Genomic DNA, 69,905 nt, shown 5'->3' with positions numbered 1-69,905 from the left:
TTTCTTGTCAGAGCTGATGATTCCAAGAAATAGTATTGCACTTTAGGAAATGGTGTGTCATTTGCTGCCTGACCTCCTATTCAGTGAGCTCTATGTAGACCTGCAAGAGCAAAAGATGTACTTTGATTAGGGATTAAATCTCTCTGCTCTCCATTGCTGACTTAACCAGTCTCAGTTTCAGACATGGCTTGAACTTGTTTCCAAGCTAGTTAGTTCTTTTGCCAAAATATACCATTTTTGCTCTTCTTTTTGGGCCTAGCCGTATAATAGCATGTTTGGAATTTATAAAAGATAATGACATGGTCAGGCAATTCATCATCTTTTTTTCCCATAAAGCTCTTTTCAGCATTGTTAAGGCTTTTGTTGTGGTCATTAGTTAACATGATCATGACATTTGTTGTAGGTCTCTGTCTATAACTGTGTGATTGAAAGGACAATAATTCATATTTCTGGGCAAATGGGGAAGTGGAAAAGTAATAGACTTAGCTATTATACTTTCCATTTCATTTCAAAAGTAACACTATGCTTTATCTCAGTCCAGAGATATTTTTAGCAGTCAATCAATTATCTCTGAGAGAGCTCGTCATGTCTATTTTTTATTTTATTTTTTTGGAGATGGACGTCATATCTATTTATGTTTTTCTAAGAAGTATCATTCTTGAAAGGCAGTTTACCTAGCAAATTAGGAAGCAAACTAGGCGACACTATCTCTTAACGTGTTATTTAAATTGAACTTTCCTTGTTTCTCTTGTTCATCAACATCATAGTTCACCTACGCTGATCAAGTCTTATTAAAGTAAAACAGGATTCCAGGAAGTGCATGACTATATTAACATTTTGTTAATGGTTGGGCTCCGAATTGCATGCAGGTTCTTCAGTTGACAAAGTTTGACTATCGACTTGCTAGTGACCTTGATGAAGAGCTACAAAAATTGCGTTGCCGTGTGAATTATCATGCCTTAAGATTCACAAAACCCATAAGGAATCTTGGTCAGAAACTTGTATTCCGTATGCGAAAGATGGAAAAACGTTTCATTGCAGTTCACTTGAGGTTAGTTTGACTTGGTGCATGCCTTCTGATACTCTTAGCTTAATTTTTCACTAAGCAATTTAAGTAAGCGATGTTTTAGTGAAAATAAAACTTAGAACTGAAGTTGCAACTGTCTAGGCCTTTTGAGTTTGACGTGATCATCTTTTTCATGTGTGTGTTTAATTTTTAATGGAGCTATTCGCGCGCACTTCAGTTTAAGTTTGTTGTACTGTAAGGAGGGATCTTGTCTTCAATTCAGGGGTTGGGAGTTCTCTCTCTGCGGCATGATAATGAAGATAACAAAAGGGGAAAAAAGAAAGTGAATTTAAATTGGCTGTAAATCCATGTTCCCTCAATAAGAAGGGACCTGTAGTTGACCTTCTTTCTTGGTTGTACTTGAGTGCGTGAATTCACTAATTGTTTAGAAATTGGAAAGCTCGGAGTGTTTCTCAGACTCACCTCCGAGGTTTTCTGGGGCTGTGGGTGAGGTTGCCCAAGAGTTTATTACTACTTTGCCGGGAGTTATGGCATAAATTTTCTACTTAGACTTGAGAAACTTTACATCTTACTGATGCCATTTGATACTTATCTTCCTTAGCCAATACAGACCAACCCCTTCAACTTTATGATTTCTACTGGCTATTCATATCTGTTGTGCTTAATTATGTGCTTTAGGTTTGAACCTGATATGTTGGCATTCTCTGGCTGCTACTATGGTGGGGGCGACAAGGAAAGATATGAACTGGGTGAGATAAGAAAACGATGGGCTACTTTACCTGTAAGATCTCAATCACTGAAGAATTATGCCTCTGTATTAATTACACGCAAAGTTAGGTGATATCACTTCTGTGCTATTAGGTGTCTATTGCATATGCACATTATGCTGTCTATCTAGGATTTGTAGAGCTGCAATTCTATTGCCAAGCTTGTAAACTCAATACTTCCTTGCTGCGGCCTTTTCATATTCTTCTCAAGCACTGTCACTGCTTGGGTTAGTATTCTGAAATGCTATTTTTTGTGGAGGTTAGCCTGAATAGATAAAGTGTAATATCTAGGGAAGCAATGATCAATTGAGTTTCAATGATTTTTTTAAAAAAAATTAGATGTAATGAAAATTTCATTAAATAATAACATCCAGTGAGAGCAATGGAAAGGTAATACAACCCCAACGGGCCAACAATATGCATCTTACTACACAAGCTACATGTGAAAACAATTAAGGAAGTTAACTATCCTGTCTACTTGTACATTTTCAATTTTACACCAAAATCCTAAGAGAGCTAAACGTCTATGCTTTAATCTTCAAATCATTTCCTTTTTGCCTTCAGAGTATTTGATTTCTCTCACTCGACCCAGGCCACCATGGCACCATCTATGCCTTGAAAGTATCTTTTATTTACCCCTCCGCACAATCCACCATATAGCCGTTACAATTTTTTTATCGTCTTCTTCCATTCCAACAAAGTAGCAGGTCTTGAGGAGATTCTGGCATCTGCCATTTAACTACAAGCATATTCAAAAACATGTGCCAAAATTGATATGTGATTCTGCAATGGATGAACAAGTGTTTCACGACTTCATAATCTTCTTCTCACAGTACACATCTGTTGCAAATAGTCATAGCTCTTCTTTGTAGACTGTGTTGGGTCAAGCAGCCTCTCTAGCCACTAGCCATGAGAAGCATTCTACTTTGTTAAGGTGCTCTGTTTCTCCATGTCAATTTCCACAGCCATACTTGTTCTTGCTGTCTACTTTGAGACAACTTCATATGCAAACTTAACTGAGAATAGGCCATCCATACATTCTTTCCATACTATCTTATCTGGTAGTAAGTAGTAATTACTGTCTATGAAAGTTATCTATCATCTGCAGAGTTACAACCAATTCTTCACTATTTCATTTTAAAACTAATATCCACTGCAGTTAAAAACAAAAAAACAAAAAGACTAATGTCCACCACAAGTGATAATTTTAGGCAATGTTGTTAAAATTGGGTCTTCAGTAAAAACTTTACATCATATCCTCTTCAGAAACTATGAGTGCTTTTCAGCCTGATACCACCCCATCCCAAATTTGGATGATACTAAAGCAGAAAATCCTAAATGGATTTCTGTACATTTTGTTGGTTCAGGAGTTGAGCCCTGATGAAGAACGAGCACGAGGGAAATGCCCACTAACACCTCATGAAGTCGGGCTTATGCTGCGGGCTCTTGGCTTCAATAATGACACATATCTTTATGTTGCATCTGGTGAAATATATGGTGGAGAGAAAACTCTGCAGCCTCTAAGAGAGCTTTTCCCAAATTTTTATACTAAAGAGATGCTTGCTGGTGAAGAACTTCAACCCTTTCTCCCTTACTCTTCGCGTCTTGCTGCAATTGACTACATTGTATGTGATGAAAGTGATGTCTTTGCTACTAACAATAACGGGAACATGGCAAAGATCCTTGCTGGTAGAAGGTAAGCATTACTAACTGTCCTTTTTAGCGATTTTACACTTCTTACTTCTATGAAAGCTGCAAGTCTGTAGAATGGAAGTGGCTCTGTCTTCTCCTGGGAAACCACACCCTTTTTTATAACACTGCCGAAATTGGTCATGTATTGGTATTTTCTTTAGATTTTTATACATATGCCAAAGTGGATTCGAATGGATTCCCATGTACTGACAATTCTTGCAGGACTTCATAGGTTTAAAAAGAGAACTGCAATTTAGAACTATCATACATTTTAACACATTGCTTTCTACCATTTTGGTTCCTATTCTATCTTGTTTCACACTTGGATACTCATTGTTGTGTTCTTCCCACCAAAGGAGGTACATGGGGCACAAGAGGACGGTCAGACCAAATGCGAAAAGGCTCAGTGCATTGTTCATGGCACGGGATAAGATGGATTGGGCCACATTCTCTAGAAAAGTCAAATCATGCCAAAGAGGCTTCTTGGGAGAACCTGAGGAAAATAGACCAGGCCGTGGAGATTTCCACGAATTTCCGTCAACATGTATCTGTAAGAAACCATTCAATTTGTCTAACTTCACAAGCAAAGAGAACAAATATCCGATTTCAAGAAGGAATCCAACTGTCTCGGAGTCGAGATATAGGTACCTATCCAATAGCAGTAACCTGGAACAAAGGAGCTCTCAGAAATTCAGTGAAGGGAGCTTAAGAGACAGGCATGGGTCTTTAATAGATGAGATTGACCCTGATAACCCTTTGTCCGACTAAAATAAATACCATAAGTAGGTTAGAAGCTTAGCGAGCATTGTTATGGTTATCTTGTCCTCTCCAACATGCTGTCATTTTCACTTGCTACGACTTCAGAAAGCTGAAGTTTCAGTGCTAGGTAGGTGTTCAGTGCTCAATATTTCCAGTCTTGCTGCTTTTGTACAGCAAATCTGTTACTTCCTCTGATCTTGCAATTGTCCATATATGTTCTGTAAGATAGAACTGTAGGGAGAGTGAAACCTTGTATTGCCTGCTCGAAGATATATCAATCATTATGTTCTTTTATTTCGTTATGTTCGTTTATTTTACGTATATCCAATCATCTGCAATTGAAGTAGTTTAGTTTTATCAAAAGCATAGTTGAGGCTAGTTTAACTTGTTCAAAGAAGACTTGAATACCACAGGACTTCCACATATTCTGCCTTGCACTTTTTTTTCATTTTTTTTCCTTCAGATTGAAAAGAAGTTTGTCCTTCAAACTCATAAATGAATTATTATTAGCCTATCAGCACCACTTCAAACCACATAATGCATATAATAGCCTTTTTAAGTCTTGGGGTTGACAGAAAATCTATTATCCACCAATGGAGGATTTTCTAATGAAGACAATCGTTAAATTGTTTAATGATCTTACTGAATAACTTTTGAGAAGAATTTCAAGTTGATTCAAATTATACTAGCAGTTTTATTGCTTAATTATATTTGTTTTATCAAACAATTAATTTTGTATTTCCGGTAAAAAAAAAATTCTTTCCAAAACAAAAGCCTTGAATCTCATTGTGAAGTAACTTGACTACAAATACCGAAGTGGCAAAAGATTGATTCTTTGTCTATACAAGGTCGTTTGGTTGGAAACAAGTTATTCCACCATGCATAAGGAATAACATCATAAAAATGGTGGAATGAACTATTCAAGGACTACCTAATATCTCTAACTTATCATGAAATTCTTATACCTCACCGCAAACGACTCTCCTTAGTGTTCAAATGCACACTACAAAAGTCAGAATGGTAACTTTATGCCCAAAGGATTAATAATTGGGCAGTCTAATTATTGAAAAATTGGTGTTAAGATATACTACACTGTATCAGATTTAGAGTCTTGTGACTTTTGACTAATCAGCCACTCTACATTTTCTGGGCAAGGCTCTCAGTGGGTTCTAATCTAAGAAGGCGGCAACATCCTAAATCAATCCAAAAAATATTGAACCAAAATAAGGAAACAAAGATGATCATCTATAAACCATTCACTTAGTTACCACAGAAATTAACATTTGCGTAACTTTTGGTCTTTGTAAATGATAGAACAACATAGCATGTTTCATCTTAAGATTAACGACATCAGTGCTAAAAATGAAACAAATTTGTTTCGAGGGCATTCTCCAATCACATAACAAAAAGACGGCATGCTAGTCTTTAAGGTAAACATCAATCTGGAAAACTTGTTGGGTGAGAAGGCTGCAAATATTCGAAGATTAAGATTGTATCAGAATAACTCTAGCAATTTTTAAAAGCTGACATCGACAATCCCATTTACAACCTACTCCGGCTAGAACAGTCCTTCACAAATTCTGTAAAGGACTAAATCATTATGAACATCTAATTGCCTAAATTTTACAGCCAGGAAGTGAGAACTTCCCTTTCCCAATTTTGAACTCTATAATTAAATGTACAGGAAAACATCAAACACTAGGCATCCTGATCATCTTGATGATAACCCGGGCTGAGCAGAAACATTTGAAAGCACTCTCCCCCTTCACTATTACCTGCAGGAAAAAATAGCAATTTTTCAAAAGCCTAACCCTGCTTTCCAATGGTCTAGCTAACATACTGAAGAGGCAAACAATTGGTGAAAGAACTCGGATGTGAATGTCTTTGACCGGATAACTGGGAAGCGGGGGACTTAAAAAATGGGAGATATTTCAAAACTTACCTTGATGCACCCCTGCTATGACTTCTGCTACTTTTATCATGTGAAACAGATGGAAGCTTAGAGATAATCAACGAGCTTTGTAGTCCCTCCAATAACTGCATGGAACAAATCAAATACCATTTTAAAACATCTGTTCTTACCCAGAAATTATCTAAACCATTATTGCAGAATATTTTTACGCAAACATATATGCCAGTCATGAAGAGGAGGGTGATCTGTTCCAATTGGCAATGGAGATGACATTTAAAAGGGTTGATTTGATCTTAACTTGGTAGCCAAATTAGTGGAGAGAAAAGGCACCATAATGGTGGAGGCCAGGTACTAGTGACACAATAAGTTCCCAGCGTTCTTTTCCAAAGAGCATACCAAGAACACACACTTCAAAATAACCATATGAATGAAAGATTATTTATTGCTTCCCATCTTTTCATACCAGGAAGTGAAAGGAAACAAGCAAGACATGGGTGATCAAAATTTTAAAAATACAACAGGTTAAGCTAACTGTCTCTAAATAGCTTTAGACTCTTTATGACATAGGCATTTCTAAGTTCAATTGAGTTTTGATTGGTTAAGGCAGAAGATATCTTACTGCTTAAAGGCACTCCAATCACTTGAAACCTAATTTTAGGATTTAGGAGAACCTGCTAGCTTAACTAATGTTCTCTTATGCAGTCAGTTAATATAATTACCCAGAAGTATTGGTTTAACCCACACAGAAGTAATTGTGACCAACATACTTGAAAAGGCAATCACAATATTTCACAAAAACTAACCCCAAAAAATGCTCAAAAGAAACGCAAGAATTTTGTAGATAAAGTGATGTACTAATGTACCCGCTTTACTTTTTTGTGCAACAATGCTTTAACTAATAATATGGAAGCCATGATTGATTTTTTGTGCTCATAATACAACCTGTGATGTATACATCCCAGCATGCGCTTGTTACTGAATCAATGAACTTATCTTTTACTGATTAAAAAAAAAGTGACATCCTCTCAGAGTTGAGTATACTTAAATCAAACAGAAGCCTTACCCTTGATGTTGGTTGAATCTTTCGGTTTGATCTGCGGGGTTCATTGACTTCAGGTATCATTTTGTCCTTTACTTCAATTTTGCTCGACTTCAAATTGGATATGGGGATTCTCTTCTTCATGCCCTCCCCTCTGTTAGATGATGTGGAAGCTTTCTTTGGGATGTTGGTGGGAAGAGCTTCTGAATGAAGTTTCAAGGGACCCTCAGCCCCTTCTTCCACATTTGACACAAAATTTCCCACATTAGGCTGTTGTGCTTCATGCTTAGCATCCTCAATTGCATCACCTACCGTGTGGTCAGCTCCACTAGCATCTCCAGTGGATGTAATACTATTATCCTTCAAAGTTCTAGCTGAACTAGGAGGCTTACTTGGTTTAGGAAGTTTCCGTCGAGCTTCAATCGTTTGTTGTTTCTCCTTCAGATCAGTTCTAGAATTGGTTTTCCATCCACCAGTGCCCGTTGCTTGAGGCATCAAATATTTTGTGAACTTGGCTGAACCATGTGCCGGTGCCGCATTACTCTTAGTTGCTCTGTCTGAAACATAATGCTTGCTTACTTCCATAAACTTCCTTTTCTTTCCTGGCTTAGGAACACCAAAGACTTTTGATCCCTCTTTGTGCAAACCAGACCTCATTGTTCGAAGTGTGTTGGGCTTACTGTCATCTTTGTTACTACCAATATTAAATGTTTTTTCAGTGACAGACAAAGGAAGCAATGTTGCTGATTCGTTTGTCACTGGCACCAGTGGTTCCATTTTTTTTGACAGACCATCATTTCCAGTATCCTCACTAGCAGGATTGCCCAGCTTCACTCGCTTCTCCTTAGGTGTATCACCCTATTTATGTAAAATAATAAACCATCATAGATAAGCAACTGGAATAAATCAAATCCTTGCTCAATTGATAAAAAAGAATATAGTAAAAGTATGTAGACATCAGACCTGCGACAAGAAGTCATGTCTTGATCTGGACCATTCAACCCACTCTCCATCTTTCCATACAAGGCTTGGTCGGAGATGCCATGCTCTGACAACTGCAGTATCTCCATAAGCTGTGGAAATGACCCAAAAGTCTCATCAGTTTAATCAACCGCATGGAATGACAGGAAACAATTGAAGCTCAAAACAAAAAGAATACCTGGAAAGTTGACACTAAATGTAGTCTCGTCCCTTTTGTTCTTCTCAGCAATGACACCCTCCCGCCAGCTAGAACACATTTTATGAAAAAGAAAGCAAGACGTAGAAAAAATAAGATTCACATTGAAAAATCAAATAAACTATAAAGCAAAAGAAAAAATATATAGATCTCCTTGTCCGACTTTAACCTGACAGTTTGAATTAATGAGATCAGAAAAATTAGGTTTTATAAATTACTGCCTTCAATTATATTATATCTATAACCGAGAAATTCCCATGGACCGTGTTTCTGTCTGTGGCAGGGTTCAAAAACATGTGTACAACACATGACATGTTGAGCTCTTACCAGGACACTGATGCCGTGGTGGCTTCCAGGGCTTGTGCAAGAGAGAAAATAATTAGAAGCTTCCATTTTTTGGGAAGCACAATGCGAAAGAACATTACAAGTTCTATCATGAAAAGTGCTTTGAATTGGAAGTTCTTGTTTCAACAATGTAAATTCATTCTGGATTTTGAAGATGTTTATTACAACATTGCGAACAAAGTTGATAAAAATCTGAAGTTTTGACGTGAAGAAGTCATATAGTGTTTGCCACATATTGGGATACATGCAATTAAGTTTGAAGATAGATGAATAAGACCTCAAGACATTCAAAGCTAAAGTATCAATGTTCTTATAACTTCACAAGCAAAGTATTATTATTATAAACAATACTGCCCCAAGGAAGCATAAACCAGACATGAACTCAATCACTGGGGAAGGAGGGATTGCGAAGTAATATGATACGTAGATCTTACCGGTAGTCGATCCATGCATCAACTCTATCTCCAACATACCATATATGCTCCTTAACAACTGCTCTTCGTCTCTTTTTTCCTCCTTGCAGAGCAGTCACCGGATGCGCAGGACGTATTCTTGGTGGTTCCTCACTTCCAGCATCTAGAGGTACCCAGTCCTTAAACTGTTCAAGCCCTGAAAGATTGGAAGGCAATAACAGCTTTTTAAGCCACAAAGTCCTTGCTCACGACAACAAATGTCATCGCTTTTTGGCTTCCTAGTCATTTTCTATATGCAACCTAAAATATTGGATCATCACATAAACAGGGATCAGGTCACATCAAAATTAGATTCTCATGAAGGCAATTTTCTTTGCTGAAATGAGATATTTCATAGTTTAGTACGTTCCCTAATTCCAAACCTAAAATATTTTCCATTTTTAATATGTCCTAGTTTAAGTGTCACATTCTATATTTAGTACGTTCCCTAATTCCAAACATCCTACCTGACAGGTTTAACAGCACAAGATTTAAAGGACTATACACATCTTCAATTTAAGACCACAAGATTCAAAAGTCCCCCTTTATTTCTTGAACTCCATGCCCAGTCAAAGAGGGAGCAATATATTATTGATGTGATGTTTAATTTCTACTTTTATTTGAACTGTATATTGAATACGTTTAAAAATATAATTATGCACATTCAAATATTGATAACAAATACTCCCTCCATTTCAATTGGTTTGTTTGGTTTTGACTTGGCATAGAGTTTAAGAAAGTAAAGAAGACTTTTGAATGATGTGGAAAGTTAGAATAAGAGAGTTAATCATCTAGTTCTTTTCTTCATTTCATAGGTTCTATTCTTCAATAGGTCCAAAAACCGAGGATGATTCTTCTTAAAATGGTAAACTCCACTGCCCTGAGACCCTACCCCTTAGAAGGGGCAAGAGATAAAAATTTCCTCTTTCCCACGAAGACTCAAACCCCCAACCATGTGGTAGTGCTTACAAGTATCGGCAAAACTTAGATTTACAAGCATCAACATGACAATAGGGTTTATCTCTAGCAGCAGATGCATCCAAAAATCCAAACAAAACACTGAATCACTCATCCATATTGCTATGAATAATTAGAAAGGAAAGTTTACCTATTCCATTTAATGCTCAAGATCAACCCGTCAGTGCTAATCAAATAGCTTGTAAATTATGTATCGTTTTCATCTTACCTTCATCAGACTGGTGGTTGGTGAAACAAACAAGAGCTTTTCCGTTCTTTAAAGTCAACACTTTGGCTGAGTACCAGGCTCTCTTACCATCATCACTATCTTTAAAAACCTATCAGTAAAGATATTATTAATCAATTAAACCAACAATGTGTTACACCATCAGTAAATTAACAATACAAATAAGCATTGAAGTGCTGAAAATGGAGCACGATGGATAACAGCCAATAAATTGACAAAGTAAAAAAAGCTTAAGTTTAAACATATAGCTTCTGTACGTGCACAAAATTCTAAGAATACAATCCCATGAGACAAAAATATTGGGAATTCTCAACTATCTATCTAAAAGAAGGAACTTACAGTGAGTATCTTGCATTCAATGAGGCAGACAAAGGATGATAAAGTTACTATTAACATACCTCCACGACGGAACCCTCTTGCATCCTTGAGCTTGCCAAATCTCCACATGCTTCAACCAGATCATGGGATGACTCAGCAGCTACGCCGACAGTCTTACTCACTGGCATACTATGAGCCTTTGCTCCTCTTACATCTTTTTCAACACCTGTAACGGGAGTTTGAGTAACTTCATCATTCCTCATGTTGTCCTCTATGATATTACCAGATACACTAGTAGTCTGGCAAGCAGGAACCATGTGATGCATCTCTTCAACAGATGGACCCTCAGATTGCTTGGAAAAGATGCCAGGAGTCTTTTCGACATTGGGAATACCCGATTCATCCCCATTTACCTTGTTAGGCTTGACACCCTGCCCAGTGAGTGTTTGGGGAACTTTCCAGTAGCTATCTGGACCACCTTCCACTAATTGAGTCAGAGGCAAAGGATCAACTAACGCAACAACTTTCCCAGCATGTGACACAGCTTCAGCTGCCAGTTCCGCAGCCTTAACTATAGCATCCAAATTCTCAGCATGCCTTGATGCAGCTGAAGCTGCTTCGATCCTTCTCCTCGACGCCTCCCTAGCCGCATATATAATTGAACTAGAACCATTGTCAACATCCTGACTTTTCAGTACAGAAGAAGGGGTGGCACTCCCCAAGTTGTTCACAATATTAGGGAAGGAGGCGGCATGGGTTTTAGAAGGATTACTCACACCAAATGATTTCATTGCCTCATCCGCCATCAGTTTAGCTTGCAATGCAGCATTTGATGCAAGCTTAGCAGCCGCAGCTGCGGCCTTTGCAACAGAAGTAGCAGCTGCTACAGCAACGGCAGCAGATGTCAGCTTAACCTCAACATCTGATGCCAAGTCAGAGTGTTTGTGCTTGTCTAACTGGCTCCACACATCTTGGCAGTGACTGACTGCAGCAGTAGCATTTGTGGCAGCCTCCTCTGCCTGCAGCTTAGCCTCCTCAACTTTGCTCAAGTATTCCAAAGTTGGAGTCTTTTTTCCTAAATCAAGCTCTCTCTTAGAGAGCACAGTGGAAGATGGGGCGGAGGTGATTGGTATATCAGAATTGTTTTTAGGTGCAGAGCTAGAAGATGGTTCGATGACAACTGATGTAGAAAAATGGCCCCCAATTATGGGAACAGATGTAGGTCCTGTCTGGCTATGAGCAACCAACGGTGCAACAGCAATTGATGATAACTGGCCAAAGTCATCAGATGCAGGAGCCTTATTTGATAACTGAGTACAAATGACAGGGGCAGTAACTGATTCAAAAGAGGTGCCAAGCTTAGATTTTTGGGTACGATCCTCAGTACCAGATGCCTTTTTTCTCTTTCTGGATTTCTGATCAGCTGAATACTGAGCAGGCAACACTGGGGCCTTCTTGTTGTCATGCGGAGAAGCTCCAGACTGGATACCACTATCCCCAGCATGAGCCACCAAACCAGGCGGTGCATGCTTTGCACCAGCAGAAATGGATAAGGATGTCTCCTTTACCGGGGTTAATTTCACAGACTCTGTAACAGGCAATGCAGGAGGCTGTGCACTAATATCAAATGGAGAATTTTGTGGAGAAGCAACCCAGGGACCAGGAAAAGGGGCTTGTGGTAGCCAAGAGGCAGTGTGCCCCACAAAATTTCGTGCTGGGGGAGTCTGATAGGGATGCATAGAAGGAAGTGCCTTATAATCAATCAGGGCTCCTCTAGCGGACGATAGCCCATCACGGGAAGGGGTAGCCATATTCCAAAGAGGGGACGAAAGTGGTATCATAGGACTAACAGCAGGTGAATTGGAAGCCTTGCCGCCTGCTCGCCCGGCTGCCGAAGTAGTAACCTTATTTTGATGCACGGCCTGTTTGTTTGCTTGATCTGGAGTTCTGGGACCTGCAATTCTCACTTCTTAAGTACAATCAGTAGCACCATAACATGAAAGAAAATAATCAAGAGGTTCAACTACCTGAACGTGGATGAGATGGAGTTTCATTGTTTCCAGAGCGAGATCTCTGTCCATGAATCCTTTCAACACAAGCACGCCATGAAGGGTCCCAAAGACTTCTGCATCCATCTGCAGAGTATCTCAAGTAACTAATCACATGTCCAAATTTTTTTTTAAAAAAAAACATGAAATATAACTACGCGAAGCTAGCAAACTAACCAGCTGTCCCAAAAGCTGAAACCATACAAGCTTCTTCCGGTGCTGTACCTTGTCTGGAACAACCATTTGAAAAGCAACGAAATCAAACACAATAGTGGTCTTACAACATGAATGAACTAGACCAACTGAAACACCCACCAAAAAGGTGGTCGTTTTTCTCTTACCTTGAACCAAAAGAACGTCGTCTTGAGGAATACTCAAACTTTTGAACGATAACCAATATTGGGAGGAAGGGAAAATTATTACTTTCAAGTATTTACTATCACTATACATAACTATTTTCATTCTCTTTCTTATTATCTCCTTCAAATCTGTGAAAATTGAATCACTTCCTTCTTCTTTAGAAAGGTTGAATCTCCTCTATTCATTTCTATTATAGCTTCCTTCTAAGCAGATTTGGTATAGTCGTATAGAAAGAGGTAGGTAGTATGAAAGTTATTATGCAAATTCTCATCCTCCTTGTCAGCCCACCCCCACCCCTACCCCCACCCCCCACCCCAAAAAAAAAACATTTCTACCCATCTATAATACGAAGTCATAGTTAAAGCCAACATGTTCTACCAATTTTCCATTGAGGCGAATTTGGCGCTTACACTACTTGGGTCTTATTTTCTCCTCGATAGCTACCAGCACATATGCATAAAAAAATCATAAAATGGAAAATCAGACTCACATCAGAGACCCATAAACAAAAATTTGAGCTCGCAGTTGCACTTGTTGTAGATCTGTGAAAGGTTGATGAAACAATACGGATGCAGAAGAAGTGTTTAAATCAGGTAAACTTGAAGTTGGAAAGGAAACAACCCCGCTGGACTTTGTAATATTGCGCTCAGCAGTTCCAGTTCCAGTTTCAAATTGATTTTTTTGCACAGCCACAGAGGGGCTAAACTGACCACAAGAATTGTCTCCTCTATCCGACTGCTTCGATGAGTTTATCTCCTTCAATTGGCTTCCCTTTCTAGGGTTTTCTTTACCTGATTTCCCTGAGCCACGTCTTCCCTTGCGATCACCCTTAGCACCCCCAGACGGAGTCCCTTTATCAGGTACCAGGGGACTACCATGAGAAATTTTCTGCATGATCTTAGTATCAGTTTGCTTGCTGCCAGATGTCAAATGCAGTCTATCCCCAGCCTTCAACTGTAATTCAGACTGAGAAAGTTAGAACAGATTGAGGAGTTGTAAGAAGCACAATACACAACTAAATTATACGACATTAGAAGAGAAAGCAGACCTCAGTTGGTTGGCAGGCTTGAGTACTGGTGATTGATTTGTCAGCTTCTCCCTTGGCACTACCAGCAGCCAATGGACTTACATCAAAAGTAAAGCTCCTATCGGTTTTAGTGGAAGCTTTTTCTCCTGAAATTATGGAGGTGGACAGCGCTATACCACCAATTTCAGTTGTATCGACAAGGGGAGCAACCTTCTCAACTACAGCTCTACTTCTACTCGGGGTCGTTTTCTTTTCACTTGGTGAAAGTGCAGTATAACTTAGGACAGAAGTGGAATCATGTTTAAGTCCACCAATAACATCAGAACTACCCTCAACTGCAAAGCAAACTAAATCATTTCAAAATTCTTTCGTTCATTAGAAGGCCTTTTATTTTTTAATGCTACCAAAATTGCAACTGACATTAAGACTTTTTCATGCAATTCGCTACTATGTATCATTATATTGGACTCAACCCAGACATTGCTCTTTTTGCTCGTTTCTATCTAAACTATCATACCCGCATCTACTCTCAGCCCCTTCTTGACCAAGAGACATTCTACAATTTCAAAAACATAACATAGGCTCAAAGTCCTTTTCTTCTTATTTCCTTCTTTTACAAATCTTTTCGGTATCATAATTGTGTGAGATGTGACAAGATGAACAGCCTTGCACTAGTTCAACATTGCTCAAGTATACTCATGCGCTTTCATATGTTTATTACACACCACATATATGATGACAGAGATATTTCCTATAGAATATGAGACCGAGACCAGTCAGTATAATAAACATCTGCAGTACCAGAATAAATGGGGATCTCTCAGGCCACAAAGCAGCCAATGAAAGCAAACACACACTACTGCTTATGTCATGCTTTTCAGCACACAAAGATAATGGTTCAGTACTTGACCAAGAAGTCCATAATGTTCACCAACTACAAGTTCGCTCCAAATGAAATGAGAGGAGAAATTAGCTTGAAAATAATTATTTAGAAAACTAGCTTGTAACTACGCTTCAGTCCAAACAAGTTGTGGTACATACGACAGGGAGAATTTAAAAAGAATATTTACATACTGAAGTACCGCTAATGAAATGAGAGGAAAAATTAGCTTGTAAATAATTCCTTAGCAAACTAGTTTGTTACTACAGTTCAGTCCAAGAAAAAAGTTGTGGTACATACGACAGGGCAAATTTAAAAGCAGAACTTACAAATTGAAGAACCACGGTCCAGAGGGAGTTGAGAGAAGATGGAGACAAGTATACAGTATATAACTAAGGTGGTGTTTGGATGGACTTTTTTTTAAGTGGCTTATAAGCTAAAAGTCAAAAGTTGGGAACACCCAACTTTTGGCTTTTGGCTTTTTTAAAAACTTTTTCAGCCTAAAAAAATGCTTAGAAGCACTTTTTGTGTTGCCCAAACACTTCCAAGACTAAAAAAGAGCTTAAAAGCCAAAAATCACTTCATTAAGCCAATCCAAACACCAACTAAATAAACCCACTTTCAAGAATAAATGATCATCAGTGAGCAACCAACAGAGCAACGGTATAATTACGAGTGCAAGAAATAGATGACAAACCTCCAACTTCACCCAACTTCATTGTTTCTACATTCATCTCCTGATTCTTTGCAAGAGGCGCTGCCTCAGCTCTAGCACCAGGACCCTCAATATTTGCTTCAGCACTTGCTGCTTGCTCAATGTGGCTTGCTGAATCGGAATTATCCTGAATAAGAACATCCTGATCAACAATCATAGGTTTTATTTCCATATGGCAGTCACCAGCTGCATCTTTTCCATCGTTGGAAAGGGGACCTAGCTGGCCTGCCCCTTCAGAAGACTCCTTCAGTGTTGACACTTCTGCTTCCCCGCTGAGAACAGCTTCCATTTCTTTCTTTCCTGCAAAATGATCTGACCCTCCCATTACTGACACTGGCTTCAGCTTTTCATCATGATCAACTATTTCAGTTGCAATCGCACCACTACCAGAAAGCGACGGACCACTCACTGGGTCACCACCTAAGATTAAGTTCCTACCGTCAAAACCAACATCTGATGCTGCAAAGCCACACCAAGTAACAGTAAGTAACAAAAGGTGTTAAAAGGCCAATTTCTGGAACACGGCCCGCCTACAATAATTAAGCACTAATATGAGAAATAGAATATAATACCTTGATTATTCAATGTGGAAGATTCAAATTGTGATTCATGACCTTGGTCAGAGATTTGTTCAGATTCTCCTGCAACAGAGGATCTAACCTCATGGTCACGCACACAAGATCTCACCGTCTCAGTTTCTACAGGCAGCACTTCCTCCTTATCCTTACCACCAGTGACATCCACATTAGTAGTATCAACATCAACCACATGGGAGAAGGTTTCCCTACATATGTCCATGGATCCAGCAGGCACAGACAAAGAGATGTGGTCTCCAGCACATGCATATCCTTCGGAGACCCTATCAGCATCATTTCCAGTTTCTAAATTCTCAGATACTGGCCTCTCCACGAGTTCAGCAGAAACAGATGTCTCTTGTATATTATTCGGACCTTCTAGAGCATAGATACCATTACCATTATTCTGTTTTGATGGCTTGGAGATCTCTGATACTGTACATACCTTTGAAGTGCCAAGATTAAGTGGGGAATGACCGTCCAGATTATTCTCCTCTTTCTCAGTAGAAGTAGTCAGTCCATCTGACATCTGCATTGCAGAGACCTTCCCTGTCTGACCCTTGGAGCTGCCTTCTTGATTCTTAGTGTCTCTTGTATCTAAGCAATTCTGACTTACGGACGCCTCCTCACTCTCACATGGTATGCTATTACCTTCAGCCAGTAGTTTATCTTTAAAGCCTTTTGAGAAAACCGCTTCAGCATGTTCAACATAAGAAGTATCTTCGTTGCATCCCTCAGTAGTAAGACTGCATTCGTTCCTCTGCACACGAGGTTCCTCTGATTTAATCATTCTGGTTTCAGTTGAAAGCTCTTCACCTACATCCAGTTCTGAAGTAGCAAGAGAGGGAGGACTGGCATTAGAGGTACAAGTTTTACTATCAACAGCACATCCACGCGTCTTTCCATCACCCAAACTCGACTCTTTGCTGACAGATATGTGTTTCTCTACTGGTTTGTGATGTTCACTTGGTAGACCACTTGTATTCCCACTATCACAGTTGGTTGAATTATGCTGACTAGCCAAAATCTCGATACTCGCAGAAAGAGAATCTGTAAGGCACTCCTTAATTGCACTTTCAGTTACAGGAATGGATGGTTGCCTATTAGAATTATCGGGTAGAGATTCACTTAGTGATGTCTTAACTTCCCCTAAATTTTCATCAATGCTTTTTATTTCAGTCTGTAACTTTTCCTCAGTATTAAAACCAGAATATCTCTCACCAGCAATGTCAGAATATCCATCAGCAATAGGTTCCACCTCCTGCCTTTCTGGAGCACATACAATATGAATGCCTTCTATCTTTGTTCTCTCACACCTAGAAAACGAACCACTAAACTCAACTGACTCATCCGCTGGTGCTGCTGAGCTGGAGTCTTTAACATCATCTCTTTTATCATCCAACTTCAAACTAGATTCTGCTGGCTGGATTAAGCAACCCAATTCATTTCCAGCATCTGACTCCTCAATAATAGTGTCCCCTGGAACCATTTCTTCCTGACCAACTGATTTCAATAACATTTCAACAGATTCTGTGGATGTTGCCTCAGACCAGACATTATTACGTCTTGGTATGGAGCAAGAATCGGTAGCACTTGAACTGAACTCTATTCCACCACTTCCCCGAGAAAAATCCTCAATCCAATGATTGTCTTCCTGAGTGGGGATACCAAGGAAAACCTCGTTTTCAACTAAGCTGTCAAATCTTAAATGCCCCTGAAGACTATCGTCAAAATCGAACTTGGGAAGAGCATAGGGATGCAAAACAGAGGAAACTTTGGAGTTGTCTTCACCAGCTAAATGACTTTGATAATCATTGTCATTGTAATCCATCTGTATATCCCTGGACAGCAAAACCAATTAGTTAGGACTAATAACAGAATTCATATATGTCAAAAGATTTTCCTCCTAAAGCCATCCAAATCTTCCAAGAAAATAAACTGGAAAGCCAAATGTTTGAGGTTGCACTTGTTTTTATAGATATGGTGGTTGTACTTATAAATTGGCATCAGAGTAGCCAAAAGTAAAAAGCACAAAAATGCGACAACTTTCTCTTGGAACTTCAAGTGTAATTACAGCTTGGATTATTTGGACAAAATAATGAAAAACCATAATTGATAAATAATCATAAAATATATAAGCAAATACAAGTGCATAACCTGCACTTCGCCAAGTTTCAGGGGTTAAGCACGCTTTAAGCGAGCCTTTAGCAACATTGATTGGCATATAACCTGACCTTCAGGCCCAACTCTAAAACTATAACCTATGACTCGGTTACCCTCTTTTTTATTCAGCCATTACAATTTTGCACTATTTTGTGTCATAAAGTCAATATATTATTACACTAACGGCACCAAGATTAATCAGGAAAAGAGAGAGGGAAAGATTGATATAGAGCCGCCCAAACCTAAGGAAATCGATAAACTAGCAAGGAAGTCATCAAGGTTAGAACTACAGAAAATTGCTCTAAAGAGAAAGGGTGTTATCTAAAAAAATTAAACACAAGTTCACGAATACACAAGTCTATTTCAGTCCTCCTACCTCAATTAAATGTTTTACAAGGAGAGACTCCTTCAAAACAAAACCTCTAGAAATTGACAAAAATCCAGGATAAGATGCTACATAAAAAGAAAAAGGCCCCCATTTTCCCAAGAATCTTTCTAGTTTGACTAGAAATTTGTAGTCGGTTGTGAAAAGCATCTGGCTTTAAGAACCTATGGCTAAAAACCCCTTTGTCTTAAACATAGAAATGAGTATTGGAATAGGTTCAAATAGAGCTAACTGGATATCAAGAATTCTACTAGCCAAGGTAACTAATGTGGGATTGAAATGTAGCTAACGCTGCACTACATGCTACCTAGGTACAGACCAAAAGAAAGAAACTTTTTTTTTATAATTGTGGTGTCTGGATCAGCATTCGCACACCTCAACTAACGCCACCATCCACCTACAACAGGTACCAAGTAACTCTCTCCACCATCGCTAGGACAAATAAGAAGAAACACCTAGTGTTTCGTGTTTCCGTTTCTGATGGGATTTGAACCTGAGCTCGACGTTCAGCTCTTACAAACTACCCTTCTTCTTTATCTATGTAAAACCAAAAAAGGACAATCTTTTATACAACCCAAATTAGCAAATCACCACAAAAATCACCAAAAAAAACTCTCAATCTAACAAGTCACACACCTGCATTTACTGTCGATGAAAACAACAGGTCAAAAAATAAAAATTAACACGGCTGAGGAAATGAACAGTACCAGAATAAGTAAGTGTAGAGACGCTACCTCCCTCCATCCGGTGACGAGATCTCGACCGTCGATCAACTCAACCCCAACGATATGGCTACTCGATGCTTCATAACATCTAGGGTTTCACTCAACAACTCCCAAATCCACAAACCCTAACCCTAAATCCTCGATAATCCAACCACACAACAACACCTAAACGACGTCGCCGGAAGAAGAAATCTCTCCGCCTGAAACCTCCACAACCCTTTAACGAACAAAGAAAGATATTAAAGTGAAGGAAGTGAAAAATTACTGAAATCAAGTGTACAATAAAAGCTTATTTATATGTACAAAATAATAAAGTGTGTCTATCTCTACGTGCGACTATATGGTGTGCTAGTGTGTGAAAATGTGTTATTTTTTTCATAAATTAAGATTTTTTCGACCGCTTATCCAAAATATATATAAGTGAAGATATTTTATAAAAATTTAAAGAGGTCTTGAGTTAGAGTCCACTTGTATATGGAATCACTTTTGCTGAGAGTGTTTTATCCCTCGTGAGACTTTCCGATGGAAATAAAAAAAAAAAAATCTTGTATATTTCAAAGAGAAGATAAAATTATGAAGAAGTGAGGGGTTTTGTGTAAATAACTAGAGATTAACTAGGGTCAAATATCAAAGGTGATGTTAATTTTGTGAAGTTTTGGGGTGATTTATGTGAATAATAAGGAATAGTAGGGCTGAATCTAAGAAGAAGAAAAAGAAGGGAATATAGTGAGGTGGCAGTATCTTATTGGTTTTGGTTATATTTGGAGGCAGTGTGACGTGTTCTTCTTTGGTTTAAGCACCCGGCGGTTGTTTAAAGTCACAAGCAGGTGAATTAACCAATAGATTTTTTTTGCCAGTGGATCGAATTTTTGGAAATTTATATATATAAATATCTATTTTGTCATAAAAAATTGTTTTCAAGTCTCATTTTTGGGGAAAATTTTCAATTTTTATTGTTACTCATAATTTTTTTTTAGAAAAATCAAAAGTAAAATACATGTTCAAATACGATTTCAAGTTTCAAAAATCACAATTTCGAAAACTCAAATTTTCAAGTTTCACTCTCAAATTTACAATCAAACGAGAGCTTAATCATTATTTTCTTGTTATTACTCTCTTACCCAAATCAGGGTGTGTTTGGATCGACTTATTATTTAAATCAAAATGGCTTTTAAGTAATTTTACAGTATTTGAATAAAATAAGAAATTTAAACACTTATTTTAAATTTAAAAAAATAAGTCAAAGATTATAAATTAGAATTTGTAATTTATTACTGTAATCTCATCCAAGTAGGCTCTTATGTAACATATTTTTAGTATGTCTTAAAAAATGTCATTCTTTTATAATTCAGAACTCATGCATTTAATTGGTATTTGGATCAACAAAGATTTTTATTGTACATTACTAAGGCTAAAATTCATTTGTTAGTTCAATCGGTTATTAAGAATGAGATCATACACAACGTAATTAATCTAAAAGTTTGTTATATTAGTCCTTGATATGTGAGTGTAAAGGAAATAACAAGATAAATAATCAAATTTAAGTAATTGAGAAAATGAGAGAGGAAGAAAATATTTAATATATTTTTGGTCGGTGAACGGCAAATATAATTGATAAAATAATAACTTAAACAATTCAATAGAGAATAAATCGATGATAATAATAATAACGTGAACAGTTTCAATAGAGAACAAATCGATAATAATAATAATAACGTGAACAGTTTCAATAGAGAACAAATCGATAATAATGAAAACTTGAACAGATTCAGTAAAGAACAAATCAATAATAACAATAACTTGAACAGTTTCAGTAGAGAACAAATCGATAATAACAAAATCTTGAACAATTTCGGTAGAGAACAAATCAGTAATAACAAAATCTTGAACAGCTTCAGCAGAGAACAAATATAACAATGTGTGTATTCATGTGTTCAGATGATGACAATAGTGAGAAAGTGATGAAATTTATACAACTAGAGAACAAAACGGTAATAACAATAACTTGAATAGCTTCAGTAGAGAACAAATTGGTAATAATAATAATAATAATTTGAACAGTTTTAGTAGAGAATAAATCGATAATAACAATAATTTGAACAGATTAAAAAAAATAGACAATAACAATAACTTGAACAATTTCTGTAGAGAAGAAATCAATAATAACAATAATTTGCACAATTTCAATAGATAATAAATCGATATTAACAGTAATTTGAACAGTTTCAATAGAGAACAAATGTGACAACGTGTATATTCATGTGTTTTGGATGAGAGAGTGGGAAAAATTATACAACTAGTGGTAATTGTGTGTGTGATTCTCGTTTTAGCCATTATATAATTGAGATCGTGAACATTAAATGTTACTAAATGAATTTCGAATATCTCGAAATTTGATCGTTTCTGTTGGAGTACGTATATTATTAATTGTGGGTTGTATGTGGTTAATCATGTGTTTTTATATAGTACTAGTTCTCGAACACGTGTGTTGCACGTGTATCTTATACTAATTAGTATTAATATTTTAAAATGATATAAATAATAGTGAAGTATGTGTGTCGATAATAACAAAATCTTAAACAAATTTAGTAGAGAACAAATATAACAATGTGTATATTCATGTGTTCAAATGATTACAATAGTGAGAAAGTGAGGAAATGTAAACAGCTACAAAACAAATTAGTAATAACAATAACTTGAATACTTTCAATAGAAAACTAATTGATAATACTAATAATTTGAACAGTTTCAGTAGAGAATTAATCAATAAAATTAATAACTTGAACAATTTCAATAAAAAAAACAAATAGACAATAACAATAACTTGAACAATTTCAGTAGAAAACAAATCAATAATAACAATAATTTGAATAGTTTTAGTAGAAAACAAATCAACAATAACAATAATTTGAACAGTTCCAGTAGAGAGTAAATGTGATAATGTGTGAATTCATGTGTTTCGAATGACGACAATAGTGAGAAAATTTATATAACTAGGGGTCATTATATTTATGATTCTCGTTTAGCCATTACATAATTGAGATCGTGAACATTAAATATGACTAAATGAATTTTGAATATCTCAAAATTTTATCGTTTGTGTTGGAATACATGTACTATTAAAATTGTGGGTTATATAATACTATTAATCATGTGTTTATGTATAGTACTAGTTTTCGAACACGTGTGTTGAACATGTTTCTTATATTAATTAGTATTAATATTTTAAAATGATATAAATAATATTGAAGTATATATGTCAATAATAACAAAATCTTAAATAGTTTCAGTAGAGAACAAATATAACAATGTGTGTATTCTTATGTTTAGATGATGACAATAGTGAGAAAGTGATGAAATTTATATAACGAGAGAACAAATTAGTATTAACAATAACTTGAATAGTTTCAGTAAAGAACAAATTGATAATAATAATAATTTGAACAATTTTAGTAAAGAATAAATCAATAATAACAATAACTTGAACAATTTCAATAAAAAATAAATAGATAATAACAATAACTTGAACAATTTAAGTAGAGAACAAATCAATAATAACAATAACTTGTACAATTTTAGTAGAGAAAAAATTAATATTAACAATAATTTTAATAGTTTCATAAGAGAACAAATACGATAACGTGTGTATTCATGTGTTTCGGTTGACGACAATAGTGAGAAAGTGAGAAAATTTTTATAACTAGTAGTCATTAGTTTTGTGATTCTCGTTTTTGCCGTTACATTATTGAGATCGTGAACATTAAATGTGACCAAATGAATTTTGAATATCTCAAAATTTGGTCGTTTGTATTGGAATACATGTAATATTAATTGAGGGTTATATACTATTGATCATGTGCTTATATATAGTACTAATTCTCGAACACGTGTATTGCATGTGTATTTCATACTAATTAGTATTAAGATTTTAAAATGATATAAATAATATTGAAGTATGTGTGTGATGAAAATCGTAGGAGGAAAATACAAGTGCAAATTGATGAATGATTGCTACAATTTTTTTCACCAATTCTTTCTTATGTGATACTTGAAATTTCGTTGAACTTCAAATTTATTCAACTGTTGCAAATCACACTTTTGAGATTTTTTAAGAAGAGAATAGTAGAAAACTTTAAAAATTTGTAGTTTAAAAATGAGAGGAAACCCTTTTATTTGTAGCTAACAAATGATAGTGTATACGAATAGGTGCTAATTGTGCCTTGCTATCCTAATTTACACTGTGTTTACCTACCGTTTAAATGTTTCCCGTTTGATTACAAACTTATTTTTGTTGTCCTTTTGAATTTTTTGTCTAATTTTTTTATCCTTTTGGCTCTTGACTCTTTCACAGTTCATGAATGATTCTTTTCTCTATCCCAAAGTATTGATATATGTATGGTCAGTCTTGAAAAGAAAAAAAATTATTCTATTTATTGTTTTTTAAAGGGTGTGTTAAGTTAAATATAAAAAATAAGTATAAATGGAGGATATTTAATTTTACGATCTTAGCTATGCTTAAGAAATTGCTAATTTTTTTATTTTTTAAAAAAACTTTTTTTTAAAACTGACTAAGAAAGAAACTTAGGGAGTACGAAAGAACATGGCAGGCATATGAAGTTGAAGAGTAAATATTCTTTTTTTTAACCTTTTCTATTTTAGGTGATGGGCCACGGTGAACTAAAAATTAATTTGCACTTTTGCTCTTTGAAAAAAAAAAAAGTTAATGGATAAAAATACATATATATATTTTTTAAATTTCATATCTAAACTATTAAGTGTGTGCGAGTTTTTAATATGAACTATCATCAACTATTTATTAAAAACACACCTTAACTATCAGTTATTCACTTTTTCTATCTGAACGATTGACGGTTAAATGTGATTTTGATAAATAATCGATGATAGTTCATGTATGAAACTCAAACATATTAGTTCAGACATAAAAATCAAAATATTTTAGATATATTGCTCACTGTCGACTCGAAAGATACAAAATGAAAGAAAGAAATTGTATCTAAGACATAAATATCACTTTCTTCATTATTTTTTTTGGCAAAAAGAAGTATTAATATGCTTACCAAGATTAAAAATCTTTTTGGACCATACAATTAATGCTTAACAACTAACATAAGAGCACACAATCTCTAGACTCTAGAAATATCGATTGGTTGTTGAACTCTATAAATTGCGTAAGAATATGATATTTCAAATTTGGGGATAAAAAAAAAATTAGAAAACATTTTTGGTGTAAAAAATACAAAAACATTTTAAAAAGACATTATCAATACAATTTTATCTTTAATTAGATATTAATGCCATAAAATGGCAAATGGTCCCCCACCCTCCCGTGGACCATGCAGATTCCATAAGCAAATCAAATTAAAATTGAATTTATATTGATATGCGTAAAATACGACAAGAAAGAACCTAAGATAAAAAAGATTAAGAGTCTGTTTAGTTAGCTAATTAAAACTAGTTAATAGGCATCAAATGTTGAAAAACACTTTTTAAATGTTTGATATTGATTTTATGATTAAAAATCATTACGTTTTGGATAAAAGTACCAAAATTGATAGTAGTAAGCAATTGAAATATATTTGGTAAAAAAGAATGTTGATAAACACCTTTTATGTTAAATGATTTAAATGTTATTAACGTCATTTTCAAGAATATATAAATTTTGGAAGTATTTTTACATGAAGAATTGCAAATTGTGGAAATAGAAGAGGGGATTGGAGATTTTGTTGGGTGCAAAAAGTATTTTAGAGATTACAAAATATATTAAGGATAGAATAGTACAATATGTCATGATAGTGTTTATAGACTGAAAAATCATGAGTGAGATCAATTTATGATTTTAGCTTTAAAGATCTTTTGTTGTGTATCAATAGACACGAACAAGTCAAAAAGTATTTATAAACTAGTTTGATCAATGTATAAACTTATCCAAACACTCTCTAAAGAAGCAATTTTTAAGTTCAAATTTGAACAATAAGGTTTTCAACCTCATAAATTCATTTGTAATCTCTCATGATTTTCGTCCTACTTCACTGACCACTAGACCGTATCCTCGACGGTTTTCTCTAAGTCTCTTTTTTCTCACTCCCTTATAAACGCTTCAATGACTTCACCCTTTAAGTGACAAAGGGTGAGGCCCTACCAGTGAAAATTGATACTCCCAAACTTGCCCACACTCATCTAAACTGGCCTCAAAAAACGATCGGAAAGTGAAGTCCTTCCTTCCCATCCAAGGCGGCGAAGCCACTCCTATATCTAACCACTGCTCACCCCGATCACATATTGACACGTTCATGATGCATCATAATCAAAAGTCCATAAAGTAAAGAAGACCTATGCATCAGTGACAGGTCAGAAACTAGACAAAACAATGCAGTAGCAGTAGCATAAGGTGTATCAGTTCACCTAATATTTACACATAACTTGCACTTCACAAAATAAAAGTTGGATACCTAAGTAATTGAAGTCAATGTACATTCACTTAATAACAGATCAAATCAGAATCCTACAAACTGAAGGAATGAACAACCATTTCCTTGAAAATTCGTTAGGCCTTTCTAGCTCACCCTTTACTCTCTCTTGTTGGTCTACATCATTCAGGACTACTATCCCCACCATGGCTTCTCCGTAAAATCTTTCGAAATTACATATTGGAATCTTGAAGAGTAAGGTAGCCAATCGATTATCTGAGACTTCTTTTTATTGGTTCTTCTGTCAATACATTTCTGTATGGAATCACGAAGCTTCTTTTCAACGTTTTCCATGACCCAACCAAGAAGATCATCGGATGGAATACTAGCTTCCTTCGCGTATCTTTCAAGAACCTTAGGCAAAGATACTCTTTTCGACTTCTTTACTATGATATTAGCCTGTAGGAACTCTTTCTTTGCTGCTTCTAGCTCCCCCTGAATGTTCGAGGCAGTGTACACTTTCAGCTAGAAAAGAAGAAAGAAAGAAACCAAAGGAAGTGTTAGATGTTTGGCTTTCTAACTAGTGTCAGCTGGCCACTTTCGGAGATATGATCCAAGAACAGTACTCGATAATTAGGATGTTCGTATATGTTAGGCAATACAATTAGTCTGTTTCCCTTCAAATCTTTCAAGAAGTCCTCAAAATGAAATATTGTGGCTTTATTAACAATATAAGGGGAAAATGTAGCTACTTACCGAGAGACCGGAAGAAGTTCCCGTGCATCTATACAAGAAAAATGCAATGAAGAAACACAACTACTCACCATGGGATCAGAAACAGCGCCAGTGCAAAGAGCAAAGCAAACAAGGGGCTGTAAGTCTTGAAGGGCAAATTTTGAACTGATGAGTTGCCTTTCTTCTCCTGATCTTTTCCATAATGCAGTTGACAGAATGCTCTCCAACCACTGTAGTTGGAAGAAAAATAAATTTTATCAACTGAAAGTTTGTCATCTACAGACATAACTTGCAAATAATAACAGTTGAACAATCAAAGTCTTGATAAGAACGAGAAATCACCAACTGTTGAAGTAATTATAGATGAATTTACTACTCTTTATAGCTAGTACATTTATTTGATAGGAGTTCAGCCAGTTTCTTGACGAAGCGCATATTGGAAGATATTAATATGCCAGACTACTGTAAGATTGAGAAACAATTGTTCTTATAGCATAAGGTTGAGAAGAAAAACAATAGCAACTTATGAGATGGTCAGAGCAACAAAGTAGCTCAGAGAATTATTTTGAGCAATTATTGTTATATATGATGAGCAAAAAGAGGAAGGATCCAAAGTCATTACTTATTATGTTACCCCTGCTATTTCTTAACTACAACTTTTTAATCACTCTAGATCAGAATAGTGAATACCCGTCCTATCCGAGGTGTACGCAAGCCAAAAATTGACTGTTCAATGGCATTTGCACTTATGACCTGGCCACCAACATTGTAAGCAGCCTGCACTATACAGAGAAGCAAATGGTGATTCAAATACTCAAAAATACACGCATGAACAAAAACAACTAAATCTGGTATAAACAAAAAGAATAGAATCAAAATGATACGAAGTAACTTAGACTACCTTGTGAAACAACGCCAACCTTCTAAGAGAGTTCTGTGGTATTCCATATGCCAAATATGCCTAGATAAGATGAGAAGGAAGAGATGTAAAGGAACATAATAAACAAATCGAAAAGGAGAAATGATACAAGTAAGAGCCATCTTTACATGCATAACTAAGGAATTGTACAAGTTGATCCAAAATGCCATTTTGTTATTGGTTTCCATCTGACTGAGATTCACTCTTTCCAATTGCTCCACCAAAACTCTGTAAGTTCAAAACCAAACTACATGTTAGACCGGAAATTCCCACACAATCTGTTTTGTGCTTTATAGGTATCTTTGCTAAACAGAGACAAACTTGCATATGTAGCATGAATTGCACCAGAAAAAGAAGAAAAATGATATCAAAAGCTTGAGACAGTTAGCAGACTATGAATCTTCCATCTATATTATTTCTGTTGAGTTCGAGTTAATGCGCCAAAGTCTTTCGAACTTAGTATCTTGCATCTATAAATATTAGAAAAGTTGTACTAGCATTGGAAAAGAACCTAACCTCTGGTCAGGATATAGCAATTCAATTTAGTACTTTTAAGTATGGCCATATCCACAACATTCATGCCTTAAAAGCTTATCCAGTAGGGTCAAGACTCTTTAATATCTAAAAGAGATGGTGGTTGACAAAATGATCCAGATTAAACACAATGCTATTGGCTGGTAAGAAAATGCAGAATTTTTCGAGTTTTTCCAAGTATTCGCTGATAACCGTGTCAGGTTAATGATATTAGCCAGCATTTAAGAATTCCTATGATCCAGTGATTAACTTTCCTGAGAGTGCTTATTCTGTTTCTACATAGATTCATCTACAAATGCAACGGCTGCTAGTAAACTGATTTGTAGTTATTTACACTTCTATTATTCGAAGAAAAGAGCGCTACATGTAAGCAATGTGTGCCAATATAAACCGAACGTCCCCTTTTCCAGGTTATAATTTTGGAGCATAACATAATTCTGACTCGGTGGTGGCTCCGGGACAAACAAAATCATTAAAGTGGGAGAAACAACCATCATGTAATTCAAGAAAGACTACATACAGAAGTGGGAGTGGACCTTAAGACTAACTAAACTTATGCAGCTTGGGCTGCTTTTTATGCTATCAAAGAAATGCACCTGTAGTTACTGATGGCATAAGAGGCACGAGAGACGTTATTCTTGTCTGTCGCTATCCAAGATATTTCAATTGTTGATTTGCAAAACCAATCTCTCTCCTCTTTAATATCATGCTGAGGAATTATGACATTAGTAGATGACCGTGATGACAAAGGTGACCGCTTTTGTTCAGTACTTGTCGATTCTGTAATCCGGAGCCAACAGTATATTGCAGCCATGCACCTTACCATTTCCTCAGACAACTTACTAGGACACTGGTAGAGATGATCTTTAAGAGTTCGTGCCAGAGGAGATTTTTCCATTGATGTTACCTGCCCTTGCTCCTGCAACAATTCATAGAAAATAACATGAGTTGATACGTTACATCATTTCCAACCGTACTTTCTAGCCTTGAATAGCCTACTAATATAGTACACTCCCCCAAATCGATACTGATATCCTGGTGTCTTAGCCCATTTAGGTACTTCAATTGATGGTAGTGATTTAGGTACTGATATCCTTCATCATTGCTATACAGAATGTTGCTATGGAAGAAAATAATTATTTTGAAACTAGCATGTTTCAAACTTCACCAAACCGTTGTAACCTCATTCCTCGCATGTCAAACCCAAAGCATTCAAAGAGCCAAAGGGAGTTGATGTCAAATGGGTGAACATATAAATGTACCACTAGCAGACAAGAAGAATAAGCTAATATGAACTAATTTTCACAAACTACTATTCTATTAATGTCAAAATGTTGCTTATTGAGCAACAACAGAAGATAAAAAGTATTGCATAGTAAGCAGCACACACAATTAAAGTTATAATTGAAATTGTGAATACACACACAATTACAGACAGTGCCTAATACTTTGAACAAAAGAAAGACACAACTAGATGAAGTCAATGGTAAGCAAAATATCAGAAGCAAAGAAACAAAAGTCAAAAGTGGTTAATCCTTTTAAGCTTTCAGTTTCTGAGTAGAAAAAAACAAGACTTCTAGGATTCATGTTTTTCACCATTTGGGCTCACTTATGTTGCTCGGACTCTTCAAAAATGTCAACAGATGCATGTCGGTTTCTCCTAAAGTAGTGTATTTTTGGAGAATCCAACACGGTTGCGGCATCGGATGTGAAAAGAGTCCGTGCAACTTAGGTCCTCACTAAACTAGGGATTAAGCAAGACACCAGCCATGGTCTTAAGGGGTGGCCACTTTAGTGAAACTTTTCATACTTTTAGGATTCAAGAGTTCTGAAAGGTAATGAGATAATAAAAGAGGCAATAAAAAGGTTTAAAAACCATTTATTTATTAAATCTTTAAGAGTATCATGTCACCATTTCGGAGTCTGTCTGAAGAAGATGCTATTATTGGAATAACACACACTCTTATTAGAAGGGATTCTTAAAGGAATAATCCAATATGCAGAGAAAGAATTAGAAAGCTTACCTTAGTATGCTCTGAACTACTTTTCTGAATGTGTACATTAGCTTTGCTATTATAAAATGAAGCATGTGTTGATTTCGACTGCAACAAGTTTCTTTTTCCCAAGTCATTTATGGCAGCAAGAGCTTGGAATGTCCGCAAAGGGAATTTTTTGGATGAGCAAAAGGCACTTGATATTATACTTGGATGTTTTCTTGACTCAGCTTTATTATGTGCTGGAGAAGTCATGACCGAACTTTGCTCAGAAGAAGGCCGGCTAATGCATTCTTCAAAAACACTCCTGTACAAAGAAAGGACCTGCTGCTCACGGTTTGCAACTTCTTCTTCAAGTAATTCAATCTCAGCTATCAACTCTTTTGTCTGAAATGAGAAGAACCAATATTAACCTTAACTAAGTTCAGCAGAGTCAAGGTTAGGAGTTGAAAATGAGCGGAGAATGAGCAATATTCTATGTTGTCAACCTTATAGACAATTTGAGACTGAAAGAGTGTAACCTCATCAGTTTCAATTACATCAATATTCTTTTAATAGGTAACGTACTCCAATCAGTTGTGTTATCAAGCGCCATTGATTTTCTTATTCAGAAAAAAGACTCCATAAGAAATAACCATTGTAAGTTCTCAAGTTAAAACAAGAATCAGAGGTTTTAGACAAAGTATATATACGAAACATATCCAAGAATTTTATGGGAAAACTTAAAGTCAAGGCCAACACAACAGATTTCCGGAGTAAAAACCATGAACTCGTGCTCCATTTCTTATATTTTACCAAACAACTCAAAGGTCTAAAGAGATAGTATAAACGGTTAGTTGTCAAAGGGTACCTGAGCAGCAAAATGCCTATGTCCAGGAGACAACGTGCTAGAAGCTCTTCCCATTGCCCTCTCAAGCACCATACGCATTGATTTTTCTTGTTGCAAACGCATTTGTAACTGTTCGATCTGTACATATTGGTTAAGTAAAAGAGAATTTGTCAACTGGATAAATAATGTTTTTGAGTAGTTACTTCTGACTTCCAACTAATGAGATACAAATAAAATCTCAATAAGGTGTAGTAAGAGAAACACAATGATATTGAAGTACTCGTCAATCTGTATACTATGGAATATTGGCCTCATTTCCATTAATATATGACTATATAAATTTTCCGATAAGGAAAACAAAGTTCATTTAGACTTGAATTCAAGATTGGTGTTTTATTAAGATCCTGCTTACATTGCTGACTTAGTAAAGCATTCAAACATGGATACTGGAAAACATTATAATGGAATTAATTGCATATCGTAATGTATTATAGACGTTGAGTGATTCACTTACATCTTTTTCCAAGGAGGCTCTGTGTTCTGGAACTTCCTCTTTGCTAATAGTTTTGGAGAATTCATGTAATGGACTTGCTTTACAACTCCTTGTTGAAGGTGGCAATACCTGCATATTCATATATCAGCTCATGTCATTTACTTATCTAACCAAACTTCGTCATTTCTCAAAATATGCAAATGCTACATTCGGAACAGCCAGCCTTGTGAAGATGTAAGTCCAAATTAAAAGATCATCAAATTTCGGAGTAGATTTCTCAGATGATCACTCAACTAATAGTTTTATCTTCGAAAGTCACTTGCGAAATTTGGAATCAATAAGAAGGGTGACTTTCTGAGATAATAACTATTAGTTGAGTGACCATATAGGAAATCAACCCTCAAATTTCAGTATACGAAGTAAGAAAAATATAAAGCTCTTACAGGTGGTTCATTCAATTCTTTTTTTATGGATTGCCTGTCTCCGCCTTTTGATAGAGCAGCGATTTTGTCGGAAGCACTGAGACAAAAGCATAACCAACTTAGAAGGCTAACCACAGAACTCAATTATAGCTCATGAACATTGAAAGTAGCAATTAAAGAATGAACTACACAAGATTCCCTAGGAATGCTTACAAGGCCAAGTCAACATATCAAATGTGTTCACGCTCAAGTTAAAGTTCATTATCTAATCGAACATTACTGATCACGGAGAAAATCAGTAAGTTGAGGAAGGGGGGAATTCTGCTCTAATTTGGAATCCAACAACTGAAGAAATTCAGCTTACGAATTTCAAGTCTTTGAGCTCAAAAAAAACACACGGTAAGAGAACGATACAGTTGTTGAATATGTCATTGTAGATTTAGTCTTTTACATGTTGTAATCACAAAGATTTAGTCTTATAGACAAGACAACATTGTTTTTATAAGTGGCAATGTTCCACAAAATTTCATATCTCCTTAGCTATTGCTATATCTAAACGAGTGTTAGAGACATGATTTTCATCAAAGGCGGTTCAACATCTACTATACATACATAAAAATAAAATTTCAATTTGTATATACAATGTAATTTACAGGCGAAGGGAGTTCGAGTGAACCCCTTCCACCCCTCCAGCTCTACTCTGCCAGTGACGGAACCAAGATTTTCACTAAGAGGTTCAAAATATGAAAAAGTAAGCACACAAAGAAGCCAAAGGAATTCAAAATCCACTATATATACCTTAAAAAAAATAACTTCAACCATGTCTAAACAATGTAATTTTCCACAACCCAGACCCCCCTTGCCCTACCTGGCTCCGCCCCTGAGCTCTACACATTATCTAAACCATAATTAACCATCTAAGAAGCTAAGGAACATGCAAAACCAGACTAACACACATGAGAAGAAACAAAAAGGGCATTCAACACACCAAAAAATAGCTACATCTCCAAAGTCGATATACATAAATTATACACTACTTAAACACAACTACACACATATATACATATATTATACATCCGCCGTCTATTCTAAGTAAAAAATCCCAAAAATCAAACCTTTTACATCGCCTATGCTGAGAATAACCATATGCACATTTCCAAGAACTTCCATTTTGTTTCTTCCCAACTCTTCTCTGATTTTCATCTTTTACTAAACCATTCATTGTTTCTTTGATCACTAAGAAAAAAAAAGAGACTATGACATCTCACATTATATTTTTGAATACACTACAAACTCATTACATGTAGAAAAAAAACATATTTAACAAAATCAAGAAAAAATAAAAATAAAAATAAAAATTCTCTTAGCATGGATTATGATAAATGAACTACAAGAAGAATAAATGAAGGAATGATAGCAGGATCAATGATTAATTTAATGGGGTTTTCATAGAAATTAATTGGACCATACTAAATTAGCAATCTTGAATAAATTGAAACACACATATATACATATAGAAAAAAAGATATATAGTAGTAGTACTTGCCAGAAAAAGATGGGACCAAAGTTAGCTGCAAAGAATTGAATTGCTGAACTTTAGTGTAGTTGAGAACATTGAATGAGATTGTATTTAATTTCACCTGTCACTCTTTTGCATTTATGTTGTTGATTTTGGTCAGAACTTTTTGTTGAAAAAAAAAAAGGAATTGGTCAGAATTTTAACGGAAAAAACAGGGGTGGTAAAAAATATGGAAAAAGGTAAAAAAATGTTTTAAATTAAATGTATAATAAATGGCTTGGACGACCTCGAAAGCCCTCGTGTTGCATCCCTTTTTTTGTTTGGTTGTAATTTAGCATAGTTTCGTCTATTTGATGATTTTTTTTATTTTGATACATAATGCTATTGTCCATAATACTGTTGAGAATGAATTAACTTATGAAACTATTTAAATGAAACTTTTGAGATTTTTATTTTTTATTTTTTATATTTTTTAAAAAATAAAGAGTGTTTTGCTCATCATTCTGCTTGGATATTTGGTTTCTTTAAAGTTATTCACAAAACCAGATCAAGATGAAAGTGGAAGAAAGATTCCTGGACAAATATTGCCTCGAAATAATTATTATGTTTTATTTTACTAGAGTTAATGACTATATGAAAAATACCAGCCTCTTCGGCACAAATTATCTACTATATTTTTTAAAATAATATATCTAAAGTTATTGGTCATATTAAAATTCATATAATTTTATTTTCAAGAAATAAAACATGATAAGTATCTTGAAAATACGAAGATAGTAGCTTTCAAAATGTTGGGCAGATATACTCCGTGACCACATGATAGCAATATCTAGCATGCATGCACCGAAAAATATATGGGTCTCACTACCAAGCATATGGATGTTTTGGGACTCTCTCCGTTTTAAAAAAAAATGATCTCATTTTTTTTTAGTCTGTTTAAAAAAGAATGATTTTTTTCTTTTTTTGGCAACACTTTAACTTTAACTTTCCACCTGATATGTTTAAGACTACAAAATTAAAGGACATTTTGATACGGACATTCTTTTTGAAACGGAAGGAGTATATTGACCAATGGCGGAGTCATATATATTGAAGAATTACACTATGTAAGTAAGTAATTTTTTTTATATTTATATATATTACATATTAAATTTTCTTAATTTTTATGTAATTTTATATTTTGATATTTCTTTGTCACAATTCTAACTTTGTCACTAGCTAGTTAAATGGATGGTGCAATAATGACATTATTGTACCAACTCCGTCAAACTATGCATCGAGATCCATCTTTTAAAACAACCTGTTTAAAATTTTGGAGTTTGGACCATATTTTGGTCAATTGCTATGTTGACTTTGCTTCTTGGTTTCACATTTACTCTGAAGTTTCGACTAAAATTTTATTCCCACTTCTTAATTATTTGTTCATTTTTAAATTGACACATCTATTAAGAAAATAATTATTAACATAGTAAATTTATTATTTTACCTTATTAATTATGAAGTGGGTGAATTAAAAATTTAGGACTTTTGAGAAGTTCTATCTTTTCCAAAGTAATTAATTGAGGGTATAATATGTAAAAAAAGTTACCTTTTCTTAATTTATCAAAATGAACAAATAATTAGGGACAACTAAAAAATGAAAAATGAACAAGTAATTAGGAATCGAGGGAGTAGAAGAGATTTGACTTTTTCTTTCTTTCCCTTTTAGTTTGGTAGCCTCTATCCCTCAAAACCTTTTTTCCCATTGATTATAGTTTTTCACACCTTACCACCTTAATTTTTTATTTTCTATGTTCAATAATAGTTGTTTACTATACTACTTTGAGATGTTTAACAATACTTGTTCATTTTATGAAATTAATGAATAATTTTACACTTAGTTCCTAAATTATTCTCATCATTAATTATAATCGTTTCCTTATTCAAAGAGTGATATAGTAAAATTATCCTTTTATTTATAGTTTCTTAATTCATGTGCAAAGTTAATAGTAGATAACTATAGTTGGACAGATGCAGTATAAGTTACTTCTTCCGTTTACTTTCACTTATTTGTTAAGTTAAAAATAAATAGTAATTATTTAATTTAAAAATATATAAAAATAATAATAATTATCATCATATATCCATTTTATTGTTATTATTAAGTATTATGATTTATTTTCTAATATATTTAGATGATTTAAAATAGTCAAGATATTGAGATCAAATCAATAGAATATCATGTGCAGATTCATATTTGTAAATCTCGAGGATAATCGATTTAGATAACAACAAACATTATATTAAAAATACATATTATTTTAATAGGATTTGGTCAATTGACTTAGAAAACTAATATAAAATAAAAAGTACAAAATATGAGAAAATAATCTCTCTCAAGCAAAATTCTCTTGACAATTACATTATGGATATTAATGTCAAATTAATGAGGGAAAATTATATATAATAGTAAACTATTAATTTAAATTAAATGCTATAAATATAGTTTGATTTAATTGTACCCTATAACAAACTGTTGTTATTTCGCCTCTCTCCTGGTGGCTTTCGCTCGCTACTCTCGCTTTTTATACAAATGCAAATGTATAAAATGCGTTTGTGTTTGTATAAAACGAGAAAAATTGTATATATACATATATTTTTGTTTCCCTCTCCCAGATTTCGCTCGTCACTCTCCCAGATCTCGCTCGCCAAACTCTCCCTCTCCTCTCTCGCTTATACAAATAGAAATGTATAAATTGCATTTCTGTTTGTATAAAGCGAGAGAAAATTATATATATACATGTAAATACATATATCTTCGTCCTAAACACTTATAATTATACAATACAAATATTCTCCTGCCCCGTTCTCTTTTATCTCTCTCTCTTTCTCGCTTTATACAAACACATATTATACAATTGACCTTTTGTGTATGTATATCGAAACAAAAATAAATTATACACAACTGCTTAATTTTGTATATGTATAGCGAAATATACATATTTACGTTTGCTATGAAGCGCAATTATAAAAAATATAGCTATAACATATAAATATAATTTTTGTGTTTGCTATATGTGAAAGTTGCTCAATTAAATATAAACAAATAAATATGAATCCATGTTGTACAAATTACAGTGTCCGTTTCTCGCTAAAAATTCATTTTAATACAGGATCATTTAATATACGGAATAAGATAAAGCAAAAATATTTTTTATAATAATTAATTTATCTCACTTTTTTATAAAATAAATAATTTTATTATTATAATATAAATTATGAAACTAATTAATATCGTACCCTCAAACCAACCATGTCATAAAATTAAACTTAATATTTTTATCATCAAATTATTATTTTTATCCATCCTACCAAAAACTCGGTCAATATCCTGTAGAACATGGAATTTCCAAGATGTTTCTTCAATTCTTCTAGAAAAACTAGAAAGACAATTCAGCTACGTTTTCTAGAGAGAGAGCCCAAAATTTTCTAGTGTAATCTTACTGACAAAGCGAAAATAAAAAATGAAAACGCGTACACGTTCTACATAATCATCGTCTATAAATTATTATAATTCCATAACTATATGTCCATCTAAGACAAAATCCACTTAAAATTCAATTACTCAAGCAATTTACAATCAATTTCTTCAATCATGACAGGCACAGGAGAGGAAAATCAACCCAAATTTCAACAATCAGAGCCTCAGATACCTTCTGTTTCTTCATCTTCTTCAGATCCTCAAGCACCAGAAATGGATCAGCAAAAATGGGGAACTCATATTATGGGTCCGCCTGCAATTCCAACTTGTCATCCAGATAATCAGAAAGCCGCCTTATGGAGTGCTGAGGACCAAAAAGAAGAGTTTCAGCCACAGCCTTATGTTGTTTATTCCCCAATTGACAAGCCTAGCAATAACCCACTTGAATCGGTTGTTAATGTGTTCAATTCATGGAATAATAGAGCTGAGAACATCGCCCGCAACATTTGGTATAATCGTAAGTCACTCAACTAATAGTTATTATAACCAGTGAGCGACCAGTCAAAATTATTTACAATTTTTGACTAATGATATATGTGGGTCATGTCTGTTGTAGTGAAAGCTGGACCATCAGTTACAAAAGCGGCATGGGGAAAACTTAATTTGACAGCCAAGAAGTTGACAGAGGGTGGATTTGAGCCTCTTTACAAACAGATTTTCGGAGCAGATCCTAATGAACAGCTGAAAAAGACATTTGCTTGTTATCTTTCCACTGCAACTGGTCCTGTTGCTGGTACACTCTATCTGTCAACTACGAAAGTTGCTTTTTGCAGTGATCGCCCATTATCATTCAAAGCTCCATCTGGTCAGGAGACCTGGAGCTACTACAAGGTATAACACAATCCAAACAAATACTCTCGACATTTTAATTTGTTTGTCTGATTTTGATTTGACACAAACAAATTAAGAGTAATATGCTAGCTATAAGGGTTAATTATATTTGGCTTCAATCGGTAAGTAAACATTCCAATTTCTAACGTGCACACTGGTTGTTTCGACTGATAACTGAATATTTCTCATTGTGTCTTGTGGATATTCAATGTTGAAGTGATACAAAAATTTTGGAAGTGTCTGAATATGACTATTTTGTAAATTAAGAGTCTTTAGCTGATACAATATATAGACGAGTTGAGATGTTTAGATGTGCCTATAGACTAGACGAGTTTAGATGTGCCTAAGTGATACAGTATAGACGAGTTGAGATGTTTAGATGTGCCTATAGACTAAACGAGTTGAGATGTTCAGATGTGCCTATAGACGAGTTGAAATGTTTAGATGTGCCTATAGAATAGACAAGTTGAGATGTTTAGATGTGCCTATAGACTAGACGAGTTGAGAGGTGCCTATTAAAAGTTAAGAGTTTACTTATCATCTGATGCGATTTTGAACTGTGTGTACAGGTAGTAATACCGTTGGGAAATATTGGGACTATAAACCCAATAGTGATGAGAGAGTCTCCACCAGAGATGTACATTCAGATTGTTACCATCGATGGTCATGATTTCTGGTTCATGGGGTTTGTGAATTTTGAGAAAGCAAAACGTCATCTACTTGAAACTTTGTCAATTTTTAGAGCTCAACCTCCTCATGTTGGGGAAGTCAATGTGCAACAACCAGCTACTTACTAGAAGAATTGGCCTGTCATAGCTTATTGGGCTGCACTCTGTTTTAGGTTTTTTTATTTTTTCTGTTTGTTCCTGCATTAGACATATCTTTGTATTTTTTTATTGTAACATTACTTGTATGTTTTTACTTATTTGGGAGTGACTTGGTTGTTTTGATGAGAAACTCTTGCGTTTTAATTTTTTTGTTTGGTTTTGACTTGATACAAAATCTACGACTATAGATTTTGAGATTAGTTAAAAGAAAAGGAATTGCAAACTAACAACTTAACTAGATGTGTTAGAACACTTACTTCATTGATTATTTTCATGCTTTACTCCTAAGTCTATGAAATCTAAGATCTAAGATGTAAGTTGGATGATTAATGCAGAGGGATGTTCATCTTGCTTAGGGAGTTGTACCGAGTCTTATTAATAAGAAGGTTTTAAGATAAAATCAAACCAATAAATTGAAATAGAGGAGTAACAAATAACTTTTTCTTAAAGCATGAGCGTATATTTCTGTCAGAAATCTTGGTTTGAGACGAGTCTTAAAAATGAAAAATCTTTCAAGAAACTTATACTTGTACCTCTTTATTGGGCCTATTCGAGCAAAAATCAAATGGATATCATATACTAGAATATTAAAAATTAATTACATCGTCAAGGAATAACCAAATGCCTAATAAGAGGTGATAGATCAACAATCACGTATACGTGTAAGTTGATTTTTCTAATGATCACTCCGTTAATAGTTATTATCTTATAAAGTCACTATGCTTCTTGATTCTAATTTTATTCAACAAAGAAAATGACTTTTTGAGATATTAATTATTTACTTAGTTGAGTGATCATCTAAGAAATCAATTTCACGTGACATAGAAATCTAGCGACTTGCTACATGTTTGGACTTCCTATATTCCGTGTGAACTCTGAAGTAGTTAATTTGCAAAAAAAAATCTAAAATTTTAGCTGAAATTAGCACATATTGTTGAAAGGATAACCCTCACGAATAGTCACTTTTTGGCCCCGGTAACTGAAAAATAATCATCGTCGTAGAGCTTCAAATTCTACATGTGAAATTTATGAAGTTTCTTCACCAATGAAAATTGAAACAAATGGCTATTTTTTAAAGATAGGGTCGAAAATGGCCGGTAGGCTCATAGTTCTAACTTATTGGGCCTGAAAATGCCGGGCTTTTGCAGGCTGTTCCTACCCATGGAGTTACCTCAGTGGATTTGATGGAGTTGTGATGGAAATAGTCATCACTTTTGCACTTGTGTATACAGTTTATGCTAGGGGTGTACGTGACCGGGTTGGTTCGAGTTTTTCAAATATCAAATCAAATTATTTGTGTCGGATTTTTAAATCTATAAATCAAACCAAACTAATAAAACTCGGATTTTTCAACCTCGGGTTTTTCGGATTTTTTCCAGTAAAGTATTCATACAAACATATAATTTACTTGTACTTCAAATATTTCTTTAGTCCTACCAAAATACAACTATCTAAGGTGTTTCTTAAGAAAATAACACAAAATATATGAGTAATGACACTAAAATATCCAATAAAAAAATGATAATAATGAAATCGCGTAAAACAAATATTGCAAATTAACAAGTCATGATGAAAATGATCATAATTTAAAAGTACTAAATCGTGCTAAAATAAGTTTAATAAGTATTAGTTACATGACTAAATATTAAAGGACATTAAAAATTAGATTATGTATTTGAATTGTCTAAACCAATGTAAAACCAAAGAACAAATATTCAATATTATTGTCGTTCTTAGTGTTGAACTGATTTTCTTTTTGCATTAGTATTAATTTGATTTTGATTTTAATTTGATTTTGATTTAAGCTTTATTATAATTGCCAACATCTGTGGACTATAATATTTATTGAACCATTTAGAATTCTAAGTTTCAAACTTGGAATAATATATTAAAAGATAAAAACTATGAAAAAGTATAAGACATATTTAAAAATTATATCAAAGTAAATATTTTTATGTATAAAATAAAAATTTAAAATTATATATATAATGTCGGGTTGGTTTTTTTAGTTAAAACCAAACCAACCCAAATATAGTCGGAGTTTTTTTTTTTCAATACCAAACCAAGTCAAACCAACCACTAGTCAGTTTTTTTTTTCTCGGTTTATGGTTTGATTCGATTTTCGATTCGATTTTGTACACCCTAGTTTATGCCACTGCAGCAGACCCCAAAAAAGGGTCACTTCGAACAATTGCACCCATTGCAATTGGGCTCATTGTTGGAGCAAATATATGGGAATTTTTACGAATTTCATAATGTTAAGAACTAATTACATCTTATCCTTACTCCTTTCAAATTACAAAAATTTCGGACATCCCAAAATGTTCTGATACATACCGTATCGGTTTCGGATACATAGTTCAACGTCTCGATACGTTGCGTTTGAGTTTTGGATACATCACTCAATGTTTCGATACATCATACGTTCCGGTACATCGCGTCTCGCATACATCTCAATACATCGCGTAAAGTGATGTATCCGAGAATAGGAGAGAGTAGGAATTTTTATAATTTTTTCAAATGGTAGGAAATTTTAGAGAATATGATAAATTAAGTTGTGTATTTAAGTTATTTTAAATTTTAAGAATCACATCGTTTTAATATGGAATTACAATCTGTCCCTATTTAGTATGTAATTACATTAATCCCTGAAAAAGTAAATAAAATGTGGATGTTCAATCTTTTTTCAATATTTTCTCCCTTTATTTCCTTTTACTAAATTTGAAAACGTCAATTATGTGGAAATTAGCAATTCACTTTCTTAATCTACCTAAAAATTACTCCTATTCAATTTGTTTGTTTTACTTTTTTTTTTTAGTCTGTTTAAAAATGAACATCTTTTTCCTTTTTTGACATATTTAATTACAATTGTGCAAAATTAAAATCAGATAAATAAATTGAAACAGAGAGTAATAACAAGAAATCCAGAAAGAAAATTTAACAGAATAATATCAAAGACAATTTATTTAGGGCTAGAGTAGTAGCTAAACAAGTTAGCCCGTGTTTAAAGATTTTACCTGTACAATTATTTGAAAATGTATTTATTCCAATCATTATGAAAACTCTTTATCAAATTTGTGATGTTCTAAATTGTTTGGTACCATATATATATATATATATATATATAAAACTTTCACAACTTTTAAGAATTTAAATTCATTAAAGTATTCACACTTAGTTTAGTGTGATTTTTACTCGCTAGCGGGTAGTAAGGGTTCTGGGGTTCATTTGAACTTTCTTTGGTATAAAATTATATTATTTCTATATAGTTAATGTGTTTTTATGTATATACAGTAGATGTTGAATTTCTTCAACTTCTTCGTGTGTTTACTTCTTCATATTTAATTTTAGCTTCGTTAATAATTTTTTTAACTTTACTGCTACTCTCTACTTACGAAGTTATGTTTAAAAGATACTTATTACACTGGGTATGTTATGTATGTGTCTTTGGTTGAAGAATTTTATCTTTTTTTCAATTTAAAGGCAACTTTATCAGATTGTTGCAAAAGTTAAAGCTCAAACAATTCAAGCTAGATTTATAATATATAAATTCATAGTCTAATTTTTTCCCTTTAAATTTCATAACTTTGTATGTTTAATGATACGTAATTACGTATGATGCACAAATTATCTGACTAGACAATCATAAATGATTACGCATGTTACATGTATAACTTTAAGCCACTTTGTGTCATTCATTTTAGTGTGATGATTCTTTTCAATGGCTCCACAGAATTGGACAAGTTTTTCACCTTAAAATACTTCAAAATTAAAAAAAAAAAAACTTCAATCAAATCATACCTAAATGCATTTCATTTGGCTTTATTTAGCAACCAGTCTAGGGGTGATGGAGCGAGGTTGTTTACTGAAATCCTTCTACACAAAATTACATTGTATATATAAGATTTTTTAATATATATATATATATATATATATATATATATATATATATTATATTATGTATATAAAGAGATGTTGAATTTTTTTAAAATAAGATGAGAGATTGGTTTTAGCGGTTTCGGGGGGTTCAAATTTCGTCTTAATATTCCAAGTTTGAATCTAGGCACTAGATTTTTTACTTGTCGAACGCCCTTAGTGAAAATTCTAGATCCGCCAGAAAAAAATAATCCTACAAACATATTTTGTATTTTATTTATCAATTTTCCATGAAAAATGGTACAAAGAGGAAAATATTTGTCAAAGTCTTTTTTTTTTTTTTTTATGTTTGGTTGGTGAAACATTTTCTCTAAGAAAATAAGTTCCTTGAAAATTAAAAGAGGAAAGGATCAGTATTGCCCAATAGACCACTTATATCCTCCGTTATATTTTGAGATAAAAAATGTCCATTCTGTTATCTCTAGAGATCACACATACTTTCAAAAGTTAACAATACACAATTTTTAGTGATGTGACACACCACATGAAACTATTTCCATATAAACGTTACCAACTAGGATTCCCACTATATTATGAGCTATTAATTTTTGACTTGCTTTGTAACCCAAACCCTAACCCGTTCTTGCTAAGTGCTAATCCATTGCTAATGACCCACTAAAATTAAGAGGCAAATATGGATCTTTTCTTTTCACCTCAATATCCTCACTATTCAATTGAACAAGCTATATAAGTGACATTTAATGCTATACCTCCAACCCCTCGCCATCCCATATTATATAGGTTTGAGATAATATTTTTTCGCGTACTTATCAAATATCAAAATATAAATTAGAAAATTACTTATGTTCAAAAATACATATTTTAACACACCCTAGAATAACATTAATAATAAATCATAAAGTCATATCTCCTTAGGGCCATATATAAAGAAGGGTAAAAAAAAATATTGACGCGTGAGTAGAAAGCAAATGAAATTATGAAAAAGTATCTTTTTCCATAGAGTGTGCAAAAAGCAAAATCCCAAAACTCTTTTTATTAAAATCACATTGGCTTTTAATAACATTGCATTTTACCTTTCCACTTTGTAATCGATAAACTTTTCCAAAATGGATGTAAAGATTAATATTCCCTTCATAATTGATTGGACTACATATGTATTATATTCTCCCACTAACAATAAAGCCTTTTGTTTGAAAATTTTACACTTGCTTTTTTCACAAGTCAATGACAATGAGGGAGGCAAATATAAATCCTTGTTGAATTATCCAACCAATAATTCAATTAATTAGAAGAATTTCATAGTTTTCCTTAATTTCTTCACAGATCGAAATAAAGGTTTTTCTCACCATGAATTAGTGTGATATTTGTGTTATATAACATGATTTTCCACTCATTATCTTAAACTAACTCACTGAAAAAATGCATGGTGAGAAACAGATTCTCATCATTTTTTTTCACCAATTCAATCAGAATATTTGTGTGTTGATGTTTTTCATGCTTCTTTTGACATTGTTTTTCTTTCTTTTTCCACCAAGCTGAAATTTGATTCCTTATATACCACGTTCAATATGAGTTATATATGAATATCAAATTATTGTTACATTAATTATATATACCTTTTCGTTTATGAAAAAAATGATCATGTTCATAAAATATCTTTAACAACTATATATGTGGTATATGCATGGAGAACATTAATCGATTATCTAGCAAAAAGAGTCATACTTAAGATTTGAAGTTTATCAATTCATATAAAATAAAAATTACTAAATTCACATGAGTATATATATGCCTAGCTAATTAATGCTACTTAAAATTGGAGACCTACCATCACATGTTAAACTACACGAACAATATAACAAATTATTATACTTGTCATTTCATATATGCTTTATATTGAGTATTGAGTGTGTATGTATATATATGCCTAGCTAATTAGTGCTACTTAAGATTGGATTAATTATGATGTGAGCTGGTTTAGTGGCTCAATTCTACTTTAATTTCCCCATTAACCATTGGTAAGGCATGAGTCTAAAAGTAATATTCTCAAGTGTTTTGACATATATCATGATGCATATGTCAATGGAAATAATAATGAGAGTAAAATGGAAGCATAGTGTGGCTATTAATTTTCCTAAAGTTGTAAAACAATGATTATATATTCACTCTTGTCTATAGGCACGTGAAATGATAAAAAAAAAAAGCACCTAAATATTGGAGCAAAATCATTGTGCTCGCATGGGATTCCAAGTAAAAATTCACTATAGTGCTATTTATGTAGGGGTTAAAAGTCATATATATGAAATTTATATTAATTATCGAGTTGTATTTATCTTTTGTAGCAGAACGTAACATTGTGGTCTCGCGAGTTAGATTTCGGAATGATGGTATGTTCGTACCTTTTACTTTTACCATGTGAAGGTATAAATAGGTTGTTTCCTATAGACTCAATTCTAGTACTAACATATGTCAAGAAATAAATGTGTAAAGTAAATACAGTAGCGATAAAGTCATGCTGAAAACAATGAAGAAGAGAACAGTAACAGTAATAAGTAGAATACGATAATTGAAGCAAAGAAAACAACAAGTAATTCTAAAATTGAAGAATATATTAATAATTAAAGAGTAATAATAGTAATACCAAAACGTAAATTAGACGATACTTTGATATGTTATAATAGGTAACTTGTTTTATTTCAAGATTATAAAATGCCACATTTTTAAGGCATGCAGCTGTAAAAACTCATCTGAGTTCCACTTTCTATGTCAGCTTTTTGAGTTATATATTTTATGTATATGTAAGATAATAACACGTCAAGTCTGATCACTTGCACTTGAAGATTTTTTGCTGTTCATTATCCCACAAGCCCTATCTTTTCAGTTATCACCACTTTGCTATGTGATTAGTCTTTTTAACAATTATACGGATTATTGTGTTTATACGTTTGTTTTATCATGACAGAGTCAGAAATTTAGCGAAAAATATATAATTTTTCTTATTAAATTATTTTAAGGATGTGTATATACGTATAATTTTCTGATAAAAAAAGTACATTGAACCACCCTTCACCTGAAGTAGCTCTGCTCATGTCTCAACAAAAGGGCAAAGATAAGATTAAAGACAAGAGAACTTAAAAAAAGAAGATTAAAATGTCACAAATTAAACTTGAATTAACATAACTTAAAACAAATAAAAATTCACCAAGTGTTTGTCCCTACATAGCAATCTTCCTAAATCCAAGGTTCACAAATGCAATTTATTAAAACACGGTTTTACAAAACTATGTAATATATTAAATATAATATATAGTATACTCCCAAAGTTGACAACCACCGAAAGTTATAATAGATTTGATCCCCACTATCCTTTGCTGGTAAAAATAGAATTTATCTTTGATATTTTTATATTATAAATAAGAAAAAAAAAAAGCATTATCTGATCAACTAACGTATAACTACAGGTAACACCCCCATAATTAAGGAAGTGAAATTAGTAAGCTAAAAAATCATATGTAATAAAGGGATCTAATAAAAAATTGAGCCCGGAGCGGACCTAGATCGAAAGCTATGAGTACACGTAAGCTCAATCGTAACTTTTATTCAGATTTGTATTAAAAAATTCACTAGTAATTATCTCCACATATTAGACTGTAAATTCAGTTATTATTACACTATATATTAATTTGAATTTATCGTAGGAATTCACAAAGTTCAAATTCTGATTTCACCTATGATTCTTGTTTTGGCTTATATTAGGGGTTGTATATGTATGGGAAAAACCATTTAATAAGTAAAAAATAATAGATTTCGAACTCGAATGTCCAAATTCATAAAATCCAAATTCTGAATATGTCACAAATGAAAATTAATGAATGTGTATATATAAAAGAAGATACCCAAATCGAAAGCAGAGTCAACGATCGTTCCGAAAAACAATTTTCACGAATATCCTAGATAAGTTTTATACACAAACTATGTAGCGATATGAAATAGATATGTCTGCCTTAAAAGTTGTCTTTGGGAAATGAGAAACAAAATTGAGACACACGAGAAGTATTTTATACACTAGAATAAATTAAATACATTAATAGTATCGATATTCGTTACATTGTCCGTATATATAAGTTATAATCCTGGTTGGAATACAATATTATTTATGCACACTGTATAGCTCGTGTGCTTGTGTATAAATTAATCCAACCTTTTGTAACAACTGTTTTAACGTTAGGAAACAAACGTCCGTTCAGTCTGGACAATGTTTTCTTTGATTTAGTCAAATTAATGTTATTTTATTATTTAGTTTTTTTATTTAACGAATATTGTGTTGGAATACGTAAATAAATAATTTTTTTATTTTTTATTTTTTCTGTCCTCATGAGACCAAGTGTGCCTATGTTAGCTATCATGTACCTCTGATGTTTGCTTTGTTGTCTCTCCTATATATAAACTCAATCTACTACTAAAGCTGAGACCAAAGTTTTTATGTTCTTTTTTCTTCTAATATTAGTGTGTCTATACAGTCCTCAGATTTGTTAAGGTAAGTCATTTTCTTCCGTTTCTTCACTTCGCGAAAAACGAGAGGTCGATTTAAGATATATAGTTTGTTTGGTAAAATAAAAGTCATTTTTTCAAAAAACTGTGATTATAGATCGAACTTATCTAATTTTTACAGTATTATTGTTGGTTGGTTGTTTACTGCCTAGCTGTACCTAATGTTGTTAACACTACGTTCTTCTCCGCCGCTAAGGAGCGAAAGAATCAAGTTTTTTTTTTATGATAATGTCAAAATATATACTTATTTGTATTTATCTAGTGATCAATCTGCTAGATTCATTGATCCTACTCGATCTTCCTTTTCCGTTTTAATTTGCTAACACTTTGTACATTTATTAATCTTCAAACCCAAAAATTTCATCAAAACACTCTCCGATTTTGATAATAGTATCATAAATTTTTTATATATAGTTTTTTTTTTTTTTTTGGTGAAAATATATTTTTCACGAAAAATGACCTCCATTATACTAAACACACTCATAAAGTCAACACAGTCAAAATGAATGTTTTTTCCTCCTATGTACTAGTGATTTGAGCCGAAAGTAATGTGTCCAGTTGAATCCGCATCTTGAAAAAAAGAAAGAAGCACAATGCATATATATACACTTCACTATTGTCTTACACTTTTTTCTTTTTTTGGTTAATTAATTAACAGGCAAAGTTATTCAAAGGGTGGGATATTAAGAGGTGAAAAACAGAGTTGTTATGGAGGAAAACTATCTTTTGGGATGGAAGAAGAATAATGATTCAGATAATTGGCTTATGAGTGTTGAAGAAGATGAAGAAATGGATGTAGAATTACCTTCTGTTCATCAACCACAAACACCAATGGAACCAATGGATTTTTTATCAAGATCATGGAGTCTCTCTGCTTCTGAATTATCAAAAGCTCTTGCTAAAAATCAGAAACACTATAGTTTTGAAAGGAAATTTAGTGTGATTAATGAATCAGTTTCCCCTCCTCCACAACTAGTAAGTTTTCCTTAAAATCATTTTGTTTGCATGGTTTACAATTTTTTGAATTTCTTGAGTCTTGAACTTGGTGAAGATATTAGAGATGTTTGAGGCCTTTTAAGTTTTGGAAGTTAAGAATAAAAAGGGGTAGATAGTCTACCCTGACACAAATATTAGTAGTTGCTTCTATGGCTCGAACCAATGACCTATAGGTCATATGAAGACAACTTTAGCTATGCTCCAAAGCTCCCTTTCTTTTGAATTCAATAATTAAGGTCTTGTTTGGTCATAGATTTTGTAGTTGAAACTTGAAAATTTGAGTTTTTGAAGTTGTGATTTTTGGAATTTGAATTTGTGTTTGGACATGCATCTTACTTGAAAGAAATTTGAAGTTTTGTGAGTGGAAGTCTGAAAAACAACTCCAATACTCGCTCAGACCCGTTACTTGAAAATATTTGAAGCTCAGATTATCATTTTTCTCTATTGTAATAAAATATATAGTTAAGTTTCCATCCACAATATTCCAATTCAAAGGAGTTGAAAAAAATTCAACCTGTCAATTATTTTTCTGAGTGATAGATTTTCTTGCAGCCAGAGACCAAGATGTTGAATTCACAAAACGGGCGAAAGCCTGGAGGGATTGGAAGGTGGTTCCATCATAAGGATTCTAACAATAGCTCAGTCAAGAAGAAAGAAAAGGCGCGCCTAGAAAACGCGCATATGCACACAGTCCTGTCCATAGCAGGACTAGCTGCAGCAATGGCTGCTGCTGCAGCAGCAGAGAACTCAAACGGTTCGAGTTCAAAGATGAGCATGGCTTTAGCATCAGCTACTGAACTCTTGGCCTCACATTGCCTTGAAATGGCTGAATCAGCCGGGGCGGATCATGATCGTGTAGCCTCAGTTGTTAGATCAGCTGTAGACATACATAGTGCTAGTGATCTTGTGACACTAACAGCCGCAGCTGCCACAGGTACTTATTTAGTCACTTACTGTCAAATAACAACGTCGTTGTATGAATATTTTTTGGCTGCTATAGCAAAATGTTGTTATAGAGAACGGATATAATATAACATAACATGAAAATCGGTTCCAAAGAACACTTGGATGTTATTGTGAAATGTTATTATAGAGAGATTTGGCTGTACTATGTTAAATATTTATATATCAGTACAAACTATAGAAAACTTCTAGTGCTACAGAAACTAAATAGGCGTCTGGCATAGGATTTGGGAGTCTGATTTCAAGTTTTGACTTCAAATCAGTGATTTGAAATCATGTCCAAACGGCCCTAAGTTTTTATAATATTGAAATGAGACGGACTTAAATGAGTGACATGAACAGTAAGGATTTATGTAGTCAGTCCCAACTTGTTTGGAACTGAAACGTAGTTGTTGTGGTATTGTGTTCTTGTAAATGGATTTGAGATACTTATATACATGATTACTAACAGTAGCCATTTTGCTATTAATGAAAAGCTTTGAGAGGAGAAGCAGCTCTTAAGTCAAGATTACCAAAAGAAGCAAAGAGGAATGCATCAATAAGTCCTTGTGACAGAAGCATGGTGGAAGCTCAAAGTTTTGCTGCTGTTTTCCCTAATGACATGGATGAACATGATTCTCCGTTTGCGGGTGAATTGCTACATCTCACAAGAAAAGGTGAATACTGATTTATATGCAAGAACTGTTTTTAGTATACATTTTGTTATTACACAATATGTTCAACAAAAGATCATTCAATTTTCTTCTGTTGCTGATTCTACTTGCTGTTGTTTTTCTGGATTCTTAGGTCTGCAACGATGGAAGCGCGTTTCTGTTTATATAAACAAGAAATCTCAGGTCTGTTAATAGGCTTTCAAGATCTTGAGATACCATAAAATTCACAAACCTAAATGGAAGTACTAACTTCTGTGGATCAATTTACAGGTTGTGATCAAGTTGAAGAGTAAACATGTTGGTGGAGCTTTTTCTAAGAATAACAAATGTAAGCTCTCCCCTATAGTGTCATTGTTTTCAATTTTTTCATTTCCCTTGATAGATTTGTTCAATAAGCGATGTACTTCATTCAGAGGCGAATCCAGAATTTTAACTTGATGAGTTCAACATTTAAGACACTTCAGTGACTTTTCACATACATTCAACCCTCTCTATAACAAAGTCATTAGTCCAGATATTTTTTAACTACTATAGCGAGATGCTATTTTAGAGAATATATAATATAACATAATAAGAAAGTCGGTTGCCAAGAAAACTTGTCCGTTATAGTGAAGTGAAAGATGATTGTTATAGAGAAGTCTGCTATATGTATTTATGCTCTCTCCCTCATCAACAAAAATATCGGGTTCAGATGAACTCATGTTGCATCCGCCTCTAACTCCCTTCATTGTGCAACAGGTGTTGTATATGAAGTATGTGATGAAAGTGAACCATGGCTATTCAACAAAGAGATAGAAAGCCTAGATTTGTACCTTAGAGTAAAGACAGCTCAGGGTCTTCTAGAGTTCAAGTGCAAGAACAAAAGCCATAAACAAAAATGGGTTGATGGAATTCAGAAGCTTCTAGATAAAACCAGTTTATATGAAGATACTGAGGGCTCAACGACAATGTTGAAAATCAACAAGAGCTTTTAGACTAACTTAGTTTTTCATTTTTTGTGTTATTTTTATGTATAAAAATGTTTGAGATAGTTCTTGGTTTGTCTGTTTTATGATACCTCAGATGTAAGTTGTACTTACTAATTGGAGAGACTAAAATCTTCAATAAGAACTTAGTATCTAAAATATTGGCAGTGTGAGACAGATCTTGTTTGTAAGAATTTTGTAAATTCACGTAAGAACTCATTTTTCCCAACTAGCTAAATATAATGGAATTTTGTAAGAAAGAACTCATTCTCCTGGACATTTTCTTGTTTATATTTCATTCACCCTCCCCACCTCCTTATCTAATTAAATAATAGTACTATAGTTCGTAACAGTATCTACTTGGACACTGTAGTAAAAGTGTGTTGAAACAAGAACAAACAAGGATAACCATCTGAGGTGTAATCTAAATCCACCTTAAAAACAAGGTGAAAATTTGACCTTAAAAGGAGTTCGAAATTCATCATCTTAGAGTCATAAACTAACATAATTCAAATGGCATACACTAATATAGTTTGAGCCCTGGAAATGGAGAAATCCTAATAGCACGGAAATTTGGATTAATCGAGTCAGTGGGCATCAGATACCACCAGATGATTAGTACCCAAAAACATTATTCAAATGACAAAAGGTTTAAAAGTTCTATAACCATTGAAAGCAGCTTTGAGGCACTTTTGATATTAAAGAACAGAATTTGGAACTTGTACAAATATCTGCTGCATGTGATAAGAGGGAAAAAGATATCAAGACAGCATCTTAAATCTTCGAATTTTACAACATGAATTCAGATGAAACCTCTTTATTTCTCTTTCATTTTTTCCACAATTTCCTTTGTCTGGTAGTTTTACTAAGAACAAGTCACCTTCTCTGTTTTTACTTCTCAGAGTGGCCTGTGTGGAAGTTTTACTTGGATAATTGAGTGATAACGATGATATCCATTATCACCGAATGATGGACAGAATAGAAAGAGATTGATGCAGCTATCACAGCTTCCTTTCTAATCAGGACCTAAAAACAACAGTCTTGTTCGCCTCATATGGAAAAATACGCAGCTCACAGTATGATTTGATTGCTTTTGCTAGACACCTTTTCTCAACATCCTCAGACTTTAGTATAAAAGTCCGCAAATTATCTCTATGAGAAACTCTTTCAACCTGCAAGATCAAAAGCTTGCAACAGTAACATCTGGGAGTGCAAATTCTTGATGATAGTCAGAACCTACTAGAAAGATAGCCAGTCTCCCAAAGATACTTCAAGGCTAGTGATTGTACATTTGAAGAATAAATTAGAAGGTTGAAACTATAAATACAAGGTGAGATGGTGAAAACTTGCATGAAGAAGGAAACAATTAAGTACATGTAAGGAATTATAAAATAACATGGAGAAACAAAAACTGGAGGAAAAAAGCCATGCATAAACAAGAGAGGAAAAGCAAAGGATCAAAATAACAAGAATAGAATCAATCAACAGGAATGACATGTTGTTTGGGCCTGAGGCCTAGAACTTGTTGGTGTTGACAGGAATAACATGTTGCCTTCAGATCGCAATTTAACCTAGTAAAACCACTAAGTTATGCATAATATCATTGCACGAGATAAGAAATCATTTCTTTGTGGAAATGGACTACCATATATTTTACAATGCATACTTGTGTCTTGGTGCAGGTTACACCATCTGCCCTATTAAAACAGTTTTTGACATAGGGCTTCTAAACCTTGTCGGTGCAATTGGATTGGAAATTAAAGAATTAATAAATGACCACGTTTAAATTGGGAATGTGAACTGAGGTGCAATTCTTTGGTAAATGATAGCTTATAATATTTGGTGGGGAAAGCTGGTCCAGTAAAACCAGCCTATTGGAAAACCAATTCTTATGTCAAACTAAATATTTGTACGTACAACCTCACAACTACAAGAATATGTCAAATATTTTGCAAAACACTTCTATCATAGAATGTTGGAAGGAGGCAGAATACCTTTAGCTTCACAAGTAAAAGCACTGAAAAGGTAATAAAGATTAAAGTCATCACCACTTTTAAGGATTATTACCAAGCAGTTTAATTTGTAAAACAAACACAAGACGCTTTAAAAATGACATAAATACCATGATTCAAACATGAAAACTATTACCAGTTGCTCAATGATTGGACCTGAATCTAGTTCTTCACTAACGAAGTGAGTTGTCGCCCCAATCAACTTAACGCCAGCATCAAAAGCCTAGCAACAGATAAATACATCTTATAAAGCTATAATTCCATAGAGGGAAACAGGAAAATGGCCACTTGAAGAAATGGAGACAGGAAAGGAACCTGCTTAGATGGATTACTACCCTTGAACGATGGCAACAAGCCATGGTGAATATTAATGATATCTTTCTTATAGCTTTTTAAGAAGTCTCCAGATAATACCTGCATAAAATCACTGCAGATTTGTATTATACAGACGCAACTTAAGGGTCCAAGTACAAGGTCTAATAGTGCATGTAATAAAAAATCAGATAACAAAAATTGTTTAGACCATAAAAAAAGCAATCTAGAACATGCTGCATGATAAACAGTTGTTTCTCTGTAAGAGAGGTGCATGTCATGGCAAATCAGACAAAGGACTACTTAAAATCAATTAGTTTGGACAATAGAAAAATGATCCAGAACATATTTCATGATAAAGAACTTTCCCATTTGACCAGATCAACATTTATTTCAATGTAAGAGAAAACAAGATTAACAGTTATGTCTCGTGCGTTCATTACCTGCATGTATCTAGCAAGAACCAAAAAGTCAGTATCCCCAACTATATCCAAGATTTCTTCTTCTCTTTTATTCTCCTTAGTCGTTGGCAAATAATAGTATGGAATCCCATGTCTCTCAAGAAACCGGATCACATGAGTGTTTGGACCTCGTTCATGGTTGCTGATGGAAAAGCATATGAAAGCATAAACAATCCTTACAATGACAATGAATCACTAAAATGAAGAAATTTCATACTTTACCTTATTACAGAAGTTATGTGAATAGGAAACCGCCCATCCTGCCAACCATGCAACAAGTCCACAAGACAGTGCTCCTGCACCAAAATTGTGACTATTTGTGTGAGTACTATCAAAAAGGTCTAAATAATTCAACTTGATTACAGTTTAAACAGCTCTGATGAGTTTAAAAATCAATACCTGCTTTGAAGCTAGAATTGAAATCTTATATTTGGGATCAATATCAGGCACCCGAACGACAGACTTCATTGCATTGAACTTTTTAGATAGATTAGAGAAGTCTGCATCCATTTGCTCTCGTGGCCATTTAGCAGGGTCAAAGAGAAACTCGCTGTAATTTGCACCAAGAATTAGTTTCTCTAATTGTTGTACTTACTTCCAGAAAAAAGAAGGAAAACAAGGGCGGAGACAACTGACTAATTACATCAGAACAGAAAATATATGTTCATAATATCGTTGGGAAACGAGCAATTGCCTTGTAAATCGAAGGAGTAAACAATTATCAATGCAATTTATATGCTTTTTGCAGATATGGTGCACTTCAGCAATTAATCTAACCACCAATACTTAGCATACACGTTAGCCTTTTAAAACTCCATCCCCACACATACCTACAAGCTCATGTGTGTTCCTTCCCATTTTGTTTCCTTGGTGGTTCGTTCCAAACTTTATGGTTGGAGGAGAACACTAGGCTAGCTATCTCTTGTCCTAAAGGCACAATATTGTTTTTCAACTTACCTAAAGAAGGAATGATTCAAAAAGGCACATCAACCATTCTATCAGGTACCTGCTACTGCCTACCAGCACGAGTACCAGATAACTCTCCCCACAACAGCTTACACAAATGAGAACAAATCACCTAACATTATTTGTCTCTACTAAGATTTCAACTAAGGGCTCCAAGATTTTCACCCCTAAACCAGGGCAATAGGTTTCAACTCTTTGACACTTAAAACTTTCTAATGCTCTCAAGCAAATTTAATCTCTCCTATGAAAGAAATGTCATAGTCATTACAACAGATTCTATCAACAATTCATGAGATATCCATCAATTAATTATGTATCAACTCCTAACTAGTTGAGCTCAACTATACAAATCTCCTATATCCTTCCATTCTATTCAAACTCATTTCATATCTAATGTACACGCAAACTGGCTCGTACACCACAATTATAAAATAAAAACTACCAACACAACTTTTAAAATAAAAAATAAAAATAAAAAATAAAAAAAATTAACCTTCTGGAGTAAAAAACATGATTGTCATCTGGAACAAAAATATCAGCACCGAGAATATTTCCTTCCCTTGATGCTATGCAATCCGATAGTTTTGCAAGGATTCCAACCACATCCTATTCATAATTTAGTCGCATTTCATTTTCCATAAACGAGATTAAAAACTGATAACTCGATCTCAATAATCTCATTCAAATGTACAAAAAATTGACTTACTGGGCAATGAAATTGATGAATGCCATGAACCAAGGAGCTTGAGGTGGGTTGAGAAATGGACCCATAATGATTTTGTGTAATTTTGAAGGACCTATTCGCAAATTGAGAAACTTGAAAACGAGAGCTTGGGGAATTTACTCTACGGAGGAAGTTCATCTTCCTCTCCCCCAACTCCTTTCGGTGTTTTACCTCCTTTTTGTTTTTGGTTTGCCAACCAATTCTCTGTGTCTTCAAAACTAAAATATATATATTCCGCAAATTATCACTTTCTGTTTTGGCATAAAGGTGAGGTGAATTTTCGAAGATAAAAGTATTGAAAACATTCCTAATGAATTATTAGTTTGATTCTCAAATTATTATTAGTGTTAAAAATACTCATTAACTTGACTAAGTGAAATAAAATACACACCTTATCTTGCAACACAGGTGAAATACACCCCTAAATTCTCATCAAATTTAAGAGTGTTTTCAATGCTTCTCTCCACTTTTTATCAAGAATCTCATGCTCCTACTAGAGTTAGAAACCACTTGTTATATCATGTGATAGATCAGAGGGTATCTAAATTTAGCTAGTCAAGTAGATGAGTGTTTTTAAAACTGTCGATAATTCACGGATGAAACTAATAATTTGTGTCAAGTTCAAGGGCGTTTTCAATTTTCTCTCAATTTTAACCCACACTTGTTGTATAAGATAATATATAAATTACCTCATAATTTATACTTACATTAATTATACGAATTTCTAAATTGTAAATTAAATAGTATTTAATTTTATACATGAATAACTTAGAAAAGTTATGTGATTTTCTAAATTAAAAATTAAATATTATTTAATTCTATACATTAGGAGTAATTTACTTCCTAACTAACTACTAAATGTCGTATAGCTTATGCAAAAATTAAACTTTATTGCCATTTGCAACTAGTAAATTAAACTAGTAGGATAAGTTAGTCCTCCAACCACAAAGTCCAAATAACTTAAGTGGCTTTGCTAATGGAAGATCACTTTTGTGTAATCAAATGTGTTTATTTGTTGGGAGAGTCTAGAAAATGCCAAATAAATAAATAAGTAAAGATCTCCACATTATCAGTTATCACATAACCAAAACTTCTTGGATTTTGCATACTTGTATATAGTGGATAACAAGTTCAAGTTTCCAGCAGCCCTGCTAGCAACTCTTTGCCTATCTAGTTGCTCCATCAGGAAGTTCAGACTCATGTAAAGGCTAAAAAAGGCGCTAAACCTTCCGTTCATGTAAATATATACTCATAATAAGTAAGGAATGAACAACAGACATGTTGTATCCATCACCACTCTCTTTTTCAAGCTTACCTTTCTGGTAAAAATGAGCAACAAATGCCTATCAAGTAAAGGCATGACACAAGCACTGAAGCACATCGACATTCTAGCAGTAAGCTTCAACAGATTAAGCCATGAGAAACTAGATTGGTCTCAACTTTCATAGTCACTTCATTGAAGATTCAACACATCACAAGGAACTCGTTTTCAAGGAATACACTACATTGTCCCTCGAATTGAAGAATCTTGAGTTCTTTTGATACCATCAGGTGGAGAAACTGATTCACCCACCACCAATGTGCTCCGTTGTCTTTGCAAGATCTGAGGTGGTTTTCCGCCAAGAAAGCTTAAAAGTTACTACTACAACCAATCAGCAGGCAGAAGTGTCCCTGAACAACATAATCGAATACTAGGGAAGATTCTTTACCATTTTCAAAAAAAGCATGTAGAGGTGCTGCATTTCTTGTATCTCTCAAAAAATAGTAATTTGATTCCCAAAGAGCAAATTTAAGCAACCAACATAATGAACTAGTTATAAAGGTTATGAACTTCTTTCTTAAAGACACTACCTACAGTTTTACCAGTTCAAAATACAACTTTTTGTTCACCAAGCACAATTTTGATAACACTTGTTCCTAGCAACTATATCTATAACAATTACTCAAATGTTTTGGTAAACCATAAATTTTGGGGAAACTGAACCCAATTACAATATCATCACAATCACATTGGGAAATGAGGAGCCTGTAAGCACAGTGAACAATCCGTCTTGAAATCAAAATATATACTATTACATGAGGAACGAGGAAAAAATCAGCAAAAGTAGTAAATTTAGCTACGAGACAAATGCTGTAAATCCTATTTGTTAGAAATCAACAGAATCACAAGAGGACACACACCACTTATCAATAAAGCTAAGTAAATAAGCAATCAAGTATATACCATAAATCTCATTAGTTAATAATGCATTGCCCAGGACACAGATCACAGTGCCTAATGAAGTCTACTGTTCAAAAAGAAGAATCAAGATACTACAGATGCTAAGTTATGAAAAAGAGACGGCATGGAAAAATTAACTGCAATTTGTCAGTACCACATCGATTCTAATCAAGACATTCTTGCTTGTCTAGTTAGTAGTTGCTCCATTAGTGAGTTCAAATTCATGCATGGACTAAAAGAGGCACTAAATGTAAATATGTAATACACAAGACATGAACAATAGACATGTCCTATCCACTCCTCGCCTTTTCAAGCCAAATATGTTTACCTTTTTGACAAAGATGAACAAATTATTATCTATCAACAAGTTACAACATGACACCAGCACAAAAGCACATCTACACTATAGCGGTTAGCTTCATCAGATTAAGCCTGGAGAAAGTAACTAGTTTCATGCGCACAATCTTGAGTTCTTTTGATACCATAGGGCGGAGAAACTGACTTACCCACCACCATGTGCTTAGTTGTAATCGCAGGATCTGAGGTGGTTGGCTAAGTCACAATGTTGGCGGGCTCATACAGGGGCATAATAAATAGTGATTTCTCTAGAAAAGATGTTCAATACCTACAAAAAATCCTGAGGAATTGCTAGTACAACCAATCAGAAGGAGACGTGCCCCTGGAACATAATCACTTGGGAACAAACTGTAGAAGGGCCGCATCTAGCCATCTCTTGTATTGAAGATAGCAATTTAAGCAACAAAGTAATGAACTAGTTTGTTTGTTTTTCTGTAAAGGAAAGTAATGAACTAGTTATCAGAATTATGAACTTCTATCCTAAGAAACTACAGTTCAATAGAAGTTTTACCAGCTCATTTAAGAATCTACAACATTTCATTAACAGTAACATGACTAGTGAAACACCAAGTACAATGTCAACCATACTTCTTCCTAGAAATTGTACCCAAAAGACTTGGTAATCTATTGCGATTACTCAAGGTTGGTGGTAAAAGAAAAAGTTCTGTGGAAAGTAAACCCAATTGCAGTATCATCCTCACGTGGGAGATGAGGAAGGATAGGAACCTATCAGCACAGCTAATAACCCTTCTTGAAGCTAAAAACATCACAATAACACAATGAACGATGAACACATTAGCAAAGCTAAGTAAATTAGCTATGAGACCTATGCTGTAAATCCAGTTCATAGAAATCATCAGAATCACAAGAGCCACGAACCACTTATCAGTAAAGCGAAGTGAATTAGAAATTGAGTCTACGCATAAGTCCCATTAGTTAGAAACACATCTCCCAAGATGCAGATCACATTGCCAATTGAAGTCTTCTGCTCAAAAAGAACAATCAAGAAAACACAGATGCTAAATATTGAAAAAGAGATGAGACATGAAAAAATTTACTGCAATTTGTCAGTACCACATCAATTCTAATTAATCCACATCCCACAACTTGGGCATCTCTGCATCCTCTTGGTCATACAGCCACATCAAGAAAAACAATAATTCTCATGAAATATATCAGTGCAAGCTTATACCGTACTATTTGATCAACAAATATACTTCTACTTAAGCACAACAAGACAACATAGCTTGCATTCTAGGCAAAGAAATTCAAGAAAAAAAATCAACCATATATGAAATAATAATAATACAGCGGTAGTGGGTTTTCTTTCTATTGAACTTGTGATTACCAAGCTAAACTATATCCTTGTGAGGAGAGCACGGTCTAATCTCTGGGAAACAAAAATCCTAAAGTTTAGTAAAAATTAACAATATAGTTCAAGAGATCTCAATCCAAATAAGAAAGTTAATGCATTTACAACAATTCGAGTTGCTGCCTCTGCTCTTCTCCTTGTTTCTCTTTTCCAAAAGCTCATTCTGAGTATGCCTCCATAATCTATATAAGAACCTTATTCCTGAAAATAAAAACCATAATTTCATCTAAGCATCACCCAACTGAAACACCATATAATCCAAACAAGCATCATTAAAGAACAAATATTTCCGTCACATTGATTAAACCAATTGTTTCAACCAATCAATTAACTCTACGTCAATTGCAAACTACTCAGGTAGATCATATAAATTCTCAAAATTCAGGTCCATCTAACTTTCAGATTATAGACTTTGTCTTTTTTTTTTTATGAATGTGGTGTCTCGGCAAGCTTTAGCTAACCTTGACTAATCCTGCCACCTCCTACCAGCAACACCAACGCTAGTACAAATGGGAAGAATTGCCTTGAGCTTTTGTCTCTAACCTGAGATCTCATGATTCTCAACCACTTCATTGACCACTAGACCACACTTCGGGTACTTCTCTAAAACATAGAGAATTTAAGTGCACACACCATATAATGTGATTCATCGATATACAAGTTCCATTAATGTGCTTAATTAAAACACTTAAAAAACAATGAGAAACTAGAAACTCATATTAAAAACAACAACTATGCCTCAGTCCCAAACAAGTTTGGAATAAATCCTCGCTTCTCCTCCAATTAAACTCAACTTGTAATGATTATCAGAAATTAATAAAACACTTAAAATGAAAAGAGAAAGGCAGATACCTACGTCTGTTTAGAGTAAGAAGAAGAGGAAGGAACACGCTTGTTCCTAAACATCATATAAGCAAGAGGCAATACAACGCCGATCATCATTACAGCTGCTCCCATCATGTACCTCATTGGGCTCGGCGCTGCCACTTCTATCACTGTCATCTGCACAAAATTCAATCACAGAAACAATCAATCATCAACACATTTCAAAATCATAGCTTCAAATTGTTTCATACATTTACCTAATCGGATCAAAACACAGAATTGAGAAAGCAGAATCGGAAAAAATGTACTTACGGGCATTGTTGATTGGGGTTTATGCAGCAAAAATACGATCAGATCGAACTTCTGTAGAGGTTCTAGACTACTACTGAAGATTTGATCTGGAGAAAATTTTGCCCTTTTATCTCTTTTTGCGTTAATTACACTTCTTGCCCCTATGTTTTGTCATAATGAGAGTTTTAAACCTATATGATTTTCAGGTATCAAGTTGGTCTCCTAACTTTTAAAATTTTTACGATCCATCCAGATTTTAAATGATAATTTGAATTGTATTTTTCAGATAGACATCGATATTATTTAGTTATAAATTTAAAAATAAGGTATTAAAGTTGACGTTGAGAGCACAATATTTGGAATTTTGAGAGTGATATGAAAGTTCAATTTTTATTTTATTTTGATTTTTGTTTTTTCACTTGGTGTTTACTATCAGTATTGAAGTTTAATTAATTTGAATTTGTGTCGCGTAGGGTCTCATTCTGGGAAAACACTCTATATCAATAATTTTTCATACATAGAGGCTAGAGTTCGAATCTCAGATCTAATTATGAAAGAAATAACTCTCTCCATTACACCTAAGGTTGTTCAAAATGAATTGAACTCAATAATTTGAACCGAAAAAGTTTTTGTATTATTGATAATGGTTATTGATTTAGCGATTTCGGTAAACAGTTTTAATTTATTTATATTGAGTTATCGATTTCTCATGTTTTGAGGTTTTTTTTTAAATAAATTAACCGATAACTCGATAGTAAATTAAAAAACTATATTTATATCATTCGGTATATAAAGTCAGGATTTCGTTTTATAATTTCATTTCTAATTGTCTCAAACTTTCGATTATTCTACAAGGCGTTAGTGTGTGCTTTTGAGAAAGATGCAATCTTCAACATGTGCATGATTCATTTGGTTTATCATCTTGTTTTTAAGTGATCTTTAATAATTCTTTTGTAGGTGAAATCTTAACGATTAAATCGATAACTGAACTGATAACGTCAACAAATCAATAATCAATAAACTGATATCTTAATAACTCTATATTGATTTAGTATAATACAAACCGACAACCAATACGCGAATGGGTCGATACACAACCTAACTGCACCACATCCATTGGCGGTGAAAGTTCCAAAAAGACTACGTTTGTTAGGGGTATACTTCTCTTTTTCACCCCCAATTCATTTTCTTTTCATTTTCACCCCAATATTTTATTTCCCTCTTAAAGCAGAATTTGAAATCCTTCAGTTCTGCAACAAACTATCAAGCTCTATTCTTCCCTTCCTCCCACCTCCAATTCGTCCGTAGCACAGAAATGGAAGTACGAGAAGGGACACTGCTACACTTAATTATGGAGAAAGGTCCTCTTTCGGGTCAAAATCTGGTGTATAAACCCGGTTCAAAGATCCAGATTGGTCGGGGTGTCCGTGGCAACACACTTCCTATCAAAGACGAAGGCATCTCTTCTAAACACCTCCGTATTCAGTTTGAATCCGGGTTCTGGGTTATCAATGACCTCGGATCTTCTAACGGTACGTTTCTCAACACTATTGCAATTGACCCATCTCGACCCACTAAACTTACCGACGGCGATATTATAAAAATTGGCGAAGAAACGTCCATTAAGGTCAAAATTGAAGCAATGGAAGTTCATCCGGTGGAAGAAATCGAGGCTAAGGGTAAAAATACCCGACGGAACACGAGGCGTGTTAAGGGATTGGGGTTGATTGATGAAAATCGCGAATTAGGTCTTGGAAACGGAGAAAAAGGAAATGTGGGTGTGGGTTCCAAAAGAGCGACGAGGAGTTCTAGGAATGTGAAAAATGAAGCTGGAAATGTAGATGAAGTTGAGAACTTTACTGCAATTGGAGCTGAGAAAGAGGGGAAAGGGAATCCGAGGAGGACTCGGGGTTCTAGTAAAGTGGAGAGTGTGAAAACTGGGGTTGATAGTGTGAAGGAAGCTGAGAATACTGATTTAGTTGATGTTGAAAGAGAGACTAAACAGGGTCGGGGGAGGCCTAGGGGTTCTAAGAAAGCTGACAGTGTTAAAGACGGGGATACTGTGGAGGAAACTGAAAGTCCTGCTGTAGTTGAAGCAGAGCGACAGAGGAAACCTAGTCCGAGGAGGACTAGGGGTTCTAGGAAAGTGGGGAATGATGCTGAGGATACTGACAGTCTTGCTATAGCTGGTGCAGATAGAGAGAAGAAACCGAGTCCTAGGAGGACTAGGGGTTCTAAGAAAGCACAGAATGTTAAATGGACTGATAGTGTGGAGGAAGCTAAGAATTCTGTAGCCATTGGTGTAGATAAAGAGAAGAAAGTGTGTTCAAGGAGGACTAGGGATTCAAGGAAGGAGGAAGATGTGGAAAATCTCCATCAAAAAGAAAATGTAAACATGGAATTGAAGCAACATGTCAAGGGGAAGGGAAGCACTGCAAGTATAGTTCACTCTGAGGAAGATGAGGTGATGGAGAAGTTAGAAAGAGACCAAAAAGATTGTCAAGAAGCAGTTGAGAGCAATGCCAATGTGGGAGTAGAAAGAAATATGCCCGAGGTGGTTGAAGCAGAACTTGGAAGGGACGGTTGCGAGGGGTTAGTTAGTAATGTTGGCGCAAGCATGAGTGAAGTCCAAATGGAGGAGGAGGTGGATTTAGAGAAAATGACACTTGGAGAGTGGTTGGATTGTTTGGAGATTTATTTGCCAAAACAAATAATTGATGCCACTGAGGAGATGATTTTAGGTATGAAACAGAAAACAGAGAAATATCAGGAGTTCATGTTGCAGCAGAAGAATGCAAAGGATTGTGATGGAATACCGAAGGGTTAGACTGACTCAGTATGAGGTTACATTCTTAGGTAGTTTTCTTTTGCATTGCTTTTTTTATCAGGGTAATTCATTTTTTAGACATACTTGAGTTCTTATTTGAATAAATGCTACTCTATTGTATCTGTGTACAGTGAGCCCTTGTTTACATACGACAACTGAAAGATTCTCATTTAGTTGAAGTAATCTAAGATGTTGATAGCAGAACAATTATTCTGTAATGTTAGATTGTCAGTGATGAATCTGATTCATATATATGCAATGTCCAGAGATTTAGTCTGAAGCTCAATGACTTCTCAAGTCTGAAGCAAGGATACTTATCACTGGAGTTATATTAATGCAGTTTGGTAGACCACAAAGGTTCAAAACAATGTCTTGTGGGGAACCAAAAGTGGGATACTGACCTGTTATTTCCAATTCTAATATAATACAGAATAGATAGGCATTAGCATTTGCAGTTAGTAACTGCATATTAGTTGTAACATTCAGACTAGATGGTGGAAGTGGAAGTGTGGAACATGTTTTACTACCATACAATAAGCTTAAGTATATTATATGGTCGAGAGTTTAACAGAATTTCTAGATAAGAGCTGTAGAAGGATACATCGAGATTGTTGTTTGCTGCATCTATGGAGGCCTGTCATTTAGTTTATGTACCAGCCATTTATCATATAGTTTGTTCTCTGGAACTATAGGCTTTTTTTGCTGTGTCAAGAAAAAATGGGTTGTTGACTCAGAAAACTGATAAAGGGGGGCATCCTCTGAAGATAAAATTCCCTATTTAGACAAAATGATCTTGAGATTTATAGACTTTACTAAGCATCTGCTGACATATTGAGTTGAGGTTTGAATTTGTTATTGCTAATTGTCTGGCGGTTGATCCTTGTGGAAGTAGCATCTACCATTGGCTACTGTTCCGTGTTTGGTGAAAGAAAAGAATGGCAGTATCATTCTTCAGGATAATGGAATATTTGAAATTGGTATTTGCTCTAGATTAGGCTGTTCCCTATAAATATATACCATTTGCCTCAATGTTTCGGTGGTTGTCGGTTGTTGCATTAGCACCTGCAGTAACTGCATAAGTATTAGTTTTAACTTTCAGAACTAGATTGTGGAATAGGTTTTACTTCCATACTGTAAGCTTAAGTAAAATATTATATGGTCAAGAATTATGGCGGAGAGTTTCTAATGATGGGCTGTAGAACAATACATTAAGATTGGCAAGATCGGCGCAAGCTGGCTGGGACACCACCATTATTTAAAAAAATGAAAAAAGAAAAGATGCATCAGGACTTCTGTTTGCTACATCTTTTAATGCATGAAGATACCGTGACAGATTATTTTACATGGAGGGTTGCCCCATTAGCTCTTATGGTGGGTTGTATGGAAAGAGAGAAATAGGAGAGCTTTTGAGGGAATCGAAAATGAGATTGCACATTTAAGAAATAACCTTTTCTTTGATTGCTTTTTGGTAAATTCCTTCATGTATAGATTGGATGTCTTTTGTAAAGAATTGAGTGAGAATCATGATTTGATGTAGGTTCTCTTCTTTTTGGTTTACCTCTTGTATACGACTATATGGGAGATTTCATTCCCATTGTTAATAATATCATTTACCGAATAAAAAATGGATTATCTTATTAGCTACCACTAGTTAATATCTCTGTTTCTCCTTCTTTCTCTACTTCTCTTACATGCATTCCAGATTAGTATTACATGTTGTGAAGTTCTATTTTCTAGTACCCATACCATTTATATATCAGTTTGTTCCCTGAAACTGTAGGTTTTCTTTGCTACTTCCAGAAAAGAGGTCGTGTTGACACAAACAACTGAGATTGGTGGCATCCTCTGAGGATAAAGTACCCTTTTTAGACTAAGTATCTGAGATTCAGACTACAGTAGGCATCTGTTAACATATTCAGTTGGGGTTCGAGCTTCTTTTTGCATATTGTCTGTCTATTGATCCTTGTGGAAGTAGCATTCGCCGTTGGTACAGTTCTGTGGTTTATTAAAGAAAAAGTGCCACTATTAATTCTACAGGATAATATTAGCTCTAAATTAGGATGTTCCACATAATTATGATAAAGTGAAATCACTTTCCTCAATGAATGGATGTCATGCAGAAGGGGATCTCTTTAGGACAAAAAGTTTCCATTGGACGGAGCCTGAGATTCAACAACGTAAAGGTTAGAAGCTGATTTAACAGATGATATTCAATATCAAAAGAGAAATTGGCAGCCGTGAGGAGCAAGCTCGTTATGCCTAAAGAATGAAGTTTGTCCTACAAAGTGAAGGGAGAAGAATGTTATATTTGTGCATGCTCTGGCAGATGAAAGTACACCTAGGCTAAGGCTTCTGATACTAATATTAGTTAGGCTGACCTTGATTTTAGTCTTTGTTGCATATTTCTCTACTTCGACATTGAGCTGCAGTTTGTAACATAACTATTAATGCTTGAGTGTTTTTAGTTGGGCATACCACTCGTTCTAAGAAGATTTATCTTCAGTGTTGATGATGCAGTTTCGAGTTTTATCAGCTTTCTTAAATAATTTCTACTGCTTTAGTTGGGCACAACTTTGCTCACACTTGTAAAATTAACCATATACATACTTCTGAATGGAACATGAACGCCTATTGAATCAGTAAAGGCTGCATTTTATGGGGGACAAAACCATCACTTGTTAATAACAACAACGTGAAAAGCAAAACGAACATAGACTCTACTCAAGGGTGTGACCTAATGGTCAATCAAATGGGTTGAGAACGATGAGGTCTCAATTCAAATTCCAGCAGAGGAGGCAAAAAATGACCAGGTGTTTTGTATCCGTCTGTCCAAGACTTGGTGGATAGGGTTACCTAGTACTTGTGCAAATGGAAGGTAGCAGAGTACCCTGTAAAATTAGTCGAGGTGCTCAAACATTTATCAAAAAACTAAAACGATCATAAACCCTCCCACCACTTGCTTCATTAACTTATTCATTGGCTACCAGATTGATCAAATGCATCAGGGTGCATTTAAAGTCTCTCTACTTTGTGAAATGATTTCTTCAATAATAGTATGATGAATACTGGACAACTCAAGAGTATTTCAAGATCTGGAGACCCTTGTTATTTGTGTTGCTACTACTACATGTTTTCTAATTATAAAGGCTGAAAATCAAGACTTGGTGGATTGAAGAAGCTGTTCATGCATGACTTCCTCAATTGTAACAGATCGTCCTTTCTGAATTGAAAGCTGTGCAGCAACTCCAATGGCTACTGAAACCAATCCATCATGTAAATCAACAGCAGGAGCTTGTTCTCCTTTTGCTCTTACTGCTGACAAAAACTGGAGGTGCTCCAAGTAGCTTGAACCATGATGTAGCCCATCATATCTGTCAAATAAAAATTGATCATTGACATCAAGAAATCATCGCGATATTACAGACTTAGTAGCTCAAGATCAGGCAAATGAATTACTTTATCCGCTTATCTTCAGCTAGTAATGTCTGTACACCGTTTCTTCCTTCAGCTCGTGTCCCCCAACGCACAATGCTCTCAGGCACAAGGGCTTCACCCTGTTAAAAGTGTGATAAAGAACATCAAAGGAGAGTAACGCTACTGTGTTCACGTGAACTAGTAACTCAGGTATAATAGCAAGTTGATAGATACTTATAAGCGGGAGATTTACCTTTCCAGTAACACCTACTACAGATATTTCTTGTTCATTTTTACTTCCTTCAGCAAACATACATAAATCAAGCATACCACGACAACCATTGTCGAATTCCACAATTACATAGGCATTGTCAATTATATCAGGCACCTGAATATCGAAAAGAGAAGCAGTTAAAACCATGATACACAAGACTAGTCTACGGAAATCAGTTTATATCCAATTCAGCTTCTGCAGCTACAGAAATTAAGTTACCCGTCCATCATACACTTCATCTTTGTGATTCAAATCCATTGCTCCAGAAGCCATAACACGAACAGGATTAGCTCCAATGAAAAGCCTCATGAGATCAAAGAAATGACAGCATTTCTCCACCAGAGTACCTCCAGTGTTGCAGTTGAAACGATTCCAATTATCGACCTGTATAAGAAGCATAAGGCATTAGCATTTCTGACTAGGATGGAAACAAAATTTGTTTCACTCAATTATGAATTACCTTAACAAGAAATGGAAATCGATGTTCTCGAATTGACACCATCTTCACTTGTCCTAAAGCTCCTTCTTTAACTATGTCTATCAGTTTAGCAACAGGAGGCATGTATCTGTACTCTAGCCCAACTTGTACCACCATATCGGATCTCGTTTTGGCAGCAGTTATGACCTGATTTTGAGTTCAAGTGATAATAATTGAGTTCTAAATTTAACATGCGTACATATATAACGAATTTCTTAACACAAATACAGTGTTTGAATGGCCAAACACATATTTGAGCTTCTACCTCTGCCCTGGGCAGAGACGGAGCCAGGTAGGACCAAGAGGTTCATCATCTGAATCCCCTTCGGCTGAAAATTACAATGTTTATACATGGTTGAAATTATTTTTTATGCGTTCATAGTAGATACTGGGTCGTGTGTTTACTTCTTCATATTTTGAACCTGTTAGTGAAAATCTTGATTCTGCTACTGACCTTTTTGCAGTCTGAAACATTTGTGCACAAAGGCTTCTCCACCAAAACATGATGGGGTTTTGGGTGATTGATGATATCCATGAGAATTTCATAGTGAGTCATGTTTGGAGTTGAAACTACCACCACATCACATAGCCCACTTTCTAACAACTGTTTGTGCCCTGCATAAACCTTTATGCAAAAAACAAGGAAATATTCATAAAACAGTAACAAATTTTTATAATTCCATAACAGTTTGAGATGTTTTAAGAACCGAATACCGAAATTATGGTATCAAAACTTTCAAATATTGTACCACCATGTCCACCCCTAGTACTGCCCCGTCCATTCTCCAAAATAAACATTTTTAACCATTCAAAACTTCCATTAAACAAACTATAAAAGTTACAAAAGACAGTGGAGATTATTAAAACATCATACAGTTAACAATGTAACAGAACCCTTAAAACAAAATGTAACAGTTCCCTTTTATACTTCCAAACTTTTTAGGAGTTACTTGGTACGGAGAATAAATTATCCCCGAATTAGTATTAATTTATCCTATGGGATAAAATAAAATAATTTTTAGTTTGATAGGATAAGGTAAGATATCCGGTACTTATTAAATTTTGAGATTAGATTTATACTACGTTGTCAATCAAATATAATATAAATTTAATTTCAAATATTTCACTTTATCTTGCGGGTTAATTATCAAACTACCCCTTAGTAAAAATTCAAAAGCCAGAGCATTCACTGTATCTAGACATGTTATGCTAATAGTGTTAACAGTAATGAATTTGGCAAAAATCATGGGAAATAGAGTTTAAATCCACAGTCGCTATCCTTTGGCTGCTTACATGGTAAAACTCCGCTCTTATGCAATAGTCACAAATCACATAGGAGAGAAACGCAAATGACTTCTTCTTATTTGCCTATTGGACGGATCCAATTTTTTTTTGTTTATTCGATTCTACATAGATTATTTATACATATTAAATAAAATGGTTCCGGCCCTGCCTTGGAGGGCAGAGTAACATGAGAAATCACGTATACATAATGCAAGCTGACTCGAAGACCACATAAACTAAGAAAACCATAAATGTGACAAGTGATATAATTCATACCTGGAGAGGCCAATCAAATGAATCTGCTAATTTTTGTGCATATTTTTGTGAAGGAAGATGTGGATCAGAAATGGCAACAACAGAAACTCCTTCAGATTTAAGATGATAAAGATTGATTAAATGCTCTCTTCCCATCATACCAACACCAATTATTCCATATTTCACTATTGCTACCATGGCTGAAAAATCACTTTTTTTTAAATTTTTTTGAGAAAAAATAAAATAAACAGAGCAGCAATGTCTCCACAAATCTATAAGAGGGGCTCTATTTATATAGTATTTGATTTCAATGTAGCTAAAATAAGGTGTTGGCGATTTGGCATTATATTATTAGAAATTAGTATATTTTCTTGATAAAAAGGAAAAAAATAATAAATGAAATAATGATTGTGCAGAAGGTTTTAGAAGTTAGCAAGAAAAATAAAGAGGAATTATGGGTATGTGAATATTATTATTTGAGCGGCTGCGCGACTAAGTATATGTAGGGCCCTGAGATCCCAAGTCAGAATTTGAAGTTTACGGAATTTATATTAATTTATTAAAATAGACAAGTAAAATAATATTAATTTTCAATATAGAAGTCAAGAAAAAAAATAATTTATAAGTATTTGCTTTATCACAATTTGTACTTAATATTATAGTTTCAGCGTGGATGATAAAAAGATGTTTACCTTCTCTGTCTTATATTAGTTGATCACTTTCCTTTTTATACGCATATTAAAAAATCATAAATAAAAAGATGATTTTACTGATTCACCCCTTAAAAATCTTCTAGGAATTTTACAAATAAATGTGAACACTTTTAAAAAAAATATTAATTGCACTGATAATATATGAAAATTTAATTAATATATTTTTGATTTAGTGAGGTGGACAACTAATATAAAACAACTATTTAATAAGATGATCGACTAATATAGGACACGAAAAAAGTAAACTTTTAATGCAAATCGACTTCCTTTTTAGGCAATACCAATCATTATGTGCAACAAAAAAAATTATTTATACTCGATGTTTATAACGATGATGCATGCACTATTGTGCCCGATATCTCCATAAGTAACTCCGACTGCATACTGTAAATTTAAATTTCTTAATAAAAAATATTGTTCACATATGATATATTTTTTTAAATTACTCATGATGGGATCCTACTATTATTGAA

The 69,905-nt window shown here is 34.2% G+C and overlaps 9 protein-coding genes across 15 annotated transcripts in view; 4 read left to right on the top strand and 5 right to left on the bottom strand.

Annotated features, from left to right (window-relative positions):
• LOC125841883 (O-fucosyltransferase 29-like) overlaps positions 1-4,539 on the top strand; it is an 8,111-nt gene extending 3,572 nt beyond the window's left edge. For both annotated transcript variants that reach the window (XM_049521067.1, XM_049521068.1), the window contains exons 6-9: positions 870-1,051; positions 1,706-1,808; positions 3,162-3,490; positions 3,843-4,539. In XM_049521067.1, coding sequence (XP_049377024.1) covers positions 870-1,051; positions 1,706-1,808; positions 3,162-3,490; positions 3,843-4,254 — 1,026 coding nt within the window. In that variant the 3' untranslated portion in view covers positions 4,255-4,539. The remainder of the gene's footprint in view (positions 1-869; positions 1,052-1,705; positions 1,809-3,161; positions 3,491-3,842) is intronic.
• A 1,157-nt stretch (positions 4,540-5,696) lies between these two features.
• On the bottom strand, positions 5,697-19,845 carry LOC125841879 (uncharacterized). Of its 3 annotated transcripts, none has more exons than XM_049521062.1 (15): positions 19,553-19,845; positions 16,295-18,138; positions 15,705-16,181; positions 14,149-14,462; positions 13,591-14,054; positions 12,918-12,970; positions 12,720-12,827; positions 10,773-12,646; positions 10,357-10,465; positions 9,153-9,327; positions 8,356-8,423; positions 8,160-8,269; positions 7,221-8,054; positions 6,185-6,282; positions 5,697-6,018 (listed from the first exon to the last, which is right to left on the bottom strand). In XM_049521062.1, coding segments are annotated over exons 2-15 (6,519 nt in total). In that variant the 5' UTR covers positions 18,129-18,138; positions 19,553-19,845; the 3' UTR covers positions 5,697-6,017. The 3 variants fall into 3 exon arrangements, with proteins under 3 accessions (XP_049377019.1, XP_049377017.1, XP_049377018.1); XM_049521060.1 differs by having other exon boundaries at positions 5,697-6,020; positions 6,188-6,282; XM_049521061.1 differs by having other exon boundaries at positions 5,697-6,020; positions 6,188-6,282; positions 19,580-19,836.
• Positions 19,846-25,934: 6,089 nt separating this feature from the next.
• Positions 25,935-33,428, bottom strand: LOC125841881 (uncharacterized). The gene is made up of 11 exons (XM_049521065.1): positions 33,040-33,428; positions 31,946-32,021; positions 31,524-31,631; positions 31,031-31,147; positions 30,211-30,567; positions 28,783-29,105; positions 27,781-27,880; positions 27,635-27,694; positions 27,424-27,510; positions 26,823-26,963; positions 25,935-26,523 (listed from the first exon to the last, which is right to left on the bottom strand). The coding sequence occupies exons 1-11, from the start codon at positions 33,144-33,146 to the stop codon at positions 26,194-26,196; spliced, it is 1,806 nt and encodes a 601-aa protein (XP_049377022.1). The 5' UTR covers positions 33,147-33,428; the 3' UTR covers positions 25,935-26,193.
• A 3,505-nt stretch (positions 33,429-36,933) lies between these two features.
• LOC125841890 (GEM-like protein 5) lies at positions 36,934-38,751 on the top strand. The gene is made up of 3 exons (XM_049521074.1): positions 36,934-37,420; positions 37,520-37,794; positions 38,364-38,751. Exons 1-3 carry the CDS (start codon positions 37,078-37,080, stop codon positions 38,589-38,591), a joined length of 846 nt encoding a protein of 281 aa, XP_049377031.1. The 5' UTR covers positions 36,934-37,077; the 3' UTR covers positions 38,592-38,751.
• An 8,150-nt stretch (positions 38,752-46,901) lies between these two features.
• On the top strand, positions 46,902-50,900 carry LOC125841884 (VAN3-binding protein-like). The gene is made up of 7 exons (XM_049521069.1): positions 46,902-47,055; positions 47,728-48,044; positions 48,618-48,999; positions 49,505-49,684; positions 49,815-49,864; positions 49,952-50,009; positions 50,420-50,900. The coding sequence occupies exons 2-7, from the start codon at positions 47,778-47,780 to the stop codon at positions 50,653-50,655; spliced, it is 1,173 nt and encodes a 390-aa protein (XP_049377026.1). The 5' UTR covers positions 46,902-47,055; positions 47,728-47,777; the 3' UTR covers positions 50,656-50,900.
• A 396-nt stretch (positions 50,901-51,296) lies between these two features.
• Positions 51,297-55,341, bottom strand: LOC125841888 (formyltetrahydrofolate deformylase 2, mitochondrial). Its single transcript, XM_049521072.1, has 8 exons — positions 55,104-55,341; positions 54,891-55,003; positions 53,831-53,981; positions 53,654-53,727; positions 53,414-53,573; positions 52,974-53,072; positions 52,795-52,881; positions 51,297-51,818 (listed from the first exon to the last, which is right to left on the bottom strand). Exons 1-8 carry the CDS (start codon positions 55,257-55,259, stop codon positions 51,666-51,668), a joined length of 993 nt encoding a protein of 330 aa, XP_049377029.1. The 5' UTR covers positions 55,260-55,341; the 3' UTR covers positions 51,297-51,665.
• Positions 55,342-58,994: 3,653 nt separating this feature from the next.
• Positions 58,995-60,367, bottom strand: LOC125841834 (uncharacterized). Of its 2 annotated transcripts, none has more exons than XM_049521017.1 (3): positions 60,209-60,367; positions 59,924-60,073; positions 58,995-59,272 (listed from the first exon to the last, which is right to left on the bottom strand). In XM_049521017.1, exons 1-2 carry the CDS (start codon positions 60,212-60,214, stop codon positions 59,924-59,926), a joined length of 156 nt encoding a protein of 51 aa, XP_049376974.1. In that variant the 5' UTR covers positions 60,215-60,367; the 3' UTR covers positions 58,995-59,272. The 2 variants fall into 2 exon arrangements, with proteins under 2 accessions (XP_049376974.1, XP_049376973.1); XM_049521016.1 differs by having other exon boundaries at positions 59,928-60,073.
• Positions 60,368-61,378: 1,011 nt separating this feature from the next.
• On the top strand, positions 61,379-65,525 carry LOC125842099 (FHA domain-containing protein At4g14490-like). 2 transcript variants are annotated; one of them, XM_049521302.1, is made up of 2 exons: positions 61,379-63,043; positions 64,795-65,525. In XM_049521302.1, the coding sequence occupies exon 1, from the start codon at positions 61,503-61,505 to the stop codon at positions 63,012-63,014; it is 1,512 nt and encodes a 503-aa protein (XP_049377259.1). In that variant the 5' UTR covers positions 61,379-61,502; the 3' UTR covers positions 63,015-63,043; positions 64,795-65,525. The 2 variants fall into 2 exon arrangements, with proteins under 2 accessions (XP_049377259.1, XP_049377258.1); XM_049521301.1 differs by having other exon boundaries at positions 64,815-65,524.
• Positions 65,526-65,950: 425 nt separating this feature from the next.
• Positions 65,951-69,002, bottom strand: LOC125842100 (uncharacterized). 2 transcript variants are annotated; one of them, XM_049521303.1, is made up of 7 exons: positions 68,741-69,002; positions 67,635-67,805; positions 67,163-67,327; positions 66,922-67,086; positions 66,682-66,816; positions 66,471-66,568; positions 65,951-66,385 (listed from the first exon to the last, which is right to left on the bottom strand). In XM_049521303.1, the coding sequence occupies exons 1-7, from the start codon at positions 68,915-68,917 to the stop codon at positions 66,169-66,171; spliced, it is 1,128 nt and encodes a 375-aa protein (XP_049377260.1). In that variant the 5' UTR covers positions 68,918-69,002; the 3' UTR covers positions 65,951-66,168. The 2 variants fall into 2 exon arrangements, with proteins under 2 accessions (XP_049377260.1, XP_049377262.1); XM_049521305.1 differs by lacking the exon at positions 68,741-69,002 and adding an exon at positions 67,895-68,023.
• Positions 69,003-69,905: the final 903 nt, after the last annotated feature.

Source organism: Solanum stenotomum, chromosome 10, assembly GCF_019186545.1.
Source record: "Solanum stenotomum isolate F172 chromosome 10, ASM1918654v1, whole genome shotgun sequence".
Taxonomy (NCBI): domain Eukaryota; kingdom Viridiplantae; phylum Streptophyta; class Magnoliopsida; order Solanales; family Solanaceae; genus Solanum; species Solanum stenotomum.
Note: the sequence above shows the minus strand (reverse complement) of the source record. Positions and strands in the feature narration are given on the sequence as shown.

Coding starts and splice junctions, on each gene's coding strand:
- LOC125841879 (XM_049521062.1), bottom strand. CDS start 18,128: ATGGATTACAATGACAATGATTATCAAAGTCATTTAGCTGGTGAAGAC. Junction 16,182..16,294: donor TTCCACATTGAATAATCAAG/GTATTATATTCT, acceptor GTGGCTTTGCAG/CATCAGATGTTGGTTTTGAC. Junction 12,828..12,917: donor TTCAGCTTTTGGGACAGCTG/GTTAGTTTGCTA, acceptor GATACTCTGCAG/ATGGATGCAGAAGTCTTTGG.
- LOC125841881 (XM_049521065.1), bottom strand. CDS start 33,146: ATGAATGGTTTAGTAAAAGATGAAAATCAGAGAAGAGTTGGGAAGAAA. Junction 31,148..31,523: donor GAGCCTCCTTGGAAAAAGAT/GTAAGTGAATCA, acceptor CAATATGTACAG/ATCGAACAGTTACAAATGCG. Junction 26,524..26,822: donor GCGCTGTTTCTGATCCCATG/GTGAGTAGTTGT, acceptor CTTCTTTTCTAG/CTGAAAGTGTACACTGCCTC.
- LOC125841890 (XM_049521074.1), top strand. CDS start 37,078: ATGACAGGCACAGGAGAGGAAAATCAACCCAAATTTCAACAATCAGAG. Junction 37,421..37,519: donor CCGCAACATTTGGTATAATC/GTAAGTCACTCA, acceptor TGTCTGTTGTAG/TGAAAGCTGGACCATCAGTT. Junction 37,795..38,363: donor AGACCTGGAGCTACTACAAG/GTATAACACAAT, acceptor CTGTGTGTACAG/GTAGTAATACCGTTGGGAAA.
- LOC125841884 (XM_049521069.1), top strand. CDS start 47,778: ATGGAGGAAAACTATCTTTTGGGATGGAAGAAGAATAATGATTCAGAT. Junction 49,000..49,504: donor AACAGCCGCAGCTGCCACAG/GTACTTATTTAG, acceptor ATTAATGAAAAG/CTTTGAGAGGAGAAGCAGCT. Junction 49,685..49,814: donor GCTACATCTCACAAGAAAAG/GTGAATACTGAT, acceptor CTGGATTCTTAG/GTCTGCAACGATGGAAGCGC.
- LOC125841888 (XM_049521072.1), bottom strand. CDS start 55,259: ATGAACTTCCTCCGTAGAGTAAATTCCCCAAGCTCTCGTTTTCAAGTT. Junction 53,982..54,890: donor CATGTTTTTTACTCCAGAAG/GTTAATTTTTTT, acceptor TGCAAATTACAG/CGAGTTTCTCTTTGACCCTG. Junction 53,728..53,830: donor CAATTCTAGCTTCAAAGCAG/GTATTGATTTTT, acceptor ATTTTGGTGCAG/GAGCACTGTCTTGTGGACTT.
- LOC125842099 (XM_049521302.1), top strand. CDS start 61,503: ATGGAAGTACGAGAAGGGACACTGCTACACTTAATTATGGAGAAAGGT.
- LOC125842100 (XM_049521303.1), bottom strand. CDS start 68,917: ATGGTAGCAATAGTGAAATATGGAATAATTGGTGTTGGTATGATGGGA. Junction 67,087..67,162: donor GATTTCCATTTCTTGTTAAG/GTAATTCATAAT, acceptor CTTCTTATACAG/GTCGATAATTGGAATCGTTT. Junction 66,386..66,470: donor GCTGAAGATAAGCGGATAAA/GTAATTCATTTG, acceptor TTTATTTGACAG/ATATGATGGGCTACATCATG.